At 55.0% G+C, this 69,836-nt stretch overlaps 3 protein-coding genes across 3 annotated transcripts in view; all 3 read right to left on the bottom strand.

Annotated features, from left to right (window-relative positions):
• The window catches only part of ETV3 (ETS variant transcription factor 3), a 14,636-nt gene extending 13,118 nt beyond the window's left edge, over positions 1–1,518 (bottom strand). The window contains exon 1 of the mRNA XM_074981221.1: positions 1,387–1,518. The gene's annotated coding sequence lies outside the window, so the exon portion shown is untranslated. The remainder of the gene's footprint in view (positions 1–1,386) is intronic.
• Positions 1,519–20,897: 19,379 nt separating this feature from the next.
• LOC142004005 (CD48 antigen-like) lies at positions 20,898–35,418 on the bottom strand. Its single transcript, XM_074981423.1, has 6 exons — positions 35,346–35,418; positions 28,303–28,638; positions 25,680–25,976; positions 24,671–24,784; positions 22,693–22,769; positions 20,898–20,990 (listed from the first exon to the last, which is right to left on the bottom strand). Exons 1-6 carry the CDS (start codon positions 35,416–35,418, stop codon positions 20,898–20,900), a joined length of 990 nt encoding a protein of 329 aa, XP_074837524.1.
• Positions 35,419–40,981: 5,563 nt separating this feature from the next.
• LOC142003646 (SLAM family member 9-like) lies at positions 40,982–61,036 on the bottom strand. The gene is made up of 8 exons (XM_074980766.1): positions 60,994–61,036; positions 59,779–59,880; positions 53,090–53,431; positions 48,706–48,999; positions 47,957–48,076; positions 46,800–46,888; positions 44,462–44,584; positions 40,982–43,300 (listed from the first exon to the last, which is right to left on the bottom strand). Exons 2-7 carry the CDS (start codon positions 59,843–59,845, stop codon positions 44,468–44,470), a joined length of 1,029 nt encoding a protein of 342 aa, XP_074836867.1. The 5' UTR covers positions 59,846–59,880; positions 60,994–61,036; the 3' UTR covers positions 40,982–43,300; positions 44,462–44,467.
• Positions 61,037–69,836: the final 8,800 nt, after the last annotated feature.

Here is a 69,836-nt window from a genome sequence, read left to right as displayed (position 1 = left end):
CACTCACAATAAGTTTTTTTTTTTTAAATTGATCCCTATCATCTAAAATTCCAGCATGGTAAATGATGATTGGAATTGGCAGGGTTACAGAATTCACCTGCATTTAATTTATGAACCTATCCCTGTCTTCAGACAGCTAGACTGGGTGCAACACCATTTGTGGGGAGATATCATAAATTTTAACAGTTGGGCAACTAAGTTCAGTTTCTATAGCACCATCCTTTACAGAGTTCAAAACATTTATACTAATGCACTGAAGCCACCTCACTGCCATGGGTGGGGCAGGACAATTTAAAGTATGTTTCCTTCTCCCCCTCCCCACCCCCAAGTGTTTAAACACTCAAGTTACAGGGAATCAGCCATTAGAGAGAGAAAACTAAGAGCCCTAACAAACCAGGATAAGAGCAGGCAATTTCTCACAGGGCAGGAGCAGATAAAGGCTAATAAATGGATTAACTAGCCCAGCACTCAGAATACCCCAGAGACCCCTGCACCCTTTTCCTAATGCTCACCACACCCCATTCCCCAGGCAAGCTCCTTAAATGGCCCACACCTTCCTGCCCCACCATACCCCGGGGAATTTCCAACACCCTTCTCTTTAAGGGCTTGCCAAACTCCACAACTGTGAACCACCCCAAAATACCCCAGTCAGCTCCTTAGGACCCCCCTTTGAAATTGACCTTGCACAGCAGCCCCCAAATAACACCCCACTACCCCATCCCCCTACAGGACAAACCCCATGGCACCCTAGAGATCTTCACAGACCACACTGCTTTGTTCTCCAGCCCTCCACATCTCCAGAAGCCACCCCATCTTCCTTACCACCCCAAACCCTCATTTCTCTCCAATCCTCTCCCCTCCCCCGCCAGTCCCAGCGCCCCCTCCCCCAGCCCCCAACTCTCCCCTCCCCCGCCAGTCCCAGCGCCCCCTCCCCCAGCCCCCAACTCTCCCCTCCCCCGCCAGTCCCAGCGCCCCCTCCCCCAGCCCCCAACTCTCCCCTCCCCCGCCAGTCCCAGCGCCCCCTCCCCCAGCCCCCAACTCTCCCCTCCCCCGCCAGTCCCAGCGCCCCCTCCCCCAGCCCCCAACTCTCCCCTCCCCCGCCAGTCCCAGCGCCCCCTCCCCCAGCCCCCAACTTTCCCCTCCCCCGCCAGTCCCAGCGCCCCCTCCCCCAGCCCCCAACTCTCCCCTCCCCCGCCAGTCCCAGCGCCCCCAATGGCCCCCTCCCCCCTACTGGCTCCAGCGCCCCTCCCCCCTTCGCCTGCCCTCAGTCCCCCGCCTAGGCCCGACGAGCGGCTGACGCGGTGGCCCAGGCCGGGGGCGGGAGGCGGCGGCAGCGGCGGCCGCCCCGGGGTCGGGATAGAGCGGCGGAGACCGCCCCGGCCTCACCTCAGTCTCCGGGCGACGGCTCTGGGCGGCGGCGTCTGCGCCCGTCCGAGTGTCTGGCTCGCTCGCTCCTTCGCCCGATGCCTCCCCCTCGCCACCCAGCCCCGCAGCCACCGGAACCGGAACCAGCGCCGCCCACACGCTTCCGGGACTGCGGGGAGGGGGCCGCCCACACACACGCGAGCGCGCGCACGCTTCCGCCCCGCAGTGGCGTCACCGCGCACACGCACCGCGCGTCACCGCCCCCGCCGCGCACGTAGACAACCCACCCACCCTTCCAACCGACACCCGTAGGGGACAAACTACCCCAGAGAGCGAAGGGGTGGGAGACTAAAGGGAAGGGAAGGGAAGGGAAGGGAAGAGAGAGGCAGTGATGGGGATTTGGAGGGGGACGGGGAAGGGGAAGGGGATTAGAGAAGATGAGGGGGACGGGGAGGGGGTTGGGGAGATAAAGGAGAATGGTGGGGGGGGAATGGGGTGGATGGGGAAGATGGGGTTGGGGGACATAAGGGGGCATAGGGGGATAATAGAAGAAGGTTGGAGGGGAGCTAAGGCATTGAGGGGGAACAGTGGGGTGATGGAGAGCAGCAGTAAAGGAGGTGGGGCAATGGGATTTGGAGTGTGGAAAGGATGGGGGAAGGGAGCTTGGACGGTTTTGGGGGGTTGGAAGGGAGGAGGTGGGGTGAGATGGGTGATGGAGGGGTTGAGGGGCAGGGGCATTGCGGGGGAGGAGTACTGAGTACCCGAATTATGGTCTCTGCAGAAGAGCTTGATTTGAGTATAACTTTCGGGTTTCTTTTTCATGAATTCCCTGTGTGCAGGAGCCTGGCTGGTTCAGGGGCAGGTGTAGAGCTGCCGTTCCCCAAGGTGGGAATCACAGAGAGGCCTATCACATTACCTTTCCCCAGTGGCCGTTTTTCAGACACTCCCCCCTGAGCTATAGTCAGCACTAGGGTATTGCTCTTGTGGCACAGAAGCCACCACATTGAGTCAGAGGGATGTTGCAGTGGCTCTGAAGAAAGTCAGGGCACTGGTAATATATTCTCACATCTGTTCTGCAGGCTGCAATCCCAGAAATGCCCTGGGACCATGAAAACAGCAAGCAGCTCTCCATTGCCTCCTGGAGGGGCAGCATGATCTATGCCTTCCTGCCTGGGAGCTTTAGTGACCTAGGCTCTCTTCAGAGCCCTGCTGTGCGACCTTGAACCAGTCCCTTGTGGATGTTTTCAAGGTCTTGATTTGTGGCTGTAGACTCACAAATAACAGCAACAGAGGGCTTGGGAATGGCCCAGACAGGTGTTAGGGAGATGTTGCGTAAGCCCCATAGAAGTAAGCAGACTGTATCGGAGGGGCTGGGCTGCAGTTCCTTGGCTGGGGGGGAGCAGCATGATACCCTGGTAAGTCAACCTCCATGCACAATGGTGTTTTTATGGGGGGTATTCATCTGATGCTTTTCAGGGGTTCTCTCTCCATGCACTGCACACCCCATTCCTTCTGGGCATTCCAAGAATATATGGGGGCAGTATCCCCGCAGGGGTGGGGAAAGTGCTCAAAAAACTACCTGAGTAAAAGTGCAGCTGCTTTCACTTCTCGATACTATGTGCTTCTGGATTCCAAAATGCCGTGTAGAAGCGGCCCCAGGTGGGCTTCCGTAGGAAGTCCTCCTTCTGGAGGCCCCTAGGGACCTCCTAGCACCCTGGGGCTGCGCTTCTACAAGACATTTTGGAGTCCGGAAGAACCGTCTTCCAGACTCCAAATCACGTGACATTATGCTAACAAGGCGCGGGGAATATTGCATCCGTGCCTCATTAGCATCTTTCACTCCGTGTATTAGCATGCCACTTCCAAAGGAAGTGGCCTGTGTAGAAACGGCCTTGGTGAGCAAATCAGAGAGCAGAGAGGCAGAAGGAGGCAGGGGGAAATCAAGAATTAATTAAAGTGAAGTATGTAAAAGAGTCCTTATAATGAGCTAGAAAATTGCCATCACGGTTCAAACCATGTGTTAATGTGTCGAATTTGAATATAAAAGAGAGTTCAACAGCCTCTCTTTCCAAACAGCTGTTAAAGTTCCTTTTCAGTAAAACACAGACTTTCAGAACAAAAAGCAGTCAAGTAGCACTTTAAAGACTAGCAAAATAGTTTATTAGGTGAGCTTTCATGGGACAGACCCACACGGCTTCCTCTCTGTTACTATACAGACTTTCAGGTAATTAACAGAATTGCCCACTCCATTAAAGCGCTGACTGACGGGTTTGTGAATCAGGAGTATTTTTATGTCTGTTTTATACCCATGAATTCTTTGTCTAAGAGAGTTTGAAGTCTGTCCAATATACAAAGCATCTGGGCATTGTTGGCACATGATGTCATATATGATAGCTGAGGAACATGAGAATGTGCCTGTGATTCTGTGAATAACTGGTTAGGTCCAATGATGGTATCTCCAGAATAGATATGTAGACAAAGTTGGAAACGGGCCTTGTTGCAAGGAAAAGTTCCAGCATTGGTATTCCTGTGGTATAGTCTGTGGTTGTTGGTGAAAATCCTCATAAGGTTGGGAGGTTGTCTGTAGGAGAGAACAGGCCTGCCACCTAGGGCCTTCTGGAGTTTGGCGTCCTGATTAAGGTTAGGTTGTAAGTGTTTAATAATGTGTTGCAGTGGTTTGAGTTGGGGGCTGTAGGTAATCCCCAGTGGTGTTCTGTTCTCGGCTTTTTTGGGCCTATCTTGGAGTAGCTGGTCTCTGGGTATGCGTCTGGCCCTGTCGATTTGGTTTTTTTTTTATTTCTCCTGGTGGGTAATTCAGGTTTATGAATATTTGGTAGAGATCTTCTAGTTTTTGATCTCAGTCAGAAGGATCAGCGTAAATGCGATTGTACCTAAGGGCTTGACTGTCAACAATGGATCTAGTTGTGTGTGCAGGTTGGAAGCTAGAAGCATGTAGGTAAGTATAGGGTCAGTGGGTTTCTGGTACAATGTGGTACCGATCAGGCCATCCTTGATTTGTACCGTAGTGTCCAGGAAATGTTATCTCTTGCATGGAGTAGGCGAGGCATAAGTTGATGGTGGGGTGCAGATTGTTAAAGTCTCTGTGGAATTCTTTTAGAGTCTCTATACCATGGGTCCAAATCATAAAGATGTCATCGATGTAAAAGGAGGGCTAATAGGGGATGAGAGCTGAGGAATCATTGTTCCAGGTCAGCCATAAATATATTAGCATATTGTGGGGCCATGCAGGTGCCCATAGCAGTTCCACTAATCTGGAGGTATAAATTGTCCCCAAATCGGAAATAATTGTGGGTGAGAACAAAGTTACAGAGGTCAGACACTAGATTGGCTGTGGTGACATCAGGATGGTATTCCTGATTGCTTGTAATCCGTCTTCGTGCGGAATATTAGTGTACAGAACCTCTACATCCATGGTGGCAAGGATGGTGTTCTCAGGAACTTTTCCGATGTTTTGTAATTTCCTCAGGATGTCAGTGGTATCTCGGATATAGCTGGGAATGTTGGTGGCGTAGGGTTTGAGGAGGGAGTCCACATAACTGGATACTCCGGTGATAAGGGGGCCAATACCCAAAATGACAGGGCATCCGGGGTTCCCAGGTTTTTGGATGTTGTGAAGTAAATAGAATAATCCAGGCTGAGGCTCAGATGGTGTGTCTGAGTGAATAAGGTCCCGAGTAGCAGCAGGGAGTTCCTTAAATAGTTGTTGTAATTTCTTTTGGAATTCCAAAGCGGGATCAGCGGAGAGAGGTCTGTAAAATAGGGTGTTGGAGAGTTGTGTGGCTGCCTCCTGTTCATAGTCTGACTTAGTCATGATGACAACAGCACCCCCTTAGTCAGCTGGTTTGATTATAATGTCTGGCTTATTTTTGAGACTCTGGACAGCGTGGCATTCAGCATAGTTGAGATTGTGTCTCATTTGGCATTGTTTGCACATAATGTCAGTCTGAACACGGTTGCGGAAGCACTGTACCTGGGGATCCAGACTTGCACTACAATCCTCAGGGGGAGTCCACTTCCTTTGTATGCACCAGGTTGTCCATTACAACTTTCTGACTGTGGGGCCTGAGCGCCTCCCAGCGGCTGAACTTTATGCTGAGTCCAGGTTTGTTGACTGAAACCTGCCGCACTCCCCAGGATTCCTGCAGCTCCACTTGTGATTTCTGGTATGCAAATTATTGAAGCAGCTCATTCGCATCTGTTCAGAGTATTTGCATGTTACAATGAACTTCAGCCTGTGATTGTCACACCTTACCCCACAAGAATTCCTCCTGCAAAGAAGGGGCGCGGTTTAAGCGGGGAGAGTAATTAACCGCAGAGACAGCAGACCTGGGGGCCGCGGATTCCCCATCACAAACCGGTTTAGAATCCAGATTGGGTGTTTTTTCAGGAGATCAAAGCTCCTGCCTGGGACATGCTCCTCACCCACCCAGTCTGCACCTCCTGGCTGCATTATGTACAGCTCCTGCCAGGCGTTTGTGTCCTCCAGCAGGGGTGGCAAACTTCTTACATGGGGCCCCACTTTTCATCCCTGCAGTTCGCCCCACCCCCTCCCTGATGTGTCTAGTGTCATCCAAACTGATGGAAATTGTGGTTATGTTCATATGAAAAAACCCCAAAACCCTTTGGGCGCATGTCAGAAAATAAGTGTGTTGACTGTAAAAAGTTTATTAACTGGTCTATCAATGTGAATACGCAGACATAAAACCTGCAACAGAGTTCAACATTTTTAATGACCTGGATGCACCTGAGATCCAGCAGCGGATTGTGCTGCCCCCGCTTAGGAATTTCATACCCTCCTGATGGGGCCCACCCCCACTTTGCACGCCACTGCCAAACAGTACTCACAGTCCCCCTGGCTGATCACCCTCGTTTACAATGGACAGTATATTTTTTGTCATCATTTTCCTACATCTGTACCTGCCTTTTTATTTCCACTTCATTGCATCTGATGAAGTGGGTTTTACCCACGCAACCTTATGCCCTACTAAACTGGTCAGTCTCTAAGGTGCCATAGGACTACCCGTTTTTACCAAAATAAGCAATAGCTAAGAAGCAACACTAATACACGCACAAGGCCAGTTCTTGGCCAGGAGGGTGAGACCTGGGACTTGCACCTCTACGTCATCAGCTCCAAGTCAAGCCTGTGGCACGAACAAAGAGCAAGCCACCTGAGTACGGGGAAGCTGTCAGGTGTTGCTGTGCCCATGGGCTGCACCTCCCAGCTGGGAGCATAGCTAACATTGCTTACAAGGTCTGGGCCGGACCTGCAGCTGTAAATGGGCAGCCCAGCAGCAAAAGGACCAGGCCTTTGCTGGCCGGGAGAACTGCCCAGTGGCGGGATGGCTAAGGCCTTGGACAGCCTGATTGAAAACTGCACCCCTTTGCCAGGTCTCAGGACAGCCCATGGACACTGGGAGGGGGGAACGGGTCAGGCTCCCTCTTTGGCACCAAGAGCCTTATTATGACACCAGCCCAGATTATCACAAGGTGTATCAGAATCACAGAATGCAAGGACTGGAAAGGACATTGAGAGGTCATCGAGTCCAGCCCCCTGCTCTCATGGCAGGACCAAGTACTGTCTAGACCATCCCTGATAGACATTTATCTAACCTGTTCTTAAGTATCTCCAGAGATGGAGATTCCACAATCTCCCTAGGCAATTTATTCCCGTGTTTGACCACCCTGACAGTTAGGAACTTTTTCCTAATGTCCAACCTAAACCTCCCTTGCTGCAGGTTAAGCCCATTGCTTCTTGTTCTTTCCTCAGAGGCCAAGAAGAACAAGTTTTCTCCCTCCTGCTTATGACACCCTTTTAGATACCTGAAAACCTCTATCATGTCCCCCGCTCAATCTTCTCTTTTCCAAACTAAACAAGCCCAATTCTTTCAGCCTTTCTTCATAGGTCACGTTCTCTAGACAGTTGATCATTCTTGTTGCTCTTTTCTGGACCTTTTCCAATTTCTCCACATCTTTCTTGAACTACGGTGCCCAGAACTGGACACAATACTCCAGCTGAGGCCTAACCAGCGCAGAGTAGAGCGGGAGAATGACTTCTCATGTCTTGTTCACAACACACCTGTTAATACATCCCAGAATCAGGTTTGCTTGTTTTGAAACAGCATCACACTGTTGACTCATATTTAACTTGTGGTCCACCATAACCCCTAGATCCCTTTCTGCTATACTCCTTCCTAGGCAGTCGCTTCCCATCCTGTATATGTGAATCTGATTGTTCCTTCCCAGGTGGAGCACTTTGCATTTTTCCTTATTAAACTTCATCCTGTTTACCTCAGACCATTTCTCCAATTTGTCCAGATCATTTTGAAGTTTGACCCCATCCTTCAAAGCAGTTGCAACCCCTCCCAACTTGGTATCATCCACAAACTTCATAAGCATACTTTCCATGCCAATATCTAAATCGTTGATGAAGATATTGAACAGAACTGGTCCCAATACAGACCCCTGCGGAACCCACTTGTTATACTTTCCCAGCAAGACTGAGAACCATTAATAACTATTCTCTGAGTATGGTTATCAGCCAGTTTTGCACCCACCTTTCAGTAGCTCTGTCTCAGTTGTATTTGCCTAGTGCAGTGCCTGGAGGCCCCCGGTGAGATCAAGGCCCCCAAGTGTTAGGAGCTGTGCGGAGACATGGTTCCAGGCTTGTCCACACACGCAGCTGCTCAGGGAGAGCAATTCCTCTAAGTGTGGCCAACCCCCAGAGCCAGCCCTTCTCCCCAGAGCCAACAGACAAGGAGCACGGTGGAAGGACGGTTTCCCCCAGCAGGTGGGTGCCAAACAATGTTCCACCTAGTTTTTCCCATCCACGTGTAACATAAATTTTGTTCTGTGCACCAAGATATGGGCAGATGTGCACCACCAGTAGCCACACACACTGCCAGCCATGGGTCCTCTGCCAATCAGCTGGGCTGCATTTGAATCTCTCCTGGACAGCTGCCCAAGTGCTCACCTTACTAGGTGCATTGGTGGTGAGCTCTGGGCAGCGTAAATTGGCAGGGGGCCGGGAATGTGCCTGCAGTTATTGTTCACACCACAGGGTGGCGCACCTGTACCTTGTTCTCACCCACAATTATTTCCGATTTGGGGACAATTTATATCTCCAGATTAGTGGAGCTGCTATGGGCACCCGCATGGCCCCACAATGCTAATATATTTATGGCTGACCTGGAACAACAATTCCTCAGCTCTCGTCCCCTACTACCCCTCCTCTACTTAAGATACAGTGATGACACCTTTATGATTTGGACCCCTGGTACAGAGACTCTAGAAGAATTCCACAGAGACTTTAACAATCTACACCCCACCATCAACTTATGCCTCAAGTACTCCACGCAAGAGATACATTTCCTGGACACTACAGTACAAATCAAGGATGGCCTGATTAGTAGTACCACACTGTACCGGAAACCCACTGACCGCTATACTTACCTACACCCTTCTAGCTTCCATCCTGCACACACAACTAGATCCATTGTTTACAGTCAGCCCTTAGGTACAATCGCATTTGTTCTGATCCAACTGACAGAGACTGAAAACTACAAGATCTTTACCAAATATTCATAAACCTGAATTACCCACCAGGAGAAATAAGAGTTTTTACCCTCCCCTCTCACAGCACCCTCTTCCTAGGACTGTGTGGGAATTTGTGCAGCTCAACTTCTGCTGTTCTAAGCAAATGCTCTAATGAGCTCATTTGCATAGCTCAGAGCATTTGCGCGTCACAACTTCAGCTTGTGATCATCACGCCCTGCCCCACAGGAATTCCTCCTGCAAAGAAGGCACATGGTTTAATTAACCCACGGGGACAGCCGACTCAGGGGGTGGGTTTCTAGCCACAGATCACTTTAAAATCCAGACTGGGGGTTTCTGTGGAGGCTCTGTGCTAGGAAGAGGAGGCAGGGCTCTGACTTGTGTTGTACCTGGGGGTCAGACCAGGTGGTCACAGGGCTCCTTGTGGCCTTACAGGCAGTGCAAAGGGCATGGAGGTGCCCCAAGCTTAGCGGGGGGGAGTAGCAAAGGGTGGGGGTCGATGGTTTGATGGATGCTGGGTCGGAGGCTGAGCTGCCAAGGCGCTGGATGGGTAGTGGGGTTGGTGGTCGTCTGGGAAAGGAGCTGAAAGGACGGGCACACTCTGGGGGAACTGGCTATACTGTTCTGGGGAGACTGATGCCTGGGATCTGCCTGGGTGTCTTTCTGGGGCCTGGTTGAGGCCTGGTACCAGGTCCTTTAGGAGCAGGGGCAGTGGGTCTAGCAAGGGCCACTCTGGGGAATGCTGGTGCTGCTGCTGCCTCCTCAGTGGTTACCCCTTCTTGGCCAAGACCCAGAACTGCTTCACCCCCCCAGCTCAACCCCGGCTCGGAGAGACTCTGGCGGAGCCACGAGCAGGCTGAGGGCACTGCCAAAGATGTAACTGACACATGAGGAGCAGAGATGCGGCTGCCACAGTTCCATCCCATCTGCCTACCACCCCAGCCTCCAGAGCCGCACGTCCCATCAGCTGCAGATAGCTACTTCCCCAGTGGTGATTCCTTTCTGCATTCATAGACACCTCTGCCTTGGCGTGAGGCTGGTGGTTTAGGCATGGCGTCAGCTCGTCCACTGCCCGGTCTTCCAGGAAATCAGCCCCTTGTGGCACAAGGCCAAACAAAACGCCAAGCCTGTGGCAGGGTTTCCAAATGACACAAAGCTCCCCGGGCCCCAGGGCTTCTCCACTCTAAAGCATTTGCCCCAGCCTGTGACACGTTCTTCCCCCTAACTCAGCCCCAGCTGGATGCAAGGGCCCCTCAGCAGAGCGTTGTGTTTTGCAGAAGTCTGGGAGACTAACTCAAACTGCATCTGCATCTTGCAGAGCTCGGCCCTGGCAACGCCCGGGCCCTATGCCATGTGCCACAATGACCAACACCTCATGGTCCTCTACCCTCCCCCGCCCCGTCCCCAGCCCATCACAAAATCCTCAGGATTCCCACCAGGAATCCACAGGATTTCCACTGTGTCACTGCCCCACAGCGGGGCTTCCTCTAATTTTTCTATCCACCTGCAGAATAAATTTTGTTACATGCACTGAGGCCTGTGTGGATGTACACCACCCACAGAAACACACACTGCAGGCGGTGGGAGCTCTGCTAATCAGCAGGGCAGCCCCTGTATCTCTCCTGGGTGGCTGCCCAAGCACTCAGGTCACAGGGGACACGGCCCGACAGCCAGAAAAGGCAGGAGGAGCTGGATGGTTTCAGAAATCCTCATTTAGCTGTGCCTGGAGGAACTGGGGGTACAGCCAGAGTAGTGAATCTCCAACTTTTTTTTATGGACCACTTCAAAATTGCAGTGGGGCGCAGCAGACCACTTAATGAGGTTGCCACATACTTGCACCAATAGCTGACTACACTGCAGCACTTTGGATAACAGCGCTATAAAAATGGCTTTGTGACTACAAATAAAAGCACGCCATAACTCACATTTCAATGCCAGTTGTCTACGAGGGACAAGCCCGTTCCGCAAGCAAAGTTCCGAGAAGTGGGGTGTAATGTTTGAGCGCTTTAGGCAGAGGGTGGATTCAGCATTCATCCTGCTTCTGTATTTGGACTTGAGGGAGGTAATTGATGAAAATCGCCTCTCCTAGCTGTACATAGTAACAAACAACACGAGAAAACACTCAGCTTTTGTCTGCAAGTTTTGGGGGACTTGCCACGTGGACCAGTGTTCCCAGTGTCACCCAGGTGAGAGCCAGGGCCTCCCAGCTGTTTGGCAGAGCGCCCATAGCTGTCCACAGCCGGCAGCGTGTGTCTACTGGTGGTGGACATCTGCACATGCCTAGATGCACATAAAATTGATTCTGCTTGTGAATGGAAAAAATTAGAAGGAGCATTGCTGTGGACTTACCTTTTGAGGACAAGACCTTGAGCTCCCCCCAAGAGGCTGTGTATTCAGCCACAGTGAGTATCATGAACAATGACAAAGATTCTGACTGGGATCTCGGTCCTCTGGCTGCAGAGTTGAAACAAATCTCCCCTATCAGGGCCTAGGATGAAGCCTGCAAGAGGGGACCAGCTTATCCCACCACCACGACTGCGGTGTTCTCACCCCCTCCTCAGACCCAGCTGGGCGGCGTGTTCCCAGGTCTGAGCTGCACTGGCAGTCGCTACCTTCTCCCAGCTTGGGTCATGAGGACACCGGTGGGTCCTGAACTTTCCCATTGTTTTGGACAGTGCTTAGCTGCTGCCTCCCCCAAGCAGGGCCTGTCAGCTCCTGCGCGGCTGCTGGCTGCAGGGCCATGTCCTTCTCCTGCGAGATGAAACAGAAGCGTCACCGTTGCCTGGGGCAGCTCTGACCCATGAGGAGGGGTGACATCACACCTCCTCCGGGGCCACAGCGTGGTGGGATTGGGGTGGGGACCTGGCTGTGACACACGCTCCCAGAGGCGAGCTGGAAAAGGCAGAGCCTGAGGGAGAAGAGGGTGGGGGGCCGAGGAGGTGGCTGGGTGAGCATGCGGGGGCAGGTGATGGCCACAGGCCACAGCAGGGGCAAAAGAGGGGCGGTGGGGGTCAGGGGAGCAGTGAGGGAGGGTGCAGAGGATAAGGGGTTGCAGGACCCTCCCCGGGCAGAGCTGCAGGGGCTGATTCCCCCTCACACACACCCCCCCCCGCAGACCGCAGGCTCTGCGTCTTACAGGCTGGGCTGCGGGGGAGGTCACACGTCAACCAAAGGCGGAGGCGCCTGTCACTGAACCCGGCAGGAGGCTGACCACAAACCCCTGCAGATCCTGGCCTCTGGCGACATGGCAGTGGGAGCCCAGGGCACCAACTGCTGGCTGACCACATCCCTGCCCCGCCCCACCTACTGGCCACCCCCATGCCTCACCTGCAGGCCACTCGCCCAGCCAGCTGCTCTCTCCCTCGGCCCCACCCAGCGCTTGGAGCTGGCGGCTGGTCCGTCTCCCATGCTGGTGGGTGGGGGCTCAGTCGCTGGGATCTCTGAGCAGGGCTGCAGGCTGGGGGCGGGACTCGGGGGCTGAGCTCCATTCGCATACAGGACCCTCCAGACTGCTCCTTGGGGGAGGCATTAAAGGGGCTGGCGACACCCCCCTTGCGCTCAGCAGAATCTGCATGATGCATGAATTATCACACCCCTCCCATGCGAGTAAACCCCCACCCCGCACGCTCCAAGCCCTGAACCTGCTGCCTGGCTGGCCCACCTGGCCTGGCCTCCCTCCCACCTGCAGGGCTGCAGCTGCAAGAAGAGTGAGAACCACACACCTCCTCCCACAGCTGACGGAGCAGGAACCAGGCCGCCTCGAGCCTGCGGCACCCGGTGGGGAGTCCAAGGTGGGCCACTGCTCGGGGGCCATGACACACTTCCCTTGGGGCGGGCGAGCTCACGGGAGCTGTTCTAGGCTGGCTGGCTGTGGTTGGCGTGGCTCAGCAGTCAGACATGCTTGGGCGCTCGCTTTGCTCATTAACGCTCAGCTGGGAGCTGGCTGTGTGAACGCTGGTGTAATTCAGCTCCCTCCCCCCACAAAAACAGCTCCACACCCCCTGGCAGCCAATGCAGCTGCACCCACCTCCACGGGCTGCGCTGTGTTGGCACCTGGCTGGGAGACCTCACCCGGGAGCCCTACTGGTGCGCATGGCCATGGGGGAGTGGCACACCCTTCTGACTCAGGGACAAGCCCAGCCTGTACAGCAGGGAGCAAGGTGGGTGGGTGCGCTCCCTCCTGAGCCAGGGCCATGGGGCCCTCTAAGTTTTTCGATCCATGGGCAGAATAAATTTTGTTAAGTGCACAAGGCATGTGCAGATGCGCACCACCGATAGACACGCAGGCTACCTGCTGGGGGCAGGGGGGCGCTCTGCTAATTAGCTGGGCAGAACCCGAATCTCTCCTGGGAGGCTGCCCAAGTGCTCAGCTTACAGGGACCCTGACCAAGGCTGACTCCAGTGCCTTAGTCCAGAGCTGGATGCAAGGCCCAGAGCTGGATGCAAGGCCCAGAATGGTGGCTTACCTGACCTACTGAAATGCAGCTACTTCTGGGGGAGCAGTTAACAGCAGCTCGGCACAGCAGCGAAGAGGGAACCCAGCTGAAAGCACAGGTAGGAAGATGTGGGGGCAGATCAGACGTACCGACCGAGTTGGAATTTTCCCAGGACGGCAGGATTCACCTCCTGCCAAGGTATCTAGACATTGCTGCCCCCACATGCTGCCCCAGTCCTGTCCCAGGGTTCTGGTTCAGAGCCGCTAGGGCTCACGGGCTATGGGGATACTTCTTGCTGGGGTCATGCCTCTGGGAGATACGGAATCCAGATGGCAGAAGCCAGGAGAGCTGCAGCCAGTGGCAGAGTGACAGCTGGACTTCTGCTCCACAATCACCCAGTTACCAGAGACCCCCAGAACAGCTCTGCAGGAGCATGGGCGGGGGTGAGCAGTTAAAGCATCCCTGAGCCACGTCACCTCGGGGTGCGGAGGCAGCTCTACTTCACACTATGCCTCCCAGGGTCCCCCGCATGGGCGAAGTGCAAGCACACTCCAGCCAGGCCCCTGTCCGCCCCAGAGTGGTGCTGGGGAGCCAGGAATAACCACACCGTGTGCTCTGGCAGTGCTGTGCTCTGCCCCTTCCACCTGTGGCTGGAAGGCAGTTGGGTGTGGTGCCTGGACACTCGTTTCATGCTGGCTGGGAGGAGCCCTGGGCAGGGAAGTCTCAGGGGTTAGAGCAGCCTGAAGGAGCAGGAGCGTAACTGGGATGCTGCTGCCTGGCACCTGGTGACCTCAGCAAACAGTGTCAGGGTGATGGGGAACCCCAAAGCAAAAGCCATCACTGTGCCCATCACCACGCTGTACTGAGCAGGGCTGTGTGTGCGGCTGCCCTGTGCTCGCTGGAACCAGGACTGCTCACCTGCGTGTCATAGGCCCCGGACCACAACTGGCTACCGGAGAGTCCCATGATGACTCCTCCATGAGCCCTGCAGAATAAGGTGGCCGGGGAGGTCCGCCTTCAAGTATCAGGCCCTCAGCCCCTCACTTTACCCAGCTCAACTAATTGCCTACCCCCAGCAGCAGCAGCAGCAGCCTCCCGCCGTTGCAACATGAGCATCCCTCTCACCTGGCCCTCAATCACTTGCAACTTCACAACAGCGCACACTCTTGCACACTTACCCGCATGCTCCTGCACCAGCACGGCAGCCCCACCCGCTCCCTCCACCACCCTGCAGAGAATCCGGCCTTTGCATTCACTGTTCTTGTTGGCCTCCTCCCGATCCTGCTCACACCACCCAGCAGCTGCCTCTCACCAGCAGGCCAGGCAGGAAGCAGCAGGAGGAGACAGTTCCTCTGAATTCTCTGCTGCCACCCACTTTCCCAGCAGGGATCCAAGGGGACTTGCCTCATTTCTCTCCCCTGTTCCCCCCACCATCCAACCCACAACTCACCCTGCAGCAGCAGGGCTGGGGATTCATGCTGCTTGCGTGGGATCCCGTTCCCAGGGGGCTGCTGCTCAGCAGGCAGGCAGCACCAGCACCAAGCACAGGGGCTTTTCTTATCACTCAGCTAATCCTAATGCAGCATATGGGCTGAAAACAGGGCCCAACGCCACCGGTCTCCTGGTTCCTGGTGTAACAGCTGCAAGGCTCCGGCCCTGCCACAGTGAAAGGACTGCCCAGTGGTTAGGGACTAACCCTGACAGACCCAGGTTCACTGCTGCCCATGTGGTGTGACCTTGAGGCCAGGCGCCTCTGAGATATTGAGGTGCCTAACACCCTTTGAAGACAACGGGTTCTATGCCTCAGTTTCCCCACTTAAAAGGCAGCTTAAGGGTACCACCCAACCTCCCAGAGGTGCTGTGGAGATACTTATGTACCCACACACTTACTGGTGTCCATGTAGCAGCAACGAAGGGTCCTGTGGCACCTTATAGACTAACAGAAAAGTTTAGAGCATGAGCTTTCGTGAGTTAACTCACTTCTTCAGATGCTGGTCCAGCATCTGAAGAAGTGAGTTAACTCACGAAAGCTCATGCTCTAAGCTTTTCTGTTAGTCTATAAGGTGCCACAGGACCCTTCGTTGCTGCTACAGATCCAGACTAACACGGCTACCCCTCTGATACTTGGTGTCCATGTAGTGGCACCTCAACCACTGACGCTCAGACTGTAGTGCAGGGCTCAGCAACCTCCGGCACGGATGCCAAGAGCGGCACATGAGTCAATTGTATCAGCACGCGAGCTGGGAGCGCAGCCCCGCCCCGCCTCCCCCATGCAGCCGGGAGCTTGCTCAAAGCCAGGCCGCCTGTGGATTCCCAAAATACCAGTGAATGCTCCCAACCACCCGCTAACCAGTGAAGCTCTGCCTCCGGGTTTACGTATTAGTGAAGCTGTTGTAAGTAGGACTATGAGTGACGTTAAAAAGTATCACTGGCACTCGGACCATACATAGGGTCAAAAGGTCAAATTTCAGCACTCCGCAGCGGAAAGGCTGCTGAGGCCTCATGCACCAAACTCCAGAGGTCCCAGGTTGGCGTCCGCCTGCAGGTGGTTACACCGAGGTTAAAGAGTTGGAGGTGCCCAGCTGCGCTGGGGAGCACAGAAGAGTCTGAGCTAGCCATGGGGGATTTACCAGCTCCCTTGAGACAGCTGGTGCCTGGCCTCCCGGGCAGAATAGAGCAATAGTCCATCACAGGAGGAGACCTGGGAGAGAGTTGTTTCGAGTCCAGGACCCAGATTTGCTGGGCTTTTCCAGTGTGGCTCTTAATGGGGATTTGGTCACACTTTGGATTTTATAAAGGGCTAATCAGTTGGTCCAGAGTCCAGGAAGGAACCTGCTGACCTAGCAGATTCTGGCGTACTTACATAGCCTGGGCTGCCGAGACCCTGTCCTGGAGTTCAGCCATCAGGGAAGAGACTGTCTTGTCTAGGGCTCTGTCCCACTAGCATTGGCTGGGACGGGCGACAGGCAGGCAGTGCAGCCAAGAGCAGCAACGCCAGGCACTTGGCTTCATTTTTTTATTTCACTTCTCTGAGATTTATTTTCTACCCCAGGCAGCTGAGGACAAGCGCCCCCGAGAGAACGTTTCTCAGCGTCACTCGCTCCTGCTGCCAAACCACAAACACACTGACGCTCACAGCCACAGATGGCACGAAACAGATTCTCACAGCGAGTGGGCTGGGATGGCGGGGCCTAGTGGTTAGAGTGATGGACTCCTGGGTTCTATTCCTTGCTCTGTCGCTCTCTCACTGAGTGACTGGGGGCTGCTCACATCCTCACTCCGCAGAGCAAGAGACCCATGTAATTGTATTTCTCCTGCTGGTCAGCAGGGTTCCCTTTATTTTTTTTGCATCTATGGGTGGAATACCTTTTATGTGCACCAAGGTATGTGCAGATGTGTACCACCAGGCTGCTGGCTGTGGCCCTCTGATAATCAGCTGGGCGGCACCTGAACCCCACCAGGATGGCTGCCCAAGTGCTCAGCTTACCGGGATCCCTGCTAGTGAGGCTGAAGAACTGCCCCTCGGGGGCTGATCCCCAGAGGCTATTGGTCTGTTCCAATCCCCAGAGGCGGGTTCCTCTGCTCTAGCTATCGAAGTGTGGTGGGGGTCGCTGATTTGACCCCGGCCTGGTGGCCATCAGGTAAGTGCTCGGCAGGTACACAGGTAGCATTGGCCTGGGAAGCTGCTGCTGAGATCTATGGGCTGCTCCCCGGCTTGGCAGGACTCTGGGATGAGCCGGAGAGGAGCTGAAGAGCAATGAGGTACACGAGCGGCTGCTCCCGGGTAGGTGCCCGTGTCTCTCCCCTCTCTGGTCCTGTTGACTAACACAGTCGATTCAGAAACTGGCGGCATATACCCAGGGCTGGCAAAAATACCCGTTCAACAGCTTCTTTACCCCCTGACTGGGTCTTTCCAAGGCTCAGTGCTCACTCTGTCACGTTTCGGGTGGTGAAATTCTCTTGGGAGGAAACAGAGCCGCAGAACAGGGAGAGGAAGAGGCGGATGGATGGATGTTAAGACCCAGCGGTGCCCCAAAGTTTTGTGCGCCCTGTGCAGCTGCTTATTCTGCGTTTGGACAAGGAGGGCCCTGGCCCAGCCTCTGCAAAGACCCCACGCTGCAGCCCTGTCGCATCAGCCAACCGCCCTGCTTCAATCACCCGCTCGGCGGAGGTGAAAGTCAGCGGGTGCACCCAGGTGCACAGCGCGAGCTGGCTGAGCGGCAGCAAGCAGATGGCAGCCGTGTAAAGAGCTGGCAGGGCCCAGGTTGCAACAGGACCATTCCTGTAAGAAAGGTTAAGTTACTTTCACCCCAGGCTGTGGGCCAACACTGTCTACACCACCCGCTGGCCTCGTACGCCCAATGCACCCGCAAGGCTCGACCCTCTCCCGCCACCTCCGGAAATACCCCCGAGTCCCGTTCTGTAACTCGTCCGGCACCGAGCCCGGCAGCCGCAAAGCCAGCCCTGGCGGGGGCAATCGTCCCGGCTCGAGAGAGGACACGGAGCTGCTGTCATACCCTGTGCCGCCCCGAACGGGGAGGGGAAGGTGGAACCATCTCGCCAGCTGGAAGGATCAGGCCCCTGCCTCCCTCTCTGGAGTTCTGCTTGTCAAGGCAGCAGCATGAAAGCAACAGCCAACACCCTGCAGCAGCTCCGGGGGTGACAGCAGGAGCAGAGGGACAAAAATAAACACCCGTCAGTCTCAGGCCAAGTCAACCCCAGAGCACCCTCTGGCCAGCTGCTGCAGCCTGCGTGTGTCCGGCCCTGGCAGGTCACTGCGGCAGGGCCAGGGCCAGCCCCAGCACTCTGGCTGCCAGTTTCCAGGTAACTGCACCTGTGTTCCCTCGAGAGCCCGCGCAGGGAGGCCTCTGCTCCCAGATGTCACCTCTCCTGGACGGAGACGCTCCTCTCGCTCCCGCCTGGCCGGGGGGGCGTTGAACGCTGCCCGGCTCCACGGCTCCTGCCTGCACGGTGCCTGCAGTGCCAAGTCACCACACAGCCCTTGCTGGGCAAGTGCCTTTATTCTGAAGGGGGAGGTGTTACAGGGCAAAGAGGTGAGGACAGCAGAACAGTTTGGACACATGCTCAGAAGCTTCCCAGGGGTCAGCCCAGCCCCAGCCCCAGCCCCCGCCCCAGCCCCAGCCCTCAGAAGTCCACCGCTGGGACTCCCCTGTCGTACGTCTGCCTTGGATCCAGAATTGGAATGGGGACGGGGCAGTTCATGTTTCTTTCTGGGCCTCTCGTCACGTTTTCTGCAGGCAAGGAGTGGCTCTGTGGGGCAGCGCTTCGAAAGGCCGGGCGGGGGGCCTGGCAGAACCCCCAGCGGGGGAATGGAGATGAACGTCTCCCTGGGGATTCCCCCAACAAATCCGCTTCCTGTCTCACAGGACCCCTGCGTGGCTGGCACAGCTTCTTGTGAACCCTCAGATCTCACCTGGGCCAGAGCCTCCCCCTCCACACCTCGAGGGAACCAGGCAACCCCCAGCCCTAGCTGGGAGGTCCTCTCCACCAGTGGCACACAGGAGGGCTTGTTGTGCATCGGGAACACAGCACTGCCACTTCTCAGGGCCCTCTGGCCTAGCAACCCTCAGCCCTGGCCACCCAGGTCTCTCCTACATCCAGGTGGGCTCAGGCTGTTCTTCTTCCCCAGCCCGGGAGCCCCTCCTGTCTCACCTGCCTTTCCTCCATCCTTTGCCTTCCAGGTAAATAGATCACTGGGGTCCTCTCTCCTCAGCCCACTGGCCTCCCACTGGCTTCCGCACTGGGCAGAGGGATAGGGCACCCAGTCTTCAGGCGGTTGTCCTGGGGCCAGATCACTCCTGCTCCTCCGCCCTCCTTAAACCCCCGGGGACACAGGCACACACAGCGTTCATGCACGGCACCAAGAAGATGCCCCCTTTGTGAAATCCGTGGGTTTCCTTTGCACTGTAAGATCTTCCCATGGTACTGCAGGGCTTTGCTGTCTCTGCCACCCTCTTCTCTCGGCACTCCGGGCTGGAAAGCAAGCACACCAAACCATCGTATCTGGCAAAGTCACCATGCATGTGGTGGGGGGGGTCTTTTGCTCCGGACTCTCCAAGCACACCCCGCTTGGTGGCAAGGCAATCTCACTAACAGGAAGCACAGGTAGGGAGGAAGCCCTGGGGAACAGCTTCCATACTTGTCCTGACCTAGCAATTATGTGCCACGTAGCACCTACATTTTGGGAAGTGGTATTTCCCTGTTTCTCCTGAGTGTCCCTGCCACATAGCCTACAGGCTTGTCCACACAAGGGGGAATTATTCCAGATTAAGTCAGAAGGTAAATTTGAAATAGCAGAGCTACTCCTCTATATACTCCAGTCTGTATGGACACAAGAGAGCCCTATCCTAAATGATCTTAAGCCACTTCTAAAGCAATCTGACTCTGGAATAGGCATGTCTACATGGGGAGCTATTCTGAAGTAACTATTCCAGTTCATTCCTGCATGCAGAGATGTTAGTTTCTATGCTAAGGCCCTGGGTATGTTCCAGGGGATTTTAGAGGGTTTAACTACCATAAATGCCCACTTTAAGGGCTCCTTACACAGCCATGGTGGTGCAAAGGGGCCTTACAGGCTAAGAGAATCAGATCTGTTATGGAGACGTTATATTCCCCCTAGAGTGCTCCAGACCTGGTATCTGAACATCCCTCCCCACCCTGAACAAAAACATCAAAAGGGGAAAACTGTCAGCTGAAAAATGGCTGCTTTAGTTTGGAAATGCTACCGCAGTGCTTCATGGGAGTTGTAGTGCGGGGGCATTCTCCAGTGTGGGTCAGGCCTCCTGGTTGGGCTACATTTCCCACAATGCACCACAGTCTCCTCACTTGCTGATTAGTTGTTGTGCACATCCCATGGTGCATCATGGAAAATGTAGTCTGGCTGGGGAGCCCATCCCTGACGGTGGAAGAGGGGCGTAAGGCAGCCAAACTATATATCCCATGAGGCAATGAAGCAGCATTTCTGAATCAACTTTGTTGTTCTTTTTGGCTGCTATATTTTTGTTCTCAGGAAGTCTTTTTTTTTTGGCAAAAAGTTGAAAGTTTCCACAGAAAACCTACTGTCACCCACTCCCACATTCACTTCTGTCAAAAACAGATCGGATAGACATTTTTCAGCCAGCCCAATTTGCAGCGCTCCTTCCCCTGCAGCTCAAAGCTCACCCACGCGTTCAGACAGAGAACAAATGCCCGTTCATTTAACCTGGCAGCTGGCACGTCTAAGTGCTTTTCAAACTCAAGCAATGTTCCCTCTATTCCTGTCCATCTATGTGCAGAATAAATTTTGTTATATGCACTGAGATGCGCCGAGGTCGACCACCAGTAGAAACACAAGATGCCGGCTTTGGGTGCTCTGCTGATCAGCCAGGCAGCATCTGACTCTCTCCTGGGTGGCCACCCAAGCTTTCTGCGTACATGGGAAACCAGTTCCACTCCACTCTCTCTGGTTCCCTTCTGTAGTGGAGACGCAGACTGAGATCCACCCTAATCCCAGCCTCACCTGGCTTAAGTGAGCTGCTCAGAGGGGCCAGCTGGGACCAGCCGGATCTGATCATAGACAGTGGTGACCAGCGGTCTCTCTTGTGGGCAGTCATACTCCTAAGAGAACAAGAAAACATCTTGTTTGTTGTCCTTTGTTGATTAATTAGCAGAACCGGAAATGGCTCTTCATTCACTTAAGGCCCTTAGGAGCCGTCCAAATGTCCTCTCAGGGCTTGTCTACAGTGTCTTTGTTTGTTTGTTCTTTTTTTTGCACATGAAAACCCCTTTATGGGGATGGGGGGACCCTTGCATCCACTCTGCAAAGCTTGTTACTCTGGAATAACCGGGCGTTTAACCTGAAATAGTAACTCCCCCAAAACTTTCACCAACCCTGCCCCTTTCAGTTTCAAAATTGACTCCGTGTGTACTAAGCAGAGGTAATTACAACTTAATTGGCCTCCAGGGAGGTGTCCCATCATTGCTATTCTTTTGAAATTGGGCTCTGTCTTGTAAATGCTCAATTTCAAAGTGTTCTGGCAGTGTGGACATTCCTCTCAGAAATAACTTATTTAGACATTAGAACATCGGAATCAGTTATTTCTCAAAAACCCTGCAGTGTCGACGTGGCCTGAGCTCAGCAGCTACATAGATCAATGAGGTGGGAATTCCTCAAAGTCCTTTTTCCCTTTGCCAGAAGCACAATAAATAAGACTACTTTTTGTCTTCAAGGAAGAATGGCCTTGTGTCTAAGGGGATCTATGTGCAACGGGAAATACTCTAGAGATCATGCAGAAATTCCATCTTTGCCCGCTCCTGAAATGCAGCCAGTTCTGGCTGGGGTGTGGCATCTGATTTACATCATATAACAACAGGGTACAGGATTGCTCTGGAGTGGGATGTGGCAGCTAAAATCACACAGCAATATAGTACAAAGACTAATCGCTCAGCTCTGAAATACGGCCACCTCGGGGGTGGGATGTGGCAGCTGTTTAACATCATGCAGCAACATCATACAGGAACCACTCACTCAATTCTGAAATGCGGCCATCTCTGGGGTGGGATGTAGCAGGTGTTGAACATCACACAGTGACACGATACAGGGACCATTCCCTCAGCTCTGAAATGTGGCCACGTCTGGGGTGGGATGCAGCAGCTGTTTAATATCATGCAGCAACATCGTACAGGGACCACTTGCTCAATTCTGAAATGTGGCCACCTCTGGGGTGGCTGTGACAACTCTTTAGCAGTCACACAGACAAGCCACGCCGTAGTCTAAGTCAGGAAGTGAAGAAGAAACCCTGGACTCTGAAAGGCCAGGGAGAGTTTGGGAGCATAAGGCAGTTATTCAAATACAGCACCATGGATACAGTAAAGAGTAGAGACTGCTGCCTTCCTGGTGTGCGTCATGGGAGCACATCTACCAGATGCTGCTAACTCTGTAGGAAAACAGAGGCTGGCAACTGGGCTATCACCTCACAGCAGCCCAAAAGGCTGCGTCTGAACCTGTCACTCTCCAGCAAACAAGGCTGATGAAGACCATGCAGGGGCAGAGCCCCGAAGTGCCATTTCCTGGGGTTACCAAGGTTGTTTGGAACAAAAACTACAAGCAAAGCAAAGAGGCCTGCAGGCCAGCGCAGAGCTGCTGTGGATTGCCCAGGTGGGCTGGCTGGGTCACTGGGCAATCAGGAGAACGTGTGCCACTCCAGGGAGCCAGCGTGGTGCGAGTCCACCAGGTGTTCGCTGATTAAACCTAACCCTGGTGCTGTGTGCCAGCAGTCGGAGCCGGGGCCCTAAGGGAGATGGCCGTGGGACAACTCACCGGCTCGTTCCCCTCCGGAGGGCTCCTCTTCTTGATCTCAGCATAGTAGGGCTCTGCAAGGCGTTCCTCTTCCGGGCCTGTGGGGACAACATCTTAGCGCAGTACATGAGGCAGATCATTGTCTCATCTGGAGCAGCTGTGGGGGACCCTTCCAGGACTGGGGATACAGGGCCCATGTCCCAGCACTGTCACTGAGTGTCATAAGCCCCACTGAGGGCCAGAGAAGAAATATCTTGTTTTATGGAAGGGGAAACTGAGGCACAGAGGACAGTGACTTGCTCAAGCTTGGAGCAGGGCAGGTCTTCTGAATCCCAGTCTACTGGTTTAGCCATTTGGCAACACTGCCTTCCAGAACCCTACGCTGGCCTAAAGTTGGACTCTGGTGAATTGACCCTTTCTTGGGCAGCCCTGCAGTTACTGTAGATTTTCCCTCATGTAACTGAGTTAAGCTCTTGCTTTGTGTGCTGTTCCCCACTCCCCCCCACTGCACTCCGGGGATCCTGCTTGGTCAGGGGTGCTAGACCAGGCCAGCTGCATGGGAGGCTTTTCCCCTCTCTACACTGCAGATAGCGCTACTGGCTGTCTCACAGGGGCTGCCACAGCAGTGGATACAACTGAAGTTTGCGTGGCAGCTGCCAGCGTGGCTGTCACACCAGGGATTGAAGCAAGGGCTGCCAGAACGAAAAGCCAGAGCTGCTAGAGGGTCCTCCAAGTCCCACGCCCAGCAACCCAGCGTCCTGTCTGAGAGCGGCCTGTGCCAGGCACTTGAGATGAATGAACAGAACAGGAGAACTCTGGAGTGGTCCATCCCCTGGTCTCCAGGTGAAGCTGTGACAGTGGGTAGATGCACAGAGGGGCTGGTCCCACACTACACAGACAAAATGCTCCAGTGAAACACCCGATGCAAAGTGTTATTAAACAAATTGCAAACTGAAACATTAACACAATACCAGCTGTGACTACCGGCTGCCACCCGCGAGCACTCCCACTGGCTACGGCAGGAGTCCTGACAGTAGACAGCATTACACCATGCAACAAGCAGCCATGTGTTTACCCTCCTATCACGCATTGCCGAGCAGTTTGAGGCTTTCACCCCAAAACACACCACTCTCCCACTTGAGCTGAAGGAATCACTCAATAGCTGGTGGCAGCAGAAGGTTTCTTTACATGCGCCAGATTGAACTATTACTGTACAGACTGACCATTTTGTTTGGTACCCTTAGGACCTGACTGCTGCTGGAAGAGAGAATTTGCTGAAACCCAGGATGTCAGTGCTGTCTAGCACATTACCAACAGTTCTAGAATACATTTAGGGGTAAATTACAGCTAAATAACAGCACAGCATCTGATGAAGCAGGTCTTTGCCCACAATAGCTTATGCTCCAAAATATCTGTTAGACTATAGGGTGCCACAGGACTTCTCATTGTTTAGCACAGAACGTGAGAGTCAGGACTCGTGGATGAAAACAAACTTTATGGGACCACATAAACTTGGCCACATTCGTAATAAGTGAGCATCCAGCTAACTAAAGTCACGCCAGATAACTGACGTTGCTGAACAAGAGAGTGCCAGAGTAGAGAGGTTCAGCTTGCACAACACAAACCCTAGTCTCAAGGCAGCATTGAGTGCCCTGGGGAGGAGGGAGTCAGGACTCCTGGGTTCTAATCCCAATTCCAGGAGCAGGGGTGCAACCTCCTGGCTAAGCCACAATTTCTGGTCCTTGCCAGGTTCTGTTTGTGACCCTCCCTGTATGGCTTGGGGCAAAGAGGTTTCCCCTTTTGTTGCTCACCAAAACCCAAGGAGCAGCAACCCAACTTTGAAAAGTGCTTTGAGGTCCCTGGATGAGAACGCCGTGCCGTGGCTCAGAATATCTCACAGCATGGAGGCTCCTGGCGCTGCTCCGGCTCAGTGAAAGAAGGTTCACGCCCCAGATACCTGGGCTAGCAACACCGTTGCTGTCAGAGGGCAGTTTCCTACCTTGGCTGAGTGGCTTTCCCCTCGTTTTCTTCCACAGCCACATCCCGGCACACACTGCTGTGACAATGCTCACCCCAGTGAGAAAAGGCCACATCCAGAAAGGTCTGCCTGCAACTGCAGATCAGGAAAACATTACGAACTGTCCAGCTCGGGGGTGGGTGAGCAGGGACGGTTTTACTTCCTTTCCTTGCCTCTTCTCTCCTCTCCTTTTCTTGCTTCTCTGTGGCCCCCAACTCATTTTTCAGTGGGTCATTGGCCCCTGACTGAAAACAGGTTCCTTACCCTGGTCTAGCCTGTGATCGCACTCCCATGCTACCCTTCCATCAACTCCAGTGGAGCTTGGATCCATAGGGCTTTGTAAGTAAGGCCCCCGGACCTAGCCCTAAGGTGCTGACAATCTGACTACATGCCAGGTCTGCAGGTTTTCAGGCCATAAGGACATATAGGATCATGTGGTTGGATTTCCTGACCTCTGATCTAAAACTCGGGCTTCTCAGCATACGTCTACCCTGCAATTGAAGACCTGCAGCTGACCTGTGGCAGCTGGTTCCGGATCACAGCCTGGCTTATGGGATTTGTAACTGCAGCATTGCTGCACGGACTTGGGGGAGAGCCGGGGCTCTAGGACCCGCAAACGGGAGAGCCCCAAAGCTGCAGACAGAACAGGCTCTTTAGCCAACCCAAGGCAGCTGGAATGGGTCAGCCGTGGGTTCAGCTGCGCACACAGCCTAGGTGCCGGCGCAGCTGTGCCTTAGCGGAGGTTTCTGCAGGAGGGGATTAGCTGTGTGCATGGCTGAGAGCAGCACCCTGGGTTGGAGGAAACAGGATTTGTGTACAGTCTTTAAACAGAGCAAGGAGACTGGAAAACACCCTGACTCACCTCGTTGATCCTCCTGCACCAAAGCCCTGTCCTGCCAGGCCCTGAATTCTGCTGCTGCTCAGCAGAGGGCCAGGCCAAGCTGTGTTAAGCCATAAAAGGCAGCAAAGGGACAGGTTGTAAATCCCTCACCTTCACTTTGGCAGATGCTCCACAGGTTGAGAGAGGCGTTGCTCTGGTCCGCAGGATTGCTGGCCATGCAGGTGAAGGCAGAGTCCAGGGGGTTGGGCTGCAGAGACAGCCGGAGGGTCCTGCCATCAGGGGTGAGTTGGTATCTCTCCAAGTGGCCCAGGTCTCGGAGTGGGCTCCCTCTCCTCCAGGAGATGTTAAGTGCTTCCCTGCCAGGCACCAGGCACTCCAGGGTGACGTTGCACCCAGCTGCTGTGATGGAGAGCGAGTGACTCCTTACCTGAGGCTTTGGCACAGGCTCTGTTTAAACAACAAAGAAAATCCTTACCCCAGAATCCCAGCAACGCAGGGCTCTGCCGTGGGAGGTCGGCTAGTCCAGCCTCCTGCACTGAGGCAGGGCCGAGGCAGCCTACCCCAGACCCAACGTGGGCTCCAGCCAAGGCCTCCCCAGGCTCAGCAGAGCAGGACAGTGACACGTGATGGCTACTAGCCCTTGTGACAGCTGCTTCGCCCTGTGGCTGACTCCGTCCTGTGCAGTCTGTGACCCCCTCCGGCCCCAGCGCTGCAGTTCTGCCACCTGTCCAGCCGGTGCCCCATCTGCAGCTGGGGCTCTGCTCTCTCCTTCCTCGGGACAGGGAGATGAAGGAGCTGGGGGACTGCCAGCTGGCCCATCACCCTCCGTGTCCAACCCACGGCAGGATGAGCCTGCAGGGCTAGATTCACACCAGCCCAGGCAGGACTGGATGCCGGATACACCCCGAGTAGGATTAACCCCTGCGGGAGGGAGGCTGAGCTTTCCATCATCCCCTGTCCCAGGGAGGCAGCTGTAAGGCCCACGAGCCACTCCACTGAGACCCCTCCAGCAGCGGAGGCTGCGTCCCCATGTGCTCTGCCTGCCTGGCTACGGTCTCTACAGCATGACGCCCTGCACGGGGGCTGCCGGCTACCTGTGCGTGGGTAACAGCCTTGCTAACCAACCCTCCACCACAGGGCGTGGACTCCAGATCAACACCAGCTCCCTGGCGTTCTGCAGGCTCCCAGTGCACCTGGGGAAGGCAGAGTCTGGCAGCCCCCCAGTGAAGTGGTCCCCAAGGGGCCAGTGGGGAAGGGAGGGGAGCCAACTCATTGGGGTGTCCCCAGGTAACTGGTCTAACTGTCCTTGTGGGGCGTGGGTAGCCCAGGGGGTCCCCTGAGCACTGTATGGTGGGCTAGGCTGCGGGAGAAGGGAGACTCCGGCTAACGCAGCCAACTGGGGTCAGATTCACAACCCAGATCCACCGCCCGGCCCTCTCCCAGCTGCCCAGGCCAGGCCGGGCTCTGCTCACACAGGAGAGCCGGGCGTATGCTCAGGGTGGACGGCTGACTGGGGAGGAGGATCACAGAGCGGTGAGGAGAAAAGCCTCTGCACCCAGACACGGACCACAATGGACCACCGTGATCATTGCAGGGGGGGCCTCCTGCCCACCACAGGGCATGGAACCTTCCCCAGCCTGCTCCTGGGACAGAGCCCTAACCTCTGGCTGAGCCACAGGGGAAACAGAGACAGACGAAACCTGGGGAAACAGATTGTTCTGCCCGACCCCTCTTCCTCCCTGGAAGCAGGTTTTATTGCCCATCATTTGTTTCATTCCCTGCACAGGTGGCAGATGTTCTGGGTGACAAAACCCAGGTGTGGTAAATATTTGTTCTGTGGTAGCTGATAAGTTTATTTGCATTAGAAACAAATGGAAGAGCCTAATCCGGGTAGGCTGGAACCTGATCCCGGAGTCAGAGCTCCTCTGAGGCTCAGAGACGCCTTGGGAGTTGCTGGATTCACCCTGGCCTCTCTGACTTGGGGCCTAGGCTGGGGTGGAGGCTGGAAAGGGGCCTATTTCCCTGTCCTGATTCAGATGCAACCAGACTCCCTCCGGTCTGGAGAGATTTGGGCTCTAGATGGCAGGAATCACTCTGAGCATCTCATCTCACCAGTGATGCCGGAGCAGCGTTTAGGATGGGCAGAGCAGACCCTCCCCCGTGCATTCTACCCCATCCACATCCCTTACTACCACAGGCTGGGGCGGCTGCAGAGCCCCAGGGATGGGCCCAATGGTTGAAGCCCTGGGACTAGCAACAGAGACCTCAGGCCCGGTGGCCAGGACTTGGCTCACAGCAGAGCCCTTGGGGCCAGCAGGCAGGATGCCTACAGCTGGTGGCTGGGACAACAAGGGGCAGCAGGGCCTCTGGTTGCTGGCTGGTGGTGGTACCCCAGCATCGGGCACAGACTCTAGGGGCACTGCAGCACCTCCCGCAGACCTACTTCCTCTGCCTGTGTATCTGGCTGGATTTCATCCATGTTGCACTGAGACACAGCAAGACGGGCCTGCCCGAATCCCACCCTGCCGTGGAACCTGCGGTGCAAGGAGACAGGGCTGGGCTGGGAGGGGGGCAAAGCGGGTATTTTAGTGGTGGCTGGACATGGACAGACCCCGTGGGCCCCCGTCAGCCCTGTTTTGAAGACCTAAGCAGTGCTGGTCCCTCTGTGCTCAGGGGAATTTCACCGGAGTGCACAAAATCAGCGCATCAGGGGCAGCCCGGCCTCTCTGCTGGGGCTTGGTTATGGCTAAGACGTCGATTAGTTGTCACTCACCGTAGACCCGGAGGTTAAAGGACCAGTCCTCCACGGTTGCCTTTTCTGTCTTAATCCGGGCTGCGTACGTTCCTCTATCGTTCGGCTGCAGAGTCCTGATCTTCAGTGTGGTCATGTTCCCTTCCAGCCTCCGCTGAAATCTGCCGCTGGTATCGAGTAGTTCAGATTTCCCTTCACTGAACTCACCCAGCAGGATCATCTCACCTTCCTCAGCAGCAAAGGTCCACTCCACTTTTTTCACATTTTTCCCGGCGGGATTCACAGACAGCAAGACCGATTGTCCCAGAATCCCACTGAGCAGCTGTGTGACAGTCGGTGCTTGGCTAAGTACGATGCCTAAGAAAATGCAAAAAACAAACAAACAAGCCTCCACCAAAGCAGAGAGTGACGTTTTATCAGAACAATGCCGCGTATGAACCGCTAAAGCCGTCTCTAATGCCCGTAAAGCTTTGGGCCAAGACGCAGGGCTGACAAGGCAGGCAGAGGACAAGATCGAAGGATACCAGCTTCTCTGCCCCGGGCGTTAATATCTCCCCATTAGACTCTGACAAAGGCTCATATCTCCCATCTGATCTAACTTGTTTTTGCCTCTTTTGATAAGTGCTGTTGATACTGGGCCATTTCCACCTGGCTGGATAGACCTTGTGAGCTCTGGCCCTCCCTTTTACTGGGACCCCACTCTTTAAATACCCCTCTGAAACCACCCCCACCACTCATGTATCTGATGAAGCAGGTCTTTGCCCACGAAAGCTTATGCTCCAAAATATCTGTTAGTCTATAAGGTGCTACAGGACTTCTTGTTGTTCTCGAAGATCGAAGGAGTTAACCTTCACCGGGTACGTCTTACGGGTACAACACAGACAGTTTGCGAGCAGTGAGAACATTTCATTCACACCCACCCACAACATTTCACAGGCATCCTTAAATATAACTTAGCTTCTCCCTGTGTTTTCAAATGATATTTGATAAGCAGGAATCGTTTGTTCCCTGCAACAGAACTTATACTCCTTATACGCCAACACAGGCTTTTTTCATTCCAGCTAATCCATGACCAGTAGATAACCGATACAATCGCCACGCTTTTCTCTCACTTGTGCCGTCATTTTGGTCTCCCTTATAACTTGATATCAAAGGTAGTTCTCCTTGAGTTAAACTCACCTCATCTTACCCCACTGGAAACGGCCCAGGGAGGATTATCTCCCTACACAGGTTTGTTCTTTGTGTTGTCCTTCCACTGTCTCCTAATTAACTACTGCAATTCCAATAGGAAAGAGGTTCCTTCTTCACTGCCTTCCTGCCCTAAGCTGCTGTTGTGTTGCTGTGCGCTGTTGAAGAGCTGCCCAGCTCTACTCCAGAAGCAGTTGCATTACAGTGGTGGGTTATTTCTTCAGGAGAACCTAGCAGCCCTGGCTGAGATCAGGACCCTACCATTTTATGTGGGATTTGGCCAGTATTGTACAAAGAGTGTTGGGCCAGGATGGGTCCTGCTTTCAGTGGCAGGCTGGACTCGACACCCTCCTGAGCTCTAGTTTAACCCTACGATGCTATGAAACTGCTGCATGACAAGTCAGATATTTGTGAATTTCTGTCCTGCCTCCGCCAGCCTTCCCCGCCCGCCCTGCCGCCCGTTGAGGGGGTGTGACAGAGGCGAGTGCACAGTGAAAGGAAGATCCAGGTACCACATCACAGACTTTATTCTGCATTTATTCTTCTTGTGGCTGGTGAGATCAGCGACTTGCTTCCTGTATTGCAGAGACGCTTCTGCGTTCAGAGCCGTCAGGGGCTGGGGGTGCCAGGAGGTGGGTTACACTTTTCTCCCCCACCTGGCCACGGGTAACTATTTGAATCACTCTGCCCCTCCCCCTGGAGACGGCTCTTGCTCTACAGGCCGAGGCCGCTTTGGTTTGCAAAGTGCTAACTGAAATGGCTAGCCAAATGCGTGGCCAGACCGACCACACGCTGTATGTCACAGCAGCACATGCGGTGTGTGTGTTTGCACGAGGGGCAGAGGTAGCGCTACGAGGTGGGAGCCTGCAAACACGTCCCCCCCACCACCTCCGTCTCTGAGATAGTCACTGAGCTGCCTGGAAAAGTGCAAGGATGTGATTCTCACCGAGGGCGAGGCGTACGCTGCAAAAAAGCTTCGCTAGTGGGTTCTCATCTCTGCTTACAACAGCCACACAGACAGTGCTGCTCGGCTTTTAGCGCTGGTTAGTGTTGCATGTTCAGCCCCAGGCTGGCCAGAGAAAACTGCAGCATTACCATGTGTTTGCTGATATTTTAATCAGGGATAGCACAGCTGCATTCAGTACGCACCTTCAGGGCTGGATTTAGGGCCAGGCTAACCAGGTGCTGGGTTGCAGGGTGCTGGGCTCAGGAGAAAAATAGTATTGCAGTTATAGGTTTTGGGTATTCTGGAGGGGGATTCATTGTCAGGTCAGGGCCTTTTTAGCCTGAAAAGGAAGCTGTTTCTATAAGTGTAGAGGAAATGAACATAAGAACAGGCACACTGAGTCAGACCATAGGTCCATCAAGCCCAGTATCCTGTCTTCCAACAGCAGCCAATGCTGCGTGCCCCAGAGGGAATGAACAGAACAGGGGATCATCAAAAGATCAATTCCCTGTTGCCCATTTCCAGCTTCTTGCAAGCAGAGGCAAGGGACACTGTCCACACCCATCCTGGCTAATAGCCATTGATGGGCCTGCCCCCCATGAATTTATTTGGTTCTTCTTTAAACTCTACTCGAGTCTCGGCCTTCACAACATTCTTCAGCAAGGAGTGCCACAGGTTAACTGTGCCTTGTGTGAAAAAATATTTCCTAGTGTTGGTTTTAAACCTGCTGCCTATTAATTTCATTTGGTGACGCCTAGTTCTTGTGTTGAATGAATTTTTCTGTTTGTGTGTATATGACACCGATAACTATAGATTGACAGCTCCTAGCCTGCAAACATATCATCCTCTGGGGCCGGGATCAATTACAGATGCGAAGTCACGAAATGGGCTATGAACGTGATACAAAGGAAGGTTTTCCAAAGAGTAACAAACGGGGTGGGGAGAGGACCAAAGATGCTCCTGGCCTGGCGTGCAGGTCACTCTAGGGCCGGTCCTGCACCCCTTCTAGGGCAGTGAAGACAGAGGCTCTCAGTGCAACCCTGCTCCAGAGGTGGGAAAGGGGCCTTTCTAAGGGCACAAATATAATTTGCTCTTATTTAACTGCCCCCTGAGGGCACATCTGCCCAGCAAACCAAACCTGGCGGCTGCAAGTCTCTGAGTCTGGAACTGACTTGGGCTCCTGCAACCAGGCTGCAAATAGCCATGTAGCTGTTTGGGGTCTGGCTGGAGACAGGGCTCTGAGATTCTTCCCTCTCGGGAGTGTCACAACTTAAGGTCCAGCCTGACCCCAAACAGCTGCACAGCTTCTCTAGCCCTGTGGTGTGAGCCTCAGGCCAGGGGACCAGGTTCTGAGCCTGGCTCCTTTTTCTGCCATGTAGACATACCCAGAGGTGTAAATGAGGTTCAGGTTCTCAGGATTTGAGCAGGATTTAATTTATGCCATGGCTGATCCCCAGCACCTCTGGTCTGGCAGTGCAGGGCCCTAGTACTTGGCCTGGCAGTTCAGAACCCAGGTCTTCTGAGCCTGGCAGCTCAGGGCACCAGCACTTCTTGGCTTGCTGCATCAGTTATGAGAGTAAAAAAAAAGAATTGCTTGAGCCCTGATACATCTTTCATATAAAATTAAGCCCTGGTTTTAAGGGCTGGAGTAAATGGATTGTGATAATCAGAGTCCATCTGCACTGTGGGCCTGGCTGCATCGCACATCTGCCATGCAACTCCCAGTTTTATTTAGAAACAGCACCTATCCAGAACCATGGACCTGAACTCCCTCCAACTCTCCGACATTCTCACATGCAGCCTGATTTCCCAGCTTGGGGCCAAACAGCTCCGAACCAGATCAGAGCCCCTTCCTGCTGTGAGCCAGCGAATACGCTGCCTCCAGCTTGGGCCAAATGTAGCGCTTATCCTTAAGGAGTGATTAATTAACTGTTACTTAGTAGCTCATTCCTAGGGAGCTATTACATTCATTAAGCAGGAACTTTTCAACAGCTGGTCCATGCGTCTTTGGAGGGAACACACACACACTGATCCAAAGATCAGAGAGGAGCTGTGTTAGTCTGTAGCTTCGAGAACAACAAGAAGTCCTGTGGCACCTTATAGACTAACAGCTATTTTGGAGCATAAGCTTTCATGGGCAAAGACCTGCTTCGTCAGCTGCATTGGATGAAGTGGGTCTTTACCCATGAAAACTTATGCTCCAAAATAGCTGTTAGTCTATAAGGTGCTGCAAGACTTCTTGTTCACTGATCCAAAGAGCACCTGTTTCCCAAGGATTTGGACAGCTGTGCATCCCTCCAGACAGGACGAGCCCATTGACATGAGGTCAGAATTATAGATGGGGTTCCCCAGTTCCCAGGATCCCTGCACTCTGGGGCATTCAAATTCCTGGTCCCGCTGTGCCTGACGTTGAAGGTGCTGGGGTTTGCCTGGCAGCCAGCAGCAGACATTGAAATTAATTGCCAGCCATCTGGAATATCTGCAACTGGGTCCATCTAGCTGCAGAATGGGAGGCTGTGCTCTGCCACCTCGGTAACAGGGATAGCCAATAATCTCACACAAGCTCTAACATGAGGCCTTGTTCTACGCCTGGCTGGAGGCCACAGTGATCGGCGGCATATCAAAAAGGAAGAAAGCAGCACGGGAAGAGTCCTGCAGGCAGGTCAAGCCTTTGGCTGGGCACATGAGCCTTTTCCTACAGACGTGCCTCTCTCGCACTCAGGTTACGCGCTGAGCTTGAAGTCTGCAAGGGACGGAGCTCTTGTCCACATGGGATACTGACGCAGGGTACCAACAAGGTGCTCTAGAGCGGATGCAGCCGAGCAGCGAAGATGCACTGTCACAGGTGTTGCTCGTTCCATCGCCCCTGAATGGAACTCGCAACACTGGGAAAACTGGTCAGTGGCAGGGGATTGCGTGGGCCAGGGATCGCCTCTCTGATTGACACAACTGTGCCCGCAGAAGCGAGTGGCCTAGACAGGGGCTGAAGCTTTTTCTACACCGGGATTCTGCGCCAGCCCTGGTTCCAGGCTCAGACACACCTGCCACGCGACTTGCACTGCTGGCGTTTAACCCTGCTTGGAACTGGGGTCAATGGTATCTGGCAGCCCCCCAGCGCTGTCTGCAATCGCCCTGTGACCTGGCGGGAATGCAGAGCAGTCAGCTGGCTGGCCTGTCGCGAATCCTCCCGTGTGAACCCAAACACACAGTCTTAGTGCAAGGGCAGGTCGCCAGCCTTTTCTCTTCCATCTGCTAAGCTAAGCTCGCTCATGCTGCTCGCACACAGCAATCTGCTAACTATTGAAATAATGATGCAAAGGACACTGGCACCAGCCCGACACGGCGCAGCGACACTAGATTTCAGCCAGGGGAGTCCAGCAAGGGAAATTCTCTTTCTCCTTTGGTACAGCAGGGTCCAAGAAGATTTTCTAAAACTCCCAGCTCTATTATTAGCTTATCCTATTGTAGGATCTGCTAGTCCCATTTGCTTCCCAATTCTACCTCAACTCCAGAGCTAACTCGTTCGGTTTGAGGAGGAGAGAACTTTTGTGGGACGGGATCTTCACGGGTTTCTGAAGAAAGTTTTTGGCTGTTTTTACTCTTGCTGTAATTTGCTCATGGAAAATGGATGGATGGGAGAAAAAGAAAGAGCCTATGATGGAGGCTCTGTTGTAAGTTTAACTCCGAAGTTCTCCCGCTCCATCAGCTAGCAGACCAGAACATCTTTTCTGTCTTGTGCCTCCTGTTCTTGTATAGCAAGAACCCCCCTCCCACTTTGGAACATGGAAAGGGCTGTAAGCTTAGCACCTGGATCTAGAGCTGACATTTGCCAGTCTCAGGGCTGAAACCTCTTTTCTCCAACGGAGAAAACAACACTTAAAATTTCTTTCCTTCCCTAAAGTTTCAGTGACTAAATTACAAGACCACTGAGTGACATTTCAACCTAACAATATCTTCCCAAAAATGGGACACTGTCATTTTATGGCCTTCCTGATGTATTTTGTACATTTCCCTTCCAATCAACTCCACACACATTTGTCTGACCCAGGACTTGGTTTAACTGTCCTAGGAGCAGCTTTAAGACAAAACACATCAAAATCAAGGTGTCCTGACAGCACAAGATGTGCTGAGCCAGGGACAGGCATTTTCTAACAGTCTATACATTTGTAAATCCGAAATCCATTAAGCTGTTTTCTCTAGCGCATCTCAAGTGCTCCCATTTTCTGATATTCTACCGAGAGTATAATTTTTTTAAGAGCAGCAGCGGAACAGAATAAAGAATGAATAAAACCCTGATATGAACCTTCTGGCCTATTTTTGGGTTGCTGCTTACTGTAGCTTGTTTTGTAAACCTCTCTAGATTTACTCTATATACGACAGTGCCCAACACCATAAAGTACCCGGAGCTTTTGACCACACTATGCAAATACATAAGCAAACTGAATAAATCCACAAATCCAAATGGGTTATAGGCATGAAAAAGCAGCTCCGATTAACTGCCCTTCATCCTCAAAGCCAGTCAAAAAACGAACACTGCCCAGAAATCAAGAGATTCCGAGGTCTTTGGCTACCTTTGTTTAACAACTGTGAGAAGATTTTTGAGTGATAAGATTCCAGTTTCCCTTTGCAATGTTTCACGCCGCTTGCCCTGTTTTCTAAATCCCTAGAACTAAAATTCATTTGACAATAAAAGGCAATAAAAGATGATAAAAGAGTCACAAATTACCGAGCATGCTAAACAGGCTTAATGACTTGCTGGATATTATTTACAAAATAATAATAATTCTGATAATATTCAGCTCGCATTCACTGACCATTCACTTCTCTTCCACTAATTCTCCAGAACTAAAGACAAACTCCTGCTTCCCTGCCCGCATAAGGTTCCCCCCCACCATGTTGCCAGGATTTAAGCCAGTGGTTAGTGACTTACCTTCCCAGAAACTGATCAGCGCCAGTAGCACTAAGGGGACAGAGAGGCATCTGCTGACAAATCTCACCTCCATGTCTTCACCTTTGCCTGTAGCTGGACCAGTGCTCTCTGAGCTGCGAACAGAGGGGGAAGTACAGCACATAGACACACCCTGCCATTAGATCAACACTGGGGGTGGTCAGGGAATATGCACGCATGCAGCAAATGGCTACCAACTCATTAATGGAGCGCGCAGAGCAGCCGGTCAGCCCAGGTTCCCTCTCACTTTTCCCATCCCGGGGCAGAATAAATTTTGTTCTGTGCACTGAGGCATGTGCAGATCTGCACCACCAGCAGTAACACAGGCTGCCGGTGGTGGGTGCTCTGCTCATCAGTGGAGCGACATCTGAAACTCTCCTGGGCTGCCGCTTAAGCGCTCAGCTTACAGCTAACACGGATCTTGGCCACCAAGCTCTGCAGAAATTGGACCTCAGCCCAGTCCCTTATTTAACTGTTGAAGCACAAGACTTCTCTGAGTTTCGGCGGCTAACATTCAGCTTTATTGAATTCAATAAGGCAACAGCCGAGCCAAACTGGACACTAGTAAAACCAGGTCCAGCAAGGCTGCTTGGTGCAGCTAACTCTGGTATTTTATACCCTGCCACAAACAAGCCCTGTGCCAGAGGCAATTAGTTAGAGATGCATAAATCATTTTCAGAGAGAAAACAGTTCTCAGCAAGGAGGAACAGGTGTCAGGGAGCAGGAGCCCCAAATCCAAACAGGTCATTACCGCGTTCCGTAGAGCTCGTCCTCCCGGTCGTTCCCAAACAGGTGAGGAAAAGTTCAAGCTCTTGTGTACATGCAGAAATAAGAAATGTGAAATGGCTTCCACGAAACCCTCTCTCGTGTGAAGTTATCACCCGCGTCAGGCAGCTGTGACAGGAGAGAGCACGGGGCTGTTTCTGCAGACCCAGCCAGACTTTTCTACACTACATCAATGACGCCTGAGTTGTGTCTATTCGCATCTTTTCTCTTTGAGTTGGACGAACGGGAGAGGTGGGCTGACCCCTCATGCTGCTGGAATGAGATGGCCCAAAGGCAGCAACTGCCCATGCTTGTTTTCCCCAGAGCGGCGAGCAGCCGCTGTTATTGGCAGTGTAGTTCTGCTTGCGAGCAAAATTACTTTTCCACTCTGGCCCTGATTCCGCCCTCGACACCAGCCTGGGAGTGCTTGCCACGTACCAGTTAATTATCCGCATCAGATGGGGACCGGCTTGTCTCCCTTGTACGTGCAACTCCCTTGGCATCAGTGAGCTTTGAACTTGAGATCTCCAAGGGCAGACTGCTCGTTCTTGAGCTAAGGGCCTGCGGAAACGTCCATTGACAAGTGCTCTGATTGATACTGATGCAAAGTGCTGGACAAGTGCAATGTATTTGTAGGTCTGCTTGTCACTGTCACACACACACACACACACACACACACATCTGGGTGACTAACAGGGATTAGCTATTTCACAATGCAATCTGAGTGGAGGTGAGCATTCCCTGTAAGCTGAACACTTGGGTGGCAACTCAGGAGACATTAAGCCAATGCCCAATGGATTGCAAAGCACCCACAGCCAGCTGTGTGTTTCCACTGGTGGTACACATCTGCACATGCCTCCGTGCACATAAAAGTTATTCCACCCATGGAGGGAAAAACTGGAAAGAACCCTGGTGGAGACCAGTTTCTGTGGCTTTTACCTCACCATAGCTAGGGGAAGTCAACACTGCTTCCTGTGTGTGTCCTGACGTAGCTAGTCGTAGAACAGGCTACGGAGCATTGTCTCCATTAGGGTTCTTCCGGCAAGGGAGCAGGGAGGAAATCGCACCTTTGGGAAGGGAGGAAATTGGTCTGTGTCTGTTACTAGGAGCCATATTCCATGGGCCACTGGTAGCTGGAGGGCATGAGACACAACCATGCTCCTAGCTCAGAGGAAGTCATGTGCCCGAGGGCGCAAGGTGACAAAACTCAGATCTCCCACAATGCAGTCCAGTGACTTGATGGTAGGACCAACCTCTTGCAGTCTGGCCTAGACTGGACTGACATGGGCCAAGCGCCCCCTAGTGTTTCTAATGGAGCCTTTTCGTCAGCTGTCTTGGACTTAAAATTGGAAAAGCAAGACGGGGAAGTCAAGGGGGTGGGGAAGACTGCAATGAATTTGGAGGTCTCTGCACACACACATGCCCCAAAGATCAGCTGGCCACACGCGGGACCTGGGCAGTCACACAGGGAAGGGCAACTCATTCAAAAAATATCATTTTTGCCGCCCCTGGAAAGACGCTGGTTTGGCCACACCCTGAGGTATTTCAGTCTGGAAAGCCTGCTGCTGTGCCTGGTGGCGGGTTTGGATGCCTTAACTGGCCACTGAGAACAACAAGAAGTCTTGTGGTACCTTATGGACTAAACAGATATTTTGGAGCATAAGCTTTCGTGGGCAAAGACCCACTGTGTCAAATGCATGAGTGGGGAGAGGTGGTTTCAGAGGGGTATTTAAAGAGTGGGGTCCCAGAAAAAGGGAGGGCCAGAGCTGACAAGGTCTATTCAGCAAGGTGAAAATGGCCCAGTATCAACAGTAGGTATCAAAAGAGGCATCATCCGGACCCATTGGAAGGAGGCTCTTGAGTTCCACCGGGATTTCAACAGTTTCCACCCCACAAGCCACCTTAGCCTGGACCAGTCCACACACGAGATTCACTTCCTGGACTCTGCTGTACAGATAAGCAACATCTCATAAATACCACCCAATCTCAAAACCCCACGGACCGTTCTGCTTATCTGCACACCTCCAGCTTCCATCCAGGGCACACTACACAATCCATTGTGTACAGCCAGGCACTAAGGTACAACCGTATTTGCTCTGATCCATCAGATCAAGACAAACATCTACAAGACCTTTACCAGGCTCTCCTCAAACTACAATACCCACCTTAGGAAGTCAGAAACAGATTGACAGAGCCAGACGGGTACCCAGAAGCCACGTGCTACAAGACAGGCCGCGCAAGGAAAACAAGAGAACACCACTGACCATCACATACAGCCCCCACCTAAGGCCTCTCCAGCGCATCATCAGTGATCTGCAACCCATCCTGAACAACGATCCTTCACTCTCACAGACCTTGGGAGGCAGGTCTGTCCTCTCCTACAGACAGCCTGCCAGCCTCAAACAAATCCTCACCAGCCACTACAAATCACAAACCAGTGACTCTAGGCCTGGAACCAGCCCCTGCAATGGTCCTTGATGCCAGCTCTGCTCACATATCTACACCAGTGACATCATCACAGGACCTACATCAACCACACCATCAGGGCTCCTTTACCTGCACATCTACTAATATAATGTATGCCATCGTGTGCCAGCAATGCCCCACTGCAATTTACACTGGCCAAACTGGACAGTCTCTACGTAAAAGAATAAATGGACACAAATCAGACATCAGGAACGGTAAAGTACAGAAGCCCTTGGGGGAACACTTCAATCTCCCTGGACACTCAGTAGCAGATTTAAGGGTGGCAGTCCTGAAACAAAGAAATTTCAGAAATCAGATGGAGAGAGAAATCTCTGAGCTGCAATTTATTTGCAAATTTGACTCCATTAACCAAGGATTAAACAGAGAGTGGGAGTGGCTCATAGTTTACAAAGGCAGCTTCTCTGCTCTGGGTGTTAATATCTCCCCATTAGACTCTGACAAAGCCTCACATCCCCGTCTGATCTGACTTGTTTTTTCCTCTTTTGATACCTGCTATTGACAATGGGCCATTTCCACCTTGGCTGAATAGACCTTGTCAGCTCTGGCCCTCCCTTTTACTGGGACCCTATTCTTTAAATACCCCTCTGAAACCACCCCCCCTGCACTCATGCATCTGATGAAGCGGGTCTTTGCCCACAAAAGCTTATGCTCCACTAAATCTTTTAGTCTATAAGGCACCACAGGATTTCTTTTTCTCTGGCTCTTTATTATGCAGATTATGGCACAGAGCTGCTGCAGCCCGGGATCATGCTACTCCACAGCTCCCGAGTCAGTAGCCACCTCTCAAGATCTGGCTGCGGCTCCTGTAGTGTGGATGGCTGTCGCTTGCCCTTGCTCCATGGGGCCTCTTGGAGGGTTGGCCCCTGACCTGCTCACCTGTGGGCAGTGGCCTCAGGTCCTCGGCTTCTTTGCTGTAGCAGCTGCCTGCATCGTCTGGTGTTCTCCATGTTTGGGCTGCCACAAACAACCCCTCTTGAGAAGCAGAGAGTTGGCTCACAGGCTACAGTCTAAACCAGCAGTGGGCAACCCGGGCTAGTGAGTGGCCCTCCTTCGTCTCGGAACCCAGCCAATCCCCCGAGCTTGGCTGACGGTGCTGGCGTACCCGGAAGGTGCTAACTGAGCCCCGCAGCCTTTTGAGCGGCTGCAGAGGGCGCGCGTGGCTGTCCCAGGCAGCGCTGCCTGCGGTCGGCATGCCTCTCACGGCACAGGGAAAAACCTACACGAATGGAAACCGGCAGATTCTGGCAACCCCATCTGTGGGCAAAGGGAAAGGAAATGTCTCACAGGCCATGCCCAGCACCCTGGTGGGCCGCATGTGCCCCGCAGGCCACAGGTTGTCCATCACTGCCCTAGCCCCTGGGAGGTGTACAGGGGGGAGGGTTAGCTGCGCTGACACCCACAGGGGAGTGACGGCACAGCAGGGTGTCAGGCAGAGGGCCCAGAAGGGTCCCGCCACACGGCCACCTGCTGCTGCCAGGAGAGACCAGGGCCTGGGAGTTAACATCCCCTGTAGCCCTTTGGGGCTCACGCTGGGACACAACAGAGGGATCCCAAGGCTGCTGTGAAGTCCGTGGCCCTGGGGCACCCCAGAGGATGGGGAGAAGGGGGGGCAGGTGCCCAATCAGGGCTTTTGGGGGTGCTTTGGGGTCTGAACAGACAGAGAAGTCACTGCAGAGGCACCACCCCACCCCCGATAGGGGCGTGAGAGACACACCCACATCCTGCCCCAGGAGTGAGAGCTGGCAAAGGGGCCGGGGCCAGGTGAGCGCAGGCAGGGCTAGAGCAGCATATGGGAGGGAGGGGTTGGGAACAGCCAGGAGTGAGGCCACCCAGCTGGGACGTGAACAGGGAAGTCACCCCAGGGAGACGCTGGGCTTGCGTGTAACGAAGCACGTCAGTGAATGGCGGAAGCAAGCTGCAGGGCCCCCTGTGAACCAGCCCGTTGGGGAACCGGACTGGGGCTGGGTGGCTCTGACTCTGAAGCTAACCCAGCCCTGGCTGGGATCGTCATGGGGTGTCTGGGTATGGCTACTCCCCACCACGAAGGAAAGAACAGGGCTTCCCACGATCGGTGCAGGACACACGCAGAGGGACGCAGAGGACAGAAACAAGGAGAGACGAGATTCTTTTCCCGAGTGTTGGAATCCTGGAGCATCAGCACGTCACAGGGTGAAGAGACGCACCCCAAGGCCCCGGTCCTCTCCAGCCAAGGGGGGTTCAAGATGCAGCCATCGCCCTCCACCACTGGTGCTCGCTGCTGCCAGAGAGCAGCCTGAAGTGCTCCAAACCCAACTGGTTCCACCCCCAGAGGCCCATCGCCCCTTCCCACCAACAGGGAAATAAACCACACCGGCCGGCTGCAAATCTCCATACATTTCCTTGTATTTGCATGAACATAGGCACAAACCATCCGACGCTTTGCTGGACAGATCAGTCGAACTGGGGACGGAAGCCAGGGCACAGGGAGATTTGGAGACACTTTGGCGGAGGGGGCTGCTTCGCCACACACACAAACCAGTGGCAGTTTCACAGGAGAGGCTCTGTTAGCTCGATCACAGGCAGGCCCGGAGCTGTCCATGGGGGGCAAGTCCCATGGAGCTGGGCTCTGCTGGATGCAGACAACCAATTCCCTGCAAAGCCCCCTGTGTCACCAGACAGGACAGACAGTGCCGCTATCCTCCATCAGTAAGCACCAGACCCAGGCCACCTTCGCCGGTTTGCACGTGGGATGTGCGACCGGGATCACGGCACAGTGCACAAGGCCTCTCCCGTGTGTGTGCGTCGCTCGAGAGCGGCTGGGCCCTGAGCATGGACACCGACCCCTCTCCACCAGCTGATCTTTTCCTGCCCGCACGCCTCTGTAAGACTTGGGGTGCCGAGGCCAGCGATTTCTCCCCTGAACTGGACGAGGGATTCCCCCGCAATGAAGGACCATTTCCTGCTGGCCTTTCAGGGCCTTGAATGTCTGGGGTTGCTGAGCAGCACGGGGAGACGGTTTCCATAGTGTGGGTGCTCGCACAGATGTCTAACCACAATCAGCCCTGTGAGCAATCACAGGAGTGCCAGGCTCCCAGTGCGAGAACACCCTGGGGCCAGCCACTGCGAACTGACACCTGCACCTCTGCCATTCACCCTCTCCATGGAGCCAGTGGGCATAGCAGCTCCCGGCTAATGAAAGAGCCTCGTTCTCCCCGCAGGAATCCCCGGCTGCCAGGCTGGGCCCTTCTCTTCCTTGGCCAAGTAGGGCTGCAAGGAGGAGGAGTTAAGATCATCCAGATCTGGGGCTGCTGCTGCTGCCTAGATGTTGCATAAGCAAGTGGCCGTGTGCTCCCGATCAGGCCCTGCAGCGCCTCACCTCCCCCCTAGAGCAAACAGGGCTGGAATCAGACTTCCGACTCCCTTTCCTTCTTGAACATGCGCCGGGCCAGGCTCAGCTCCACCTGCAGGGCCAGCCTATCACCCTGAGCATGGGGCTCTTCCCCATGAGCCGACCTCCCACGCTCCCTTTGACAGCACTCTGCTCTGAGTGCTGCCAGATAGCCAGCGGGGGCAGGCAAGAGTGACAGAATCTAGCCCCGGGTCCAACCTGGTTAGTTTGTCCCTGTTTCATATCCCTTGTACCGACTCACCCTCTGCTCCCTGGGTCTCTCCCTGCTCTCAGCCTCGGCCAGCACAGTCCTGGACGCCTGCTGCAGGCTTGATATTCTCTGCTGCTTTTCTGCCAGCCAGGCACAGCTTTGCCTCTGCACCAGCACGCAGAGGTTCTGCTTTTCTTTCTCCTGTGCGAGCTGCACTCTGATGGCTCCTCACTCAGCTCATGAAGTCCCCCTCACCTCAGTCAATCAACCAACTGTCATGCTAAAGGCAACCTCCTATCCTCCTCTCCCTGCCGAGTTCCCCCTCCCCCGCAAGCCACAGCGCCATCTGCTCTGATTTCTACTTTAGAAAACTCCCCTTCCTCCGAGGATCACGAAGAGACTTGGACTCCAGAACTGCTGTCTCAGTCACGGGTACCTTGGCGCTGCTGGGCTGGCATGAGCGAACAGTCTAGATAAACCACTATGAGCTGTGCCCACGTCCCTCCCAGCCCATGGCTTTGCAGCAACACACAACTAGGCGAGCGCCTCCGTCCTGCAGTTCCTGCTTCGCCATGGTCACACAGGCAACAAGCCTGGCTCAGACCTGAGCGGTGTCCTACCAGGCACACGCCCTTCGGTGCTGTGGCGCATTCTCTCTCTCCGCCCTCCAGCTGGCGAGGATGCTGAAGGATGGTGCGTCAACCATGAAAACACGGCCCCATCAGGTTGGCTAATGCCCTCGTGCAGGCGGGTGAGCTGGGCCATATTGTCCACCTCTGCCCAGAATGCGGTGAACCAGCGGGGTATGTTGCCGTGGAGCGAAAGGTCCTTCTCTTCCGTAGGGGTGGTGCTGAAGCTGCTTGTCCTGCTCCTCCACCTTCCATCAGGCTTCTCCTTCCCAGCACAGTCAGCAAGGGTGTCACACACAGGGTTCTGACACAACAGGGACAGGGCAGTGTCAGGGGGCAGGTTACGGAGCTGGAGAAGGTGTCTGCTTCCATTCGGGTTGGCGGGTGGAACGGAGACCATTCAGCTACAGAGTTGACTGGGGCACGTGGTGCACTTCAAAGCCCTTGGTAAGCTCTGATACTTCCCCTCCTCCAGCTCCTGTTGGAAAGAGAGAAAGCCTGAACTCATAGCCACCTGATCTGTAGCGACTGAATTAACCAGAGAAGTGAGTATGCCTCTTTATTCAGCTTTGGCGAGGCCGCATCTGGAGTACTGTGTCCCGTTCTGGACCCCCAGTTACAGGAAGGATGTGGACACACTGGAGAGGGTCCAGAGAAGAGTGACCAACATAATTAGGGGGCTGGAGCATATGACTGATGAAGAAAGGTTGAGGAAATTGGGACTGTTTAGTCTGCAGAAGAGAAGACTGAGGGGGGACTTGATAACAGCCTTCAACTTACTGAAGGGAGGTTGCAAAGAGGCTGGAGAGAGGCTGGTCACAGGTGGCAGAACACGGAACAATGGTCTCAAGTTGTGGTTGGGAAGGTCCAGGTTGAACATCAGGAAAAACTTTTTCACTAGGAGGGTGGTGAAGCATTGGAATGGTCTCCCCAGGGAAATGGTGGAGTCTCCATCCCTGGAGGTGTTTAAGTCTCGCCTAGACAAGGCCCGGGCAGGGCTGATTTGATGGGTTTGGTCCTGCCTCGGGCAGGGGGCTGGACTTGATGGCTTTTTTAGGTCTCTTCCAGCCCTATTCTATGATTCTATGATCAGTTCCTCATCCAGTCCTACTAAAGCGACAAACCAGATTTAAAATGAAGTAAGAGCATCCACTCAGGGGCCCGTGTTGGTTTAATGGAGTTGGTTTTTCAAGCGGTTTGAATTAAACCACTGTGACTTTGGCAACAGACAGGGCCAGCCCCTCAAGAGGTAACATTTAGAGGGGGCAGTGTGGCTTAGTGGATCGCAGACTGAGCTGAGATTCAGCAGACTAGGATTCTACTCCTGGCCTCTTGGGAAGCCCCAGCCATGCTCTCTCTGTGCCTTGGTTCCCCATCAGTAAAATGGCATTGAGGATACTGATCTCTTTCGTAACATGCACGGGGACCCAGGGATGAGAAGAGCTAGGTGCTGTGCTATGTTATCATCTCCATGCTGTAAAACATGCAGTTCTGGGTAAACACCAATCACAGACAAATGGCCAGTTGCTTTGGAGGAGCATCTCAGCTTTATCTGAGCTCATTGCACTCGCCCAGCCTTCCCAGGGCCCCTTGTTCCCTTCCTCAAACTCCTGTATGGAAAAAGCAGCAGCCTCCTCACCTGGGCCTATGTCACCTCCTCAGACGTCTGCTCCCGAGTCCTCGAGAGCTGGTTATAGACGGTGGTGATTAGATGCTCTTTCCGCGGGCTCCGCTCCATGTTATTTTCCAGGTGTCGGAGGGCCTGGAATAAAAGCAGACATGTTTGGTAGTGGAAGGACTTTGCAAGCTGTTTTCTCTGCAGATGAATTTGCTGGCAGTTCTCCCAAATCAGCAAGGGTTGAATGTGCCATAGCAGAGACTTCTCCCGCCTGAGCTAGCAGCACAACTCCATTAACCGGTAGCAGTTGTAGGTTGTTATACTCTAGGCGAAACAGGGAGGGACATGGCTCGCACTGCTGTTACTCCCGCAGCAGTGGACACGGCTTACTCCCATGCCTCCAAACTCTGAAATCATGAAATGAGGACGCCTTGGTTGGAATACTGCAGGAAGCATTTGAGCCTCATTCCTTGCAATGGTTTGATGCATCTGCAACAACTCCAGAACGGGTCTTCAGTAGGGATAAACCCAGCACCTTCAGCCGCAAGAAGGACCAAGCCCACCCGCTTGAGCTAAAGGAGCAACCAACAGCAGTAGGTTGTTATCCGCTCTGCATACCAGTCACTAGAGGGTGATATGTCACACTTAGGCGGTGGATTTTACATTCACACACTGTTCTGGTGCATGGGGCCAAGCGATGGCGGCACCAGTGCATTCTGGGATCTGGAGGCACTGACCCTTCTATTTATGCTGGCAGCAAAGCCGACAGAGCAGCTGCTATCCCGCATTGCAAGCTGGGCTGCAGCTGAATCCTGGGGACGCTCAGCCCCTCCGTCAGTGTCTAGACAAAGCTGGTGTGTGTGCGTAACGGCACCTCTCTACCTTCCCCAGCCTGCAGGATGGAGCGAGTGCTGCTCCAGGTGCAAACACAGAGGGCTGGCTGGCCTGCTCCGGCCCTAAACTTAAACAAGGAGCAAAAACAGTCCAGTGCCTGACAGACCCTGGGACTTTCCGTGTGTCATCCCCTGCACGGATGAAGCAAACCTGAAATACAAGTACAGGGCCAAAGCTCAGAACGTCAGATCTAAAAGCGATCGATGCACATGAGCCGTGCAAGCCAACTCAGCGAATCCTGCGCTTCCAGTGGGCAGCCCATGTGGCCCACTTTGCACAAGACTTGGTGCAAACGTAGACCCAGGGGATGTCCAGATCGGAAGCCAAGAGCAGCAGAGAGCGACTCCCTCCCCATCTGAAGTCAGCTAGTCCAGACCTGGAGAGCACCCTTGAACTCAGCTGGAGGCGTGTGTGCAGACCGGGGGGGGGGGGGCATGTGGCAGCCCGGATACGAGCCCAGGCCAGCTCCACGGGGATGCTACACCCCCCATGAGGTGCCAGGGTGCAATGGTGCACACACACGTGACCACGCAGACGCAGGGGCAATCAACCCCCTCCAAAGGGAAGAGAAGAGACATGCACCCTGCACAGACAGCATAACCCTGCCAGGAAGGGCACCTGCACCTGTCAGAAACACAGCCCTGGCCTCTGGGGCGGGGGACACTTGGCCTGGCCATCGACATACACCTAAGGACAGCCCCGGCCCCAGGGAAGAGGCATAGGAGAACCGAAGGCGGGAGCATGACGTGCGCACACTTGCAAACAACTCACCCCCCCAAGAAGCTGCGCACGCACTTCTGCGGCGGAGAGAAGACAGCCACCTCCCCGCCCCAGCTGCGGAGCGTCACGCTCCCCGGGGCGATGCCCAGTCACACAGCAAAGAGCAGCCCCACCCAGCCAGAAGAGCCACGCAGACAAAAAGGAGCAAGGCACACGCCAGAAAGAGCCCACCCGCTCCTCTCCGCGCCAGGCAGCTTGTGCTCGACAGACGTTCTCACTGCTGCTGGGACAAACAGCAGCAGCTGGTGACAGCGCAAGCGGATGTAGCTTCCTGCTCTGGCCTGCAGCTGATGCAATGAGGATGTTTAACAAGGGAGCCAGAAGCCCTTTCCTAGAAAGCTCGCAGGGCAAGAGACTTGGAGGAGGGTTTCCTTCCTACAGCCCTGCCTGCTGTGCCAGTTACTGCTAACCTCCCCCTGTGCAAAAAAGAGCCCTGGTCTTCCCCTTCCAGTGCAAGGCCTGGGGGTTGCAAGGGTTGGGGGTGCAAGGCAGTGCAAGGGCTGGGGGCGTGCGTGGGCTAGGGGTGCAAGGGCTGGGGGGTGCGAGGGCTGTGGTGCAAGGCAGTGCAACGGCTGGGGCGTGCGAGGGCTGGGGGCGTGCGAGGGCTGGGGGCACAAGGCAGTGCGAGGGCTGGGAGGCAGGGGGAGAGGAAGGTTACTGGATAACCTCAAATCAGAGTGCTCACCTGGTCATTACCTTCTGGGGGACTCCTCAAGATGTCATCATAGTGGGACTCGGAGACACTTTCCTCCATTGGGACCGTGGGGGTGGCCACTGAGGTTAAGAAAGGAGTGAGAAAAGCCAAGCTCCGAGCAGCGTCGGGACCTTTGCAAGTCTCACATCCCTTTCGTCTCAAGCCAAGACACACGTCTCATAGAGCTGGAAGGGACCTCGCTCGGGATGTCATGGAGTCCAGTCCCATCCCTCCCCGCCCCGCCCCTTCCGTTTGCCCCAGGTCCCTAAATGACCCCCCTCAACAGCTGAGCTCACAACCCTGGGGTCTAGCAGGTCAATGCTCAAACCACTGAGCTAACCCTCCCCACAGATCCAAATCCCCAGAGCCAGCCCCGCGTCAATCACGGGCAGGGAATCCAGGGACGACCTTCTCCAGAGAAGACGTAATCAGGCGCATTTGATACTAAAACACTGGATCCTAGGGACAGCCAGATCCTAACTGTGGGGTCGGGCAGCTATGGGTAACCCAGGCTAGCAAGTGGCCCTCCTCCATCTCTGCGGGCTGCAAGATTGTCATAACCAAGACGTTCTCCCCGGATAGGTTGTATTATTAACTGCGCCGGTGCACCTGGAACTCGCAGGGTGTGCTGCCTAAACCCTAGCAGCGCTGGACTGGATGCAGAGGGAGCACACGGCTCTCCCAGTCAGGATGCGCCTCCCTTCCCCTGCCCTGGCTTTACAGGAGTGTCACGTGAGTAAAACTGGGAGGAACAAACCTACGTGGCTGGAAACCAGCAGAATCTGGCAGCCCTACACAAGGGCAACAGGAAACAAAACATTTTGTGGGCCACACACAGTACCACAATAGGTTGCCTGCAGTTTACAGGACGCAGGCTGCCCACCACTGGGCTAAGGCCTTGAATATGCCAGGCATTCGGCCTAATCTCCCCGTGGCTGACTCTCCTGGGTTTATTACTCTCTTTTTAAAGCCCCAGCTCCTGGAGTCCTGTGTTTTTAAAAAGTGCCAGAAGTGAGCTCAGATTGGAGCAGTGCACGGGACTATTATTTAATCCCATTCCCACTAGTCCTGCTGCTGGGCTCTCGTTCAGACACCACGGCAAACCCCGGCTCTGGTGCAAACAACAGGCTGGAAAGGGCGTTCCTTACCTGGATCAGCCGACTTCTCGCTGTTCATCCGCCAGCACCAGACAGCAGTCCCCAGGCTGAGCACTAAGAGGAAGAACGTCAGCACGATGTAGGCTGTCTTCGAGAAGGACGCATTGGCATCTGGAATTGCAGAGAGGGGAGGTCAGAGGTACCTCCGAGAACTTGCAAGTAATGAAGAGCCAGGGCCTAACATCCCATCAGGCCACAGCTGGAGGAGACACTGCTCCTGGGGCCACAGCCAAAGGGGAACTGACAGTGGCTGTGGGTCAGACCCCTGGCGAGACGGGAAGTTTAGATTTTACCCCCAGCAAGGCCATTTGGCCCCAGTCACGGGGGATCACTGGTAGCTCGGGTGCCTCTCTGAAGAGTAACCAGACCCCATGATGACTGAGTTGGCCATTTTCCACCCCACCACCCCTGAGGCACACAGCCCCTTCCTACACTGTGTAGCGAATGGGTATGTTTCTTAGGGTGATTCCTCACACCTCTCATCAGAGCTGCTGCTCCCATCAGGGCACCCGAAGGAGGTCGAGCAGCAGGATCATTCCTCCCTTTTACTGACAGGGAAACTGAGGCATGGGGGGATACGGCTGGACCAAAGCCACCTAGTAGGTTAATGGCCAAGCTGGGAACAAAAGTGAGGTCTTTCAAGTCCTGAGTCAGGGAGTTACCCACTAGACTGTGCTCTCTCCCTGAAACAAAGGAGCAGGCACGGCCATCAGCACGGAGCCAGGACACACACTCCTCACCGCCACTGAGGCAGACACTCTGCAGGTTGAAGGAGACAGTCCTCTGCTCCACGGGGTTGCTGAGGGTGCAGGTGTAGGTGGCATTCATGGAGCTGGGCTGGAGAGACAGCTGAAGCGTCCTGCCATCAGGGGAGAGCTGGTGCCGGCCTGGATCCAGCGTCCGGAGCGGGTTCCCTATACCCCAGAAGATGCTCACGTTCCCCCTCTCCGAGCCCAGGCACTGCAGCGTGACATTGCAGCCCTCCTGCGAGCTCATGAGCAGCTGGCTCTGGATCTGCGGGGACGCCACTGGCTCTGTGTGCAAAGACAAGCAATGATCAGAGGGCTCGGAAATGTTCTGGTCACTGTAATAGCCACTCAGGGCAGCAGAAGGCCCTGTGCACCACACACCCTGACCCTGACCCTGACCCTGACGCAGGGCGGGTTGAAATTTCAGAAGGGAAGAGCACGACTAAGTGTGCCCAAAGCCAGGCGGAAAGTCCCCTGAACAGAGGTGTTAGGAGTGTGGCTCAACAGCGAGGCGCAGGAGATGGGCAGCCTTAGGGCTGGTTGACACAAGAAAGTGACGTTCACCTACCTCAGTGGGTCCCCACCTTGCCAGCAGTGCTGACCCCAATTGCCCCCCCAAACCGTTCGTGGACCCCCATCAAAGCCAGTGCTAGCTGCTGCGTGCACTTCGTTCAATGGAAAGGAAAACTGCCGCAGAGATTTTCAGGCAGCGATTAGCGACATTATTGGCAGATATTTAATTTAAAAAACACTAACTGCTTGTAACTTTGCCATTTATTTAAAACTTATTTTCTGTGATAATTTTTAGCCATCTTTTATTTTTTTCACGGACCCCCTGCAATACCCTGGTCCCCAGCCAGGGAACCACCACCCTACCTGGCTCAGGGGATGAGAAATTCACTGAGACACCCCATTAAGCTTCCCTATGATCTGCCCTACGACCCAGCATAGCCAGTGTTAGGTTGCTGGAAGAATTCTTCCAATTACCTACATGCAGTAGGCTACAGCCACACAGCAAAGCTATTTTGACATTCCTCCCTTTCACAGGCAGGGAAACTGAGGCGGGGGGATGTGGCTGGACAGCCTTTCCTTTAAATCCCTTTGCTAGTGTCTACACTGTGCACACTGTTTCGAATTTCGTAAATCTCACTGCAGGAGGCGTGATGCCTGTTCGAAACAGGCGCTGGCAGATGCAGAACAGAGCTGTTTCAAAATAAGCCACGGTGGCATCCCATGGCACTGTGTGTTCGGACATGCAATTTCGAAGCAGCTGGGTGCTCTTCTGAAATGCATTCCTGTGTGGTGCGGCGTTACTTCCAAATACACTGTTCCACAATAGATTATTTCGAAATACTGCTGCTGCGTGGACATGGCCTGGGAGAGGTAGCCAGCCTGTCGAGCTGGAACAGGGCCTTCTGTCAGCGTCGGAAGTGCCCCCCGCCTGCGGCTGTCTCACTGCAGAGTTCCCCACGTGGACACCACTTTAATCTCACATCCGTTCGGAGGACAGGGAGGGGCTGGTTCTACCTGCCGGCCATACTACGGGAACTGGGCTTAGTTAGCTTGGGTGTGTTCATTCTTCCAGTCTCTCTCCCAACACAAAACATGCCCCACCCAAGCCTCCGGACCACAGAGTCACAGCTGTGATCTCTGGCGTCTCCACACAGACCTCCCATGGCTCGGTTTTCCACGAGCAGCTCCCAGCAGCCCCAGCAAGAACCAGAGCTGCACAGAACAAAAGGAGAGCTCTGCCCCAATGAGCTTGTCATTTGTCCCTCCATCTATCTTACCCTCCAGGGCCTGACCCAGGCCAGGACAGTTTGGCTGACGACTGCAATGGAAGTGGGATCTCGACCCAAGGGCAAGGATTTTGCAACGTGGCCAGAAGGTTGAGCCGTCCAGCCTCTTAGCAGGCCAAGTGGAGGAAGCATGTTTGACAGCCCAGGAGCTGTGAACAATTCCCTGCCAGGAGATCCTCTGCAGCAGCTTCAGCGAACCTGGCTGTCTGCCTGGCCTAGCCCTCCTAGCCCCAGAAAATGTGCTGCTGGGATTATATCTTAACAAGCACGTCTGTGTCACCCCAGATGCTAGGTAAACAGGTCACTTCCTGGTTACTTGGGAAGAGGTGGGTGGGAGCCTTCCAGCTGCTCAGGCTAGCAATGCCCTTAGTGGTGTTTATCTCTTCATGCAAACCAAAAAGGAAGCTGGAAAGAAATTTACACGGAACACAAACAAGTGAAACCCATTCATGCAACAAGCAAAACCCCCGCGCTGCACACACAATGATATTCCAGAGCTGAATCCTCAGGACTGTGTTACTAGCCCCAACCTGAAAAGAAAAACCAAAAAACCCCTCATGTGTTGCACCATGCCAAATTCACGGCCCGGTATGGTGAATTTCACGGCCACAGGATTTGAAAATTGGGAAGTTTCATGTTTCCAGCTGTTTAAACTGGAATTTCCCAGTGTTGTAACTGTGGGGGCCTGAACCAAAAGGGGCATGTGGGGGGGTCACAAACCTGTTGTAGTGGTGGGGGTCATGGGATTGCCACCCTCACTTCTGTGCTGGCTTCAGAGCTGGACTCCCAAGAGTACATCTACACTTACTGGGAGCTCGAGCCCGTCAGGGTTGATCTTCCAGGGTTCGGTTTCACAGGCCTAGTGGGGACGGGTGAAATCGGACTATAGGGGTCCACAGTCGAGCCCCACGAGGCATAAGGGAGGCCATGGGAGAGTTTCTCCCGTCAACCACCCTCCAAGAGGATGGCCGGATAAGCTGATCCTAGCTACGCAAATTCCAGCCACGCAATAATTGGAGCTGGAATTGAGTGTCTAGGATCGACTCTCAGGTCTAGTGTAGACCTGGCCTAAGGTAGCAACCACAGAGCTTCCAGGAGGTAGAGGTGGGCCCGATTTCCCCTGTGCTGCTGGGAGCCCGCAGCCAGGCGCACCTCGCTGCTCAGTCCTGACCAGTCAGAGAGGGCCAACCCTTGCTCTTCCCCCGTGCAGCTGCTCTTGGGTACCTCTCCTGACTGCAGACAGCTCTGTGCCCGCTGCCCCACACTTGTTTCCTGACCCCATGTCTCTGCAGCTGCACAGGAAGGGGTCACTGCCAGTGCTTCCTGTCACCCAGCAGAGATTCAGGGGTCACCCAGATGATTAGCAGTGTGCCCAGAGCCACCCATAGTGAGCCACATGGGTTCCAATTGGTGGTGCACATCTGCACAGGCCTTGGTGCACCTAACAAAATTATTCCGTCCCTAGATGGAATTAATTAGAGGGAACACTAGTCACTGCCCAGTGTGTGCCCCCTTCCCGATGCAATTAACAACTCGCTTCTGTCAGGTAAAGAAAGGTCACATGCCCCTTGTCGGGACTGACTGACTGACTCTACAGCCGCTAATAACAGCGCAGAGACGATCTGATCCAACCACCTCCTCCAGCTGCAGCATCCTCAGGCTGCTGTCCAGTCCCAGAGTCTGTCCCCCCACAGAGGGAGGCACCTGGAAGTGGTTCCAGCCTGGTCCTCTCTGCAGCCCCAGAGCAGCGTGCAGGGGAAGAACTAGTTTTGTGCGTTCCCTGCCCAGCTGGAGCAGGGAGCCCCTCTCCTGGGGCACGCCAAGAGACAAGAAGCTCTCAGATTGAAGGGCCTGGAAAAAGGATTTTTAAGTCAGAGCTTTAAACTGAACCACACATTTTCTTAGCCTTCTGGCATCACTCCCATCCTTTTGCCAAGCTGTGCTCTGCAAACAGGAGGATGAGCAATACCAGCTTCAAGAAAAGCAAAGCCGAGACCCTCCCGCAGTCTCCAGATTCAAGCCACCAGGGCTTTAAGAGCCACGCCGGCTCAGGGGAGAGTTGTGGTAACATTGTGGGAGTCGGCAACACCTGAGCCAGCCTTGGGTGTAGGAGGGGCTGGTATCTGGAGGGGAGGGGCTTACTGTGGTGGGTGGGGTGGAAGCTCTGACTGTGTCTCCTGGGTAACATTCAGGCACATGCAGGGGACTAGGGCTGGGGCTGTGCCCTTCTGGTCCCTTTACGGAATGGTGCATCAACCACTCTGCCAGGGGAGAATTTCATCCCCAAGTGCACAGAATCGTTTGGCACTGTGGCTTAGCGGATTGGTCACTGGATCGGGATTCAGAAGATTTAAAATCTATTCCTGACTTTGCCACTGCCCAGCTAGGGGACCTTGGGCTGGTCCCAAGCCCAGTGCCTCAGTTTCCCCATCTGTAAAATGGGGATAATGTCACTGATCTCTATAAATTGCTTTCAGGGCTGCAGATTAAAGAGTCAGGGATTCTTGTTAATATCAGCACTTCAGGCACTCTGTCCTCCTGGAAGCACCATTAAATATCACTCTATCTTCACTTACCATAGACTGTGAGGAGAAAGGCCTGATCCACCACAGTGGCTGGTGCTATCTTAATCCGGGCCTCATACACTCCACTGTCACTCAGCTGCAGAGTCTTGATCCTCAGGGAGGTCTCGTTGTACATTTCTAGCCTCCGCTTAAATCGATCTTCGGGATTGGGTCGCTCAAATTTCCCCTTATTGAACTCAGCCAGCTGAATCTTCTCGCCGGCCCCAGCGCTGAAACTCCATTCGATGGCTTTCACCTTTTTCCCGGGGGACAGCTCCACGGACAGCAAGACCGAGCCTCTCAGTGTCCCATTCAAGTGGCGTCGGGGAGCTTGTGCTTGGACAATCCGGGTCTCTGAGGAGGAGGGCAAGGCAGAAGCGTTACAGGCCTCTCCTGTGTTACAAGCTCTGCAGAGAAGCAGCAGCAAGGCGGCCCGTTGAATCACGGATTCTAGTTTGCCAAAATTTCCCTTCCAGGCCCCATCGCTTTTAAAAGTACCTTCCCCTCCCCTCGCGCCGGTGCTCTCAATAGAGCGTCCGGGTACATCGACGTTGGAGCCAGAGGGTGTGACCGCAGCGCCGACCCACCCGCACGCTGGCTGACTTGGTCAGCTTGGGTACCGGAGCAGGGGAGGAGCGGCAGCACAAGCTAGAGGCTTGGCCGCTCTGTGTTCCAGGCTGGCTCGCAAAGCCCAGAGCGCTGCCTGTTCCCTGCAACCAGCACATCAGCTACTGAGTAAAGCTGGCATGGGTATGGCTGTGCACGCCACACTGACGCGCCCGGAGGTAGCGTAGACACAGGCTGGGGAGAGGATAACAGCCCCCTGTGCAGATGGTGTACAGCCCCACCTCAGTTCTCTGCACGGGGCTAAGTGGTGCTTAACTCCTGTGTCGTGGCCCTTTGCACGGGGTACCAGCACCCTGCCCAGATGCTGCCTGCAAAGCCTAGCTCAGGTGAGTAGCCACATACCTGCAGAGGTATTTAGGCTCGTGACTGGCCCATGGAAATGAGAAGCCTTAAGGCCACCAAAAACCTGTGAGCTCGTTAGGGCATGGACCAACTTAATTCCAGGTTTGTACAGCCCCTAGCACAGCAGAATCCTGGTCCAGGAGTGGTGCTCCCAGGCAGTGTTCCTGCTTACTTTTTCTCCACCCATAGGTGGAATAAATTTTGTTTTGTGCACTGAGGCACACGTGGGTGTGCACCACCCATAGACACATACACTGCTGGCTGTGGGTGCTCTGCTAATCAGCTGGGTGGCCCCTGAATCTCTCCTGGGCAGCCACCCAAACGCTCAGCTTCCAGAGAACAGTGCTCCTAGGTACCACCACAGAACAAATTGATCATTGCCACCCGCTTGAGGACACAAGCTAGCAGGGGGAGTCTGCAAGTGAAGAGTGTTTGGCCAGAGTACAGTAATGCAACGCCCCAGAGCCAGCCACCTGTTTGCAGGAAGGTTCTCCTGGTGGCCAAGAAAACCATGAGGATTCTGAGTGCAGCTGGTTCTCTTCAGCCCACCTTCATCAGAACCGCTCTGGTCTAAAGGAGTTGGAGCGGGAACCTCATCAGAACCTCTGCACCAGAGATTTCAAGAGGGGCTCCCCACAAATGTGACCCAGTCACCTCACTTCCTTCCTGTGCCCCAGCTGCTGCAGGATGACTGACCGCAGTGAAATGGCCGGGGACTCCCAGCTGAGCTGCATTTCACGGGCTGCATCTACACGGCCATCGTGTACCCGTCAAATGCATTTTAGTGCCAGTCTGGTTGTGTGAGCCACTGCCAAAGCCTAGCCCTGAAATCACCTTGGACGGAGGGAAAACGAACATGCTCCATTTTGTTTCTACAACGACAAATGCCAGGCTCCTGAAAACCCACTAAAGCCTGCTGAGAAATCTGATATTTCTTTGGGATTAAGCTGGGGGATCCCCCAACCATCTGGTGTGTTTGGAAGCCATATTGACAGGCAAGTGGGTGCCGGGGAGTTTTCCTGGAGGCGGAGAAGTATAATGGGTCAGCTGGCAAAGCCTTCCTTGGAGTCAGCTGGGGCAGATCTCCCCAGGGTGTAGTGCAGTGGCCCCTGTAAACTGAGCGCCTGGGCAGCCGTCCCCGAGAGATTGAAATGCTGCCCGGCCGGTCAGCCAAAAGCCCGCTGCTGCCCACAGCCGGTGCTGCTGCTGGAGGTGCCCAGCGGCACATGCCTGGGGGCACATAACAGCATCTATTCCACACCTGGACAGGAAAGTTAGAAGGCGCATCGGTCCAGAGGAGCTGTGGAACTCTCCCCGGCTGGTACCTGCCAGCCCTGCTCCACTGATTGCTCTTCTGCGTTACCCCAGTGCGAGAGCTGGCCCTGGGTAAAGAACAGGTCACACCTTGCACCCCAAAGTGGTTTGCACTGGGCGTGGCGGGGGCTGGTTCAGCCAGGCGTTGCCAGCCGGAGGCCAGAGGAACGGTGGGGGTACGTCTCTACAAACCAGAAAATCGACTCGATCACGGCTGATCCTCCACGCTAAGCGGAACCGTCAGGGCTCTGCTGTCCCGCCTGGTGCTCCTCACTGTTGCAAGGAGGAAGGGGAGGCAGCCGGAAAAAGCCATCGACAAGGCATCGATTCCAGCTACGCTGTTGTCCTAGCTGGAGCTGTGTACCTTACCTCGACTTTTCCCCATAGTGGAGACCTGGCCTCTGGGAGCTTCCCACACTGCGCTCGGTGGGAGGCCAGGCTCCCTGGCAGATGGTCCCTGAACACACACACGCACCCCCCCACCCAGCCACAGCGCAGCCGTCTCTGAGGGGAGGGTGGGAGGGCAGCTCTTCCCACCACCCCGGGGATTTGCCTCCTCTGATTTTCAAAGCGTGACTTCGCCCTGTCAGCTGAACAGGCCGGCCGCCTCCAGCCCTGGATGGAAGGACAGGTGCAGCAGAGCGCTGGGCTATCCCCAGGGGCCCAGAGCCTTTCTCCAGGGCACTGCAGGCAGTGTTCTGCTAACCCAAGCCAAAATAGTGCCATGTAACCCCAGCAGCTCCCTGTCTCCACCTAAGAGGCCTCCTCGCCCCTCTGCTCCCCATCAGGCCAGCCAGAGGTGCACACCAGTCCCCTGGCCTCACACCTGTTCCTACTGGGGCTCTGGCTCAGCACAGGCCAGCTGGCCCAATGTTCTACTGTCCAGCGCAGCAGGGTCGAGGGCCTCACGAGGCGGGGGCTGGGGGTTAGCTTGGCCAGTTGCTGTCCCCTGTGCCTCCCACTCGGCTGCTCTAGGCTAACCGGGATCCTGGTCTGGCATCGAAAGCTCTGCTGTCACCTGGGGTGCTCACTGCTGCCTGCAGCATGGGGCTTTGACTTGCTGCTTCCTGCGAAGGGGCCTACTGGGCCTTTTCCATCTGTATCTGCGACCCCCCCCCCCGCCCGGCTCAGGCCTGAAGGGGGGTAGAAAGAGAGGGACGAATGAGGGTTACCCAGAATGGAAGGAAATGAGGTGGGGGATGGGAAAGGGGCGGCACTGAGCTGTGGTATTCATTGCAAGGGTGGGCCTAGTGGTTAGGGAACCAGCGAGGAGACTGGGATGCCAGACTTCCAGTGTGAGCTGTGGCACAACCAGGTTACGGCAGAGCATTCCCTGCAAGGCTCCGTGACACCTGCTCCAGGAGCCCCACACTGGCAGGAATGGGAGGGGTGTGGTGCAGCTGGGGCTGCACAGGTGCCCAGCACTGGGGCGGGTGGAGGGGGAGGTGCTAGCCTTGCATAGGGGCCAGTGGCCTCAATGGGGTCTGGGCTCCGCTTGGTGTGGAACGAGCAGGGCACTGAAAGCTCTGCTGTCGCCCGCAGTGCCCATTGGTTACCTCCCCACGCCAGGTGTTCACACACCCGCCCATAGCCTTCCTTGTTCTGTGCCTCTCTTTCCCCAGCTGTAAAATGGGAACACCTGCCACTCTCCTGCTACACAGGTGTACAGTGAGGCTAAAGCCCTTCATGACTGTGGGGTGCTGCCCAGACACTAAGATGATGGTGATCGTGAAAGCACCCAGGGTAGATAGTTTTGACCTTGCCCAGCTTGGATACTGTCCTCTTTCACATCCCCTTGTTTAATGTTCCTGTGTGCCGGGCCCCACCCCAGAAGTGGGCAGAATGATCTCAGGGTAAAACATGTTACGTTGTTGGGAGGAAAGGTGCCACATTACTGAAATTAAGGCTACTCCCACAAGCCGTGGCTTCCCATTCTCCTCGCCAGCTTGGGTGTGGAGAAGAAACAGCTGTGCCTGTGTATTAAAGAAGATTAAATACCGACATCGAGAGTTTACGTCTTATAACCCTTCCCGCAGCCCACATTACAAGCTGTCTCTTCACATCGCTTTGTACACATCTCTGCATAAGAATCGCTCAGCCTCAGCAGGGCTTTTGTGAAGCTGATCCTATTTGTCTGAGACTTCCTCGGATTTTTTTTTCCCCATCAGTGCCTTAAAACTCTTGTGCATTTCACCCTCCCAGATTTCTTGGGATTTAGCTCCCCTTGCTGGTCAGCTGCATCAAGCTGGTGGTTTGCAGCTCCCGTACAGACAGGAAGCGGTTGTTACTGGTTAGAGTACCCAACTGACATGTCAGGCCCTGATTCGGGAAAGTAGCTAAGCATGTGCGAAAGGCCAGATTTCTCCAGAGCTCAGGGTCACATGTCTAAACACTCAGGGCCTGCAGCTATGGCTGAACTGTCCAAGCCCAAGGGAGATTCATTGTACCTAGCTCAACATCTAGCCTCACTTGTGGGTGCCAAGAGCTTTGAAAAATCCTGCTCTCTGGGTAAAATCCAAGCCCAACATACAGCTCCTGTGGACTTGAAGTGGGACCTCTGTCAGCAGTCAACAGGCAGGACAAAAAGACCTGGCTCTGGCTGGGGGCCCTTTGTCTCACACCCCCATCTAGAAAGCTACACGAGCCCCCAACCACATTAATTTACCTCATCGGCATTGATTCTGGGACCATTCCATCAGGTGAACTGAGAGGCTCAGGTACCTCTGGGGCACCAGGTGTGTTTCTTTTGACGTTTCCACAAGTACAAATCACATGAATTAACCCCCTGGACCCAACCAGTCGTGTTTACCAAACATACGCAAACACACCCCGCTTAGCTACATGCACGCAACTTCTCCAGCTGCCCTCTAAAAGGCAGAATGCAGCGAGCACTGGTCAGAGGCTTGCAAACGATGTCAAAGGATACTGTTCCATTCCTGGGTGCAGCAACCCTGCTGCTGCACCATTGTTCAGGGGAGGCTCGGGGAAGCACTGACTCACTTTGATACAATCATATCACTTCCTGAGTTGGTTAGTGCGGTGTGATTTTCATCCTGTTTACCCAGAAGTTGTTTGGAACATAATCTGGGTAAATCCCTGCTCTCAAACTGACCAAACTGCCTGCCTGGGAGAATAGTGACTGACACCAGAAAGGTCGAAGAGTAGCAGGAGGAAAACAAATATTATTGTGCCACAGGAAACTCTAAGATAGACAGATCAGAGGGCAGGAAAGATAAAGTGCAGGGAAAGACCACGAGATAATGATAATGGAGAAATAGAGGAATAAACATGTAGTTAAGAATTTTACCTGATCTGAACCAAGTGATCACAGTGTATTCTGCATATGGATCAGTCCAATTGAGGTCTTATGAAATCACAGCACTCCTGATACGTGCCATCGTTAAGAGAGATATTTTGGATCTGCAATTGTTCAAAGCTAACCCATTTTTTGCTGGGGTTATAGTTGTGCCAGGCCTATATCCTATACAATTGTGCAGACACAGAACCGAAAGCAGCCGGGAAGTGATAAATCACCAGAAATGTCCTTCCAGGACAGGAGTTCCATGTTTTGACATTATCCTCATCTGCCCAGCGGAATCACGAACCTGGGAGTTACACAAGTGCCCATTTAAAACAAAAAAAAAAATTATGAGATGACAGGATGTTAAGCAGCCTCTTCCGTAGGGAGAAGGCTTCCCTGCTGCTCGGTCTCTGCTATTAAATGATTTCTCTAGGAGCAGCGGCTTTGGTGAGAATTATTAGATTTGTGGATTAGCAAAGTGAGAATTAAAGGAGATTCTTCTGTCTTGTTTTACATAAGAGCCCAAGCTCTCAGCTGGCCTCCCATGCAATGCTGCACTGGGTTCAGTGGGGCTACGCCAGCTGACACCAGCTCAGCATCTGGCCCATAACACTTATAAGCCGTTGACCCAAATCAGATGATACATTTGCAGAGAACAGTCTTTTCCTCTAACACATGAAAATCAACAGCCTAAGGAAGAAATAATGACTGTCAGCATTGTTGATTCCCTCTGTGAGGCAGTTGTGAGTTCTTTGAAAAATAAATACACACAATCAACTGGATTAGATAACCCTCCTGAAATATCTAGCCACAGAGCTACCACTGGCAAAAGGAAACTGGACTAGAGAACTGTCACATCTCTATTTAAAGAGCTTTTCTATTCCCCTCCCATTGATTAACATCTAGTAACTATCAAGTCTAAAACACACGGCACAGAAAGCTGCCATATGTGCATTTAAACCGATTTTCCATGGGGAAAGACGGAACAGCTGGTTCCAAGCTCCTTTCCCCTTTGGTCTCCTGCGCTTTGCTATAATATTACCACATTATCGTATTCCTTCCTCCTTGTGCCAGACTCTGCAGGTATAAAATTGAAACCAAGCTCCAGTTCACCTACCTGCAGAGAGGCAGATCAGTATCACCAGCAGTAACGGCCGAGAGGGCATTTTGCTGGCCACCTCCATGTCTTCCCTGCTCTCGGTGAGTCTCTGTGCTGATCCTGGGAGGAGAGGCAGAGGCTAGGAGATAGGAGGAGCAAAACTGCATCACAGCACAGCCTGTAGGGGGTCTGTGCATCCGGGAACTCAGCACCGTTATGAACAGATTATCCATTAGCATTTGAGAGAGCACACAGGGCACTGGCCAGTGCCTATGAAGAACCGTAACTGCTTCATGGCCAGGCGGATCAGCAGCAGAGCCATTGAGCCAGGCTGTGGGGCGCTTGATTACAGCTGAGCGTTGATGTGGCATCTGGGCCTCAGTATTTTGTAGGAAGAGCTCAGAGTCCTGCAGGATCAGAGCCTATGATCCTGGGAGAATGGAAGACAAAAGCCGAAGTCCTGGGCCCGTACTGCAGCGCGATGGTTTCACCACCACTCTGAGCTGATGTCCATTTACACCCGTGCAAACAGGGCAAAAGAGACAGGGCAGCAGAGATTCAGGCCCCGGCTGAGCCCTGCAGCCACCAAGCCTGAGGGCCTCTGAGCGGTTCGCACCCTGACTGAGCATGACTAAATCAATTCCGTTTGACCCCAGGCACCATAAACGCCCCCCGAGCTGCTGTGGGAGAGCGCAGGGCGGTCCTGCAGAGACAATCTCTGTAAGGGATGGGGCAGATCCTCCGAAGGGGCCCGGTTGGGATCACCCACGTCTACACGCCCTGGCTTCCTGTCCTGAGGCCCTGAACGGGGACAGCCAACATCCTCGCCAGGGAGGCAGCCGGACAGCTGGGAACTAGGGTTGCCTAGCAACAAGCAGCGGCATCAGCCCTAGAAACCGCCAGCCACGAGAAAGGGTCCTGAGCCACGGAAACAGGCTGTGGGGCCCGGCCCCCAGCAGCGGATGGAAATGCCCCCACGAGTGTCATGGGGTTGGCTCCGTCCCTTCAATTAAAGCTGCTTGGCCACCTGGGCCAGCTCATCTGACCCCGGGAAGTCAGGACCCTTCCATGGGCCGAGGCACTCGACTCGGCTGGTTTTCAGCCCCCGCTGCTCTCGTAGCTATCCCAGGTTATGTGCACCCCTGGCACCAGCCCGAGTCTCCGTTCCCTGCTCCCGAGCTACCACGCCTGAGAGCTGGGCGCCCCACGCAAACCAACAGCGTCTCCACTCACCTCTTTGCAGCTACGCTGGTTTACACCCACAGGGGGATCTGGCCCAGTGCCGCTCCCATGCTATAGCTGGTGTGACGGGCCAGAGAGGCCTGTGCTGTACAGGAACTGAAGCATTCGGGTTCCCAGCCGTGTGGGCTGCGGGGACGCAAACGGCAGACAAGCTGTTCTGAGAACAGGGAAGTATTTGCAATCAGCGCCTTTACTACAGACTTGTGCACAGCTGCCAAATTCTGCCTACAGACGCGTAGTCCAGCCAGCAGCCCAATGCAGGCCAGGCCAGGCCTCTGACACTGGGAGCTGGGGAGCCCCAGGGCCCCCCCACAGGGTTTGTCTGCAGTCAGCAGACTGGATAAAGAATCTGCTTTATGTGCTTCACCATCTTGCCGTATAGCTACCCTGTACAGGGGGTGCAAACCCCACTGGCTCTTTGGAGGGTTGCAAACTAGGACTGGCAGAAAGCACTGAGGCCAAACGCTTTGCTTAGACAATGCACCAGACCCAGCCCTCACCAAAGGTGGTGGTTTGCTGCTGGTGCCATGGAGGGAGATAAGCCCCAAAGCAGGATGGCATTGCGTGGGCGTCAGCTGGACGTTCGGACCCGTGGAACGCTATCAGATGAGCGGCCCCACTGGTCTGAGCAGAGCCAGCGACGCTGCCAGTAAGCAGGACAACAGCGAAAAGGAGGCGTCACGGCACAACCGAGCACTGGGCTGGAGGAATTGCCAGTGTTTAACGAGAGCAGTGTGCAGAGAGGGTGCCCAGGGGATAAGGCAGTGAGATGCAGACCCTTCAGATCAGCTGGAGCTAGGTACCAGTTACCTCCAAGGATCTGGTGCTGTATCATGGCCAGTGCTCCCACTAGCATTTGGGTGAGGGGCTGAGGGGGACGTCTGCCATCTGTGAAATGTTTTGATTTTTTGTCAGAGACCCGAGAAACTGAAAGAACAAAGTTTCTCGGCCCCAGACCACGTGTCATTCAGGCCTCAAGAAGACAGGTCTCAACTTACTGCTGAGAGCTTCCACTAAAAGGATTCCCACCCCTTTTCCAAAGACATTTTCCAAGGCAGGAGAGGAGAACTTTCCCTTCCCAAGCAACTAACGATGGTGGAAAAACCCTCCAGGCAAATCCCCAGATACTCCTCGGGCTGGTTCCTGGATGGGAGAGCTGAGGACTAAATTGTACTTACTTCGCCTTGTCCACCAGCGCGCTGGGGGAACTGAAAGCTGCTGATGTAGAGGCGCAGCCAAGGGATGGAAATCACCTTCTCCAGACACTGCCGGAGCAGCAGTTTCTAGGGAGGAAGGATAGCGTGCGCTAAGCTTCCCCAGACTCGCCAGAAACTCTGCTTCATTCTACAGGGAAGTGAAACCCACTAGCTAAGGGGAGCTGATTGCGGGTAAAATCCTCTTTGCTTCCACGTGCGTGTTTCGCCCATGCTGGCTCTCCTGACCCAGTCCACATGGCTTCTAGTCGGGCATCAGTCCAGTCGCTCTAACAGCTGCAGTGAACCCACCTGGGAAGAGTGAGCCTGCCCCAGGAGGAAGCAGCCGGGCAGCTGATAATGACGCATCATTAAAAAACAAATGGACACAGCCCCTGGAGGATGGGTGTCAGTGCTCGTTCCCCCCAAAACTGCATTGCTGTGCAGGAGCTCAGGGCTCCAGGGGTGAGAGAGCTCTCCCAGAGCCCTCAAGCTGCTGGGGCCAGGTGGGAGGAACCTCTCCCCACTGGCCCTCGCACAGAGCTGCCCAGGTAAGTCTGCGTCCCAACCCCCTGCCCCACCTTGAGCTCCTTTCCCTGAGCAGCCTCCTGCACCCCACAGCCCTCACCCCCACCCCAAGACCCACCTCCCTAGCTCAGAACCTGTCCCCCCTCCTGCACGACCAGCCCTAAGCCCTTTCTCAAACCTGGAACCCCCCTCCTGCATCCCAACCCCCTCATGCCCAGCCTCACCCCAGAGCCTGCACCTCCAGTCAGCCCTTGCACCTCACCCTCCGCCCCAGCCCTGAGCCCCTCAACCCCAGCCCCACCCTACAGCCGGCACGCCCCACTGGAGCCCTCATCCTCCTGCATCCCACCCTCTGCCCCAGCCCTGAGCCCCTGAACCCCAGTCCCATCCTACAGCCGGCACACCCCACAGGAGCCCTCATCCTCCTGCATCCCACCCTCTGCCCCAGCCCTGAGCCCCTGAACCCCAGTCCCATCCTACAGCCAGCACGCCCCACCAGAGCCCTCGTCCTCCTGCACCCCACCCTCTGCCCCAGCCCTGAGCCCCTCAACCCCAGCCCCATCCTACAGCCGGCACACCCCACCACCGCCCTCGTCCTCCTGCACCCCACCCGCTGCCCCAGCCCTGAGCCCCTCAACCCCAGTCCCATCCTACAGCCGGCACACCCCACCGGCACCCTCGTCCTCCTGCACCCCACCCTCTGCCCCAGCCCCGAGCGCCCTCTCCAACTCAGAACTTCTTGGCCTCACTCCTGCCACATGAATTTTGCCAAGTGCACCAACATGCGGGTGACACGTCGCACCTCAGCTCCACATTGGTGCCCATAAGAACTTTCATTCTGCTCGGGGGTGGAAAAAGTCAGGGAGGGAACCCTGGCATCAGTCACCAGCTAGCTGGCTAGGTCCCTGGACGGCACAGCCAACAGGGACTGTTCTGGCTATTGAATTGGACCTCCAGCGCAGCAAAGCCAGAGGCTTTCACCCAGTAGCTCCCTGTGCTCAGACCAGCACGTTGTGGGTGGTCTCAGTCAATTGCAGCCCGTCTCAGTTGTATGCCAGCTCACCCGAGCTCTCTGCTCTACCAGCTGCAATACCCAGCAGCCAGTCACAGGCCAAAGACAGCGTCTCATCCAGGGCCACTGCCCTCCCGGGGTGAACGCCCACTTCTGGTGGACCTGTGGGCATCTCACTGTCGAACTCCCTGGGGCTGGGATTTCACTGCTGCTTGCGGCACAGAGTGGGTGAAAACCAGACCCGAGGGGTAAGGAGCGAGAGTGGCCTACTGTGATAAACAGGAAGAGGTGGGCAGGGGGAATGAGACCAATCCAGCGTGAACGCTGCCCTTGCACTGCAATGTGCTCTCCGCACCGCAGTGGCTTTGCTGATACCATTGTGCCCCTCTCTCTGCATTTGCAAGCGGGGGAGGAGGTCTCCAGCCCCGCAGATTCCAGGGGAGCAGGAGTCGGCCCGGAGGAAATGAAAAACACATCCCAAACCAGGATGTTCGCATTCTGTGGGCTGCCAGCGTGATTGGCACAAGACACAGCACAGGGCTGGGGAAACTTGGCAGCAGTGTCCAATCAAGCCACATGAAAGCCCTCAGGACCCGTCTCCACCTTTGATGGGCTGGAAGGAGGCCCATGGGAGCCCACGTGACAGACTTGACTCACGGACTTCCCCAGAGGGCTCGAAGACAATGGAGTGTATCGGAGACAACCTTGTTCTGTGCAAGACAACCAACCTCCAGCATGATCTGCTGTGCGGTAAGGGTCCGTCTCCACGGGGAACAGCCTGTAGAACTGCCGCTGCGCGGGCGTCATGCCCCACGTGAGCATGCTATGCCGGAGCAGAGGTGACTTTATGCTAGCGTAGACGGCTCCCTCAGTGACACAGGAAGAGCAGGGGTCCCGTCAGCAATGAGGTCCCTTTACATGGCTGGGGAAACCTAGAGTGGCCTTAAAGTGAACGTAACTGTAATTTCTGCCTCTTTTAAGGCCCCTTGGTGTGACCAGAATGGCATGAAGGGTCAGCTGACGAGGGGCCCTGCTAGTGTGCTCCAGAGGGCCGTGCAGACGTTCCTGCGTGGGCTGGAGCTCAGGCTCTGAGACCCACTCCCACTGCCAGGCGGCAGAGCCAGGGCCCCAGCCCCGAGCCAGGACCTTGGCGCTGCTATTTTCTGCAGAGTCTGAGTCAGCTGACCAGGCTCTGAGGCTGGCGGTGGAGCTGTTGTGTAAGAACTCTACATGCCGCTGACAGCACCAAGGGGACTTACAGGGACCCATCTTACACCCTTTGCCGGCCCCTTTGCACTGCCAGGGTGGGGTAAAGGGAGCTGAGGGATGTAAACGAGCAGCAGCCCGAGAGGCTGTCCCTCGTGAAGGACTGATGTGACACAGGCTGAGGCCTCGAGCGGTTTGCAGAAGGCGGGCAGAGCTGGGGGAATATGGGAACGGCTGAGACACCCGGACGCCTCCCCCCAGCCAGCGACATCCTCCGGCAGACGCGCAGCAGGGAGTCTGTGCGACAGCTGCACAAAGGCGCCTTCTGAGGCAGCTTGTTCATGAGCAACGAGCACTAGCCTGGCTGCGTGACCCCAGGTGGCCTCAGAAGCCTGTGTGTGTGCGCGGGGGGATTGCTGCACAGCCCAGCTCGGGTGCTGCTATGTGTGGGGCCGTCACAGCATGCAGCCAGCATACAATGCACAGCTGTGCCTCCAGCAGGCCTGTCAGCGTGTGGCCGCATGTGCCAGAGGGAAAGGGGATCCCAGGTTCACACCTAGCAATGAACCACCCAGCACCAGCCTGGCTGTGCTGGAAGCAGGCTCGATCTCCTGCAGGAGTTGGGGGGAAAGGCTCTCAGTTTTGCAGAGCTGAGGGCCTGGTTACAGCCCCTCCTCCTGCATGTTCTAGGCAGGCTGGGAAACGGCAAACTCAAAGGACCCACCTGATACCTCACTGCAGCGCCCAAGTGAGGCGTTATGCTCCCAAGGGCCTGTGTCCTGGGCACAAGGTCGAAGGAAACGTATTAACAGCCCAGGAAGATGATTTCACTTGTAGTAGCATCGTTCAGTCTACGTAGACTATGGATGATTGAACTTTGATTGGACGCAGAGGGAGCTCAGCTGGCGCATCCCGCAAGTTCTAGGTATGCCAGCGCCATTAGCAAAGCTACCCACTCCCGGGAGACTGTCTTGGTTACAACTATCTTGCAGCCCACTGAGATGAAGGAGGGCCACTTATGTGGCCCACTCACTAGCGTAGGTTGCTCCTCACCGCACTGTATCTTTTAAAGGTAGATCAGGCCTGAGATTTGTGGTGACAGGTGTTTTATAGAGGGAACTGGAAGCATTTTAGAGAACACTACCATTGAGGTCCTGGATTTCAATCTCTTTCCTAGCAGCTTAAATTCAGCCTTTAGGACCTCTCTCCTACCCTTCCCATTGTCATTGCTACCTACATGTACCACGACCCGGGCTCCTCCCCAGCACTGCACATCAGCCTACATAGATGTATGAAGAGAGCTGCAACCTTGGCACCAGGCAGGCGAGTCACCCTGCAGTTCTTCCAGTTATCACAAACCCAGCTGCCTCTGTTTCTAATGATCAAATCCCCCATTACTAACACCCCTCTCTTCCTAATGACGGGCCTGAGCACAAGGACAGCCAGGGAAGAGGAACGGGGATGTCTCCCCTTACTCACGCCACAGCCATATTGCCAGGCCCCCTCTGCTCTGCTGCACACCAGAATTCAGGGCCCTCCCCAGAATTGCTGTTGTATCAGCCCGGCTGCAGACCAGGAGCTCTCTGGCCTCTCTCAAAGAGATGCTTTGGCCAGGTGCAAGCCCTGGGCCCAGGCTGGGGAACAGGGTGGAATTCTCCAGCCTGTGCTAAGCAGCAGCTCAGTGTTGGTCCCACCCCTCATCCCAGCCATCAGGTTTGAACCATAACGCCCTGACTCGCATTTGGCAGAGCTCAGCACAGAATTGGCCGCCTCCCCCCAAACCCCCAGCACTTGCCTTAATTGCAAACCCAGACAGGCTCCCGCTGCAGGGACTAGGAACAAGGGCCCCGGCTCAGAAGTCCACACGCTCAGCAGACCCTACTGCCCTTTCTGCCACACGGTCTCCAAGACAGAGCTCTCTTGCCACGGGGAAGTCATCTCCCCAGCCCCAGGGGACAGCCTGAGACCGGGGGGAAGCAGCTTCCCCAGGATACCGCGGGGCACGTGGAACTCGGGGACCCTGGGTCTCCTGTCCAAGGTCCCCTAAGCCCTGACGTGGCGTGGGCTGGGGAGCTGACGAGGTCACATCACCGACTGCACAACTGCCACAAGTGAGATGGTGAGAGAGGAGGCGAAGATGAAAACCGCCTCACACGGACACATCTGCCTCCAGAGTCCCAGGGAGCTCAGAAGCTGCAAGACACCACCTCCAGCTGGGTTCACATGCGGGTTGGAAGCATGGAATGGAGTGGAGGGCTGGCGAACTCAGCACCCAAGTGAGGAGTGCTTTAGACACATGACGGAGGTGGCCGGGCCTGCGGACAGACGGACAGATGGAGATGGCTGCGTATGGGGACAGATGGATGGAGGTGGGTGCGTATGGAGACACACAGATGGAGATGGCTGCATATGGGGACAGACAGATGGAGGTAGATGCATATGGGGATAGACAGATAGACAGAGGTGGCTGTGCATGGGGACAGACAGATGGAAGTGGCTGTGTATGGGGCTAGATGGAGGTGGCTGTGCCTGGGGACAGCCAGACGGAGGGAGGTGGCTGTGCCTGGGGACAGCCATCCCTTGTTAGCAGAACCAGCCCCCGGCTCCTGTTCAGCAGCACACTGCAATCACACTTGCGTGGCTGCTCTGAGCATCTCGTGGGCAAGCAGCTGGGCCCAGACCAAGGTCAAACCCACATCGCCTTGACAACAGCTGTGGTCATGCCCAGACACTTGGCTACTGGCCTGCAGGGTCAGCTCGGCCTGGCTCCCGGGGACGCCCAGGCCCTTTCGCACCCTCTGGCAGCAGGACCAGGCCTGGGAGAGAGCGCCAGTCTCGGCCACCCCTGGGCTGCAGCCATTCGCAGGGCTCAAGCCTGCACTCCCTGCAAGGGACAAGACCCCATTGGTTCCACTGTGGGCAAAGCACCCGCCCCCTGGATCTCTCACCCTGCCCCGACCCCGGCCCCACAGCTCCAGGCTCTGCTGACTTTAAGGGGGCACAAGGCACCTCCCTGCCCCGCCCCAGATCAGCAGCTCTTGGCACCCCCAGCAGACAGCAAAGCACCTCTCCAGCGCCCCGCAGGCTGGAAGACGTGGGCAGGGCTGCGGCGGATAGTGCGAGGGGATGAGCAGCGGGGGGACGCACCCCTAAGCGAGGGGTCAGCCTGGCTGCTGTGTATGGCCCACACTGGGTGGGGGAAGGGCAGGCTGTGCCAGCCCCTCTGCAGGGGGGGCTCCACCTGAGAGGAGAGAAGCACAGCTCTGAACAGGCCGGGGCTTGGCCCCGTGTGAGAGCCGCACCCTCCGCCACAGCAGAGAAGGATCTCCAGGGGGCGCCCAGCTGCTCTGTCACTGCTCTCGCTCCCGCTCCCGCTCCCGCCCCTGGCCCGACTGCTGGATTCCCGTTCCCACTCCCGCTCCGCTCCTGCTCCCGCCCCCGGCCCGACTGCTGGATTCCCGTTCCCACTCCCGCTCCGCTCCTGCTCCCGCCCCCGGCCCGACTGCTGGATTCCCGTTCCCACTCCCGCTCCGCTCCTGCTCCCGCCCCCGGCCCGACTGCTGGATTCCCGTTCCCACTCCCGCTCCGCTCCTGCTCCCGCCCCCGGCCCGACTGCTGGATTCCCGTTCCCGCTCCGCTCCTGCTCCCGCCCCCGGCCCGACTGCTGGATTCCCGTTCCCACTCCCGCTCTGCTCCTGCTCCCGCCCCCGGCCCGACTGCTGGATTCTCGCTCCCGCCCCAACTGCTGGATTCCCACTCCTGCTCCCGCGTCACTCCTGCTCCCGCCCCTGGCCCGACTGCTGGATTCTCCTTCCTGCATCTCCTCCCCAGGCGGTGACTCGAGCCCATCAGCACACGGCAGACTGCCCCCCACCTCTCTGCACTCCCAGCGCCAGGCTCCCCACAGGCCAGTGGGGGACCCGCCTGGGTCTGAGCGGCCGCACGATCCCAGCTGCCAGCAGAGGGCCAGGGGAAATAACCACCCACGTGGCACAAAGGGATCGGGGCAGGGCATGAGGCACCCCCCAAGCTGTGTTACAGTCACTGGAGAAAACTGAATGGGAGGAACAACCAGAAGTCCTGCAGCACCTTCGAGACAAGCAGACATTTTGGGGCAAGAGCTATGGCAGGCAAAGACCCATTTCGTCAGCTGCGTGACAGGGAGAAACGCTTCCCCTGCCCCACACAGAGCCGTCCAGGCCAGAGGACCAGGTGGGGCAGCCACCCCAGGCCCTGCGCTTTTGGGGGCACACAGCAGCCGCCCCAGCTGTCCTATGGACAGGACAGGGGAGGACTAGCTGGAACAGGGCCCAGGGCCCAGGAGAGGTGGTGGTGGCAGCAGCCAGGGGTCTTTCCCCTGGCCACCTCCTGCATTCCCCATGCAGGCAGCATGAAGAGCAGTCTGCTGTGCCCACTTCCATCTGCTGAGCCTTGATTCTCCATGGCAGTGGGAAGCAGCCTCAGTTCACTGCTGCCCAGAGAAGCGGGGCTCAGCGGGCTGGGAGGGGTGGTGGGAAGGTGGTGACCCCCTGCTACTGCCGCCCCACACCACCTGCCCCAGGTAAGCCCTTGCCCTGTTGACCGGGGAGGGGGCAGGATGGGGATGGAAAAGGGGACGGGGGGCGCCTGCCCTACCCTGTGCTAGGCTGACACACCCAAGCATCCCTGCCTCGGTTGTGCAGAGCAGGAGAGTGTTAGCGGCACCATGGCCGGGTGGCTCAGGCACGAGAAGTTCTGGCAGGACAGGGAATCCCTCTATCTGGTCTTGTCTCATGCACGCAGGAGCCTCTGCACAGTGGTACGTAGCCAGCCCTGGGAGCATCCGTTCCCCAACTCTCGCTCACTTAGATCCGCCGAGAAGTCCCCCCCAAAACCATCAACCAGGGAACCCCTTT

The sequence above is a fragment of the Carettochelys insculpta genome, chromosome 30 (genome assembly GCF_033958435.1).
Source record: "Carettochelys insculpta isolate YL-2023 chromosome 30, ASM3395843v1, whole genome shotgun sequence".
Classification (NCBI taxonomy): domain Eukaryota; kingdom Metazoa; phylum Chordata; order Testudines; family Carettochelyidae; genus Carettochelys; species Carettochelys insculpta.
Note: the sequence above shows the minus strand (reverse complement) of the source record. Positions and strands in the feature narration are given on the sequence as shown.

Excerpts from the sequence above, each read along its gene's own strand:
- LOC142003646 (XM_074980766.1), bottom strand. The coding sequence starts at position 59,845 with ATGGAGGTGGCCAGCAAAATGCCCTCTCGGCCGTTACTGCTGGTGATA. Across the intron at positions 49,000-53,089 it reads CTTTCTCCTCACAGTCTATG|AGCCAGTGGCGTCCCCGCAG; the intron begins GTAAGTGAAGAT and ends CTTTGCACACAG. Across the intron at positions 46,889-47,956 it reads CGAGAAGTCGGCTGATCCAG|TGGCCACCCCCACGGTCCCA; the intron begins GTAAGGAACGCC and ends TCTTAACCTCAG.
- LOC142004005 (XM_074981423.1), bottom strand. The coding sequence starts at position 35,418 with ATGGAGGTGAGATTTGTCAGCAGATGCCTCTCTGTCCCCTTAGTGCTA. Across the intron at positions 28,639-35,345 it reads GCTGATCAGTTTCTGGGAAG|GCATCGTACTTAGCCAAGCA; the intron begins GTAAGTCACTAA and ends GCATTTTCTTAG. Across the intron at positions 24,785-25,679 it reads GAGCATCTGCCAAAGTGAAG|TTGCAGGCAGACCTTTCTGG; the intron begins GTGAGGGATTTA and ends CCTGATCTGCAG.